The 71,364-nt window shown below is 40.2% G+C and overlaps 1 long non-coding RNA gene across 2 annotated transcripts; it reads right to left on the reverse strand.

The window, feature by feature from the left end:
- Nucleotides 1-13,816: 13,816 nt before the first annotated feature.
- Nucleotides 13,817-51,952, reverse strand: LOC132012971 (uncharacterized). Of its 2 annotated transcripts, none has more exons than XR_009402827.1 (3): nucleotides 51,873-51,952; nucleotides 17,787-17,893; nucleotides 13,817-13,902 (listed from the first exon to the last, which is right to left on the reverse strand). It is a non-coding gene; the product is annotated as an uncharacterized LOC132012971 (long non-coding RNA). The 2 variants fall into 2 exon arrangements; XR_009402826.1 differs by lacking the exon at nucleotides 51,873-51,952 and adding an exon at nucleotides 21,616-21,717.
- Nucleotides 51,953-71,364: the final 19,412 nt, after the last annotated feature.

A 71,364-nucleotide genomic window follows, 5' to 3' on the forward strand; every position in this document is an offset into this window, starting at 1 on the left:
GTCAGTCAGGCGAATAAGTAATTTTTCATAGAAATGTGTCCTACGCAATATTTGTGACATATGCAAACTAAAAAAATCATTCTGGCTTATATGACATTCAAATTTAACTAAGCAACTTCTATTTTATCTGCCAAACCTAAACATGCTAGGACTTTTTTCTAACAGACCTGTGGGAGAGAGGGGCTAGCAGGGTTTGTCCGCTAGCTGGAGGTCCCCCCTGAGTAATATGAGTCCGTGCACCTAAAGGCTATAGTTACATTTGGCAAAGCCTGACTTGGCATGGGTACAACCAGACAAGAGGGTTGGTGGGGTGGGGTGGGGGAGGCAAGGAGGAAGAGCAGAGAAGATGGAGCTTCGCTCATCTCATGATCATGCTCAGGTAGGCGACCTCACACAGCATCCCAGGGACCTGTGTGGGGTTGATGCTGCAGTCTGTAGAGCAGTGGTCCAGGGACTCACTTGGGAATTTTGGTCTGAACAGCAGAGCAATTCCAGACCTTATATTCTGTGCTGATTTCCTAGAGATGGAAAGTTTTTAGCTTTTGTAGCTACATGCAGCTACATGCAGCTACAGGAATGATGCACAAATGTTCTCCCGTTTTAAACTCCTTTGAGGGATTATTTATTATGATCATATCATGTCTGGTGGTTCACCAGTAAAAAATAATCCAAGATTAAAAAACCCTAGCTTTCAAGTCAAACTGATCCAGGTTTGAATTCTGCTCCACCTTCCAGCTACGAGACTTTGAGCAAGCTGTGTGAATTCCATGTGTAAAGTAAAGGTAATAACTCTTTCACAGGGATGTGGGGAGTAGTAAACAAGTAATCTCTAAATTTTTTAATCCCGGGTCTGCCATAGAGTAAGATCTCAGTAAATACTACCTATGTGGTAGTATAAACTTTTATAAGGGTCAAATTCTTCTATTTATTTATTTTATAGACAGAGATCACAAGTAGGCAGAGAGGCAGGCAGAGAAAGAGGAGGAAGCAGGCTTCCCGCTGAGCAGGGAGTCCAATGAGGGACTCGATCGCAGGACCCTGAGATCGTGACCTGAGCCTAAGGCAGAGGCTTAACCCACTGAGCCACCCGGGCGTCCCAAGGGTCAAATTCTTAATCTGAACTGATAATTAAACAAGAAGTGCTACTCTAGTTGTGGACTTAATGACCCACATTAAGGTCATCCTATTAGGGCAAAATAAGCCATTCAAGTCCAATGATGACACTTTCTGTTACTTAAGCTACAACCCCATAATTACTAACAAGAAAAACCTTCTCTGATTCACCGAATGAATGGGCTCTAGACAAAGAAAGTCCTTCAACTCAATATAGGTATTTGTATTGATCAAAGTGAGCTATTTCATTGATTCTTCAATAACATGCATCCAAATGTGAGCCCTGCATGCCCATAATATTATAAATTTTTTGACAGCTTGTCGGTTTGAAGAGTCAGCACAGAACAGAGCAGTCGTTCTTACCCTGACTGTATAGAAGCATCACCTGAAGGACTTTTTATCTTTGTTATTTTTTCTAAAGATTTATTTATTGTATTTTAGAGAGAGAGAACCAGAAGGTAGGGGCATAGGGAGAGAGAATCTTAAGCAGCCTCTCCGCTGAGCACGGATCTCACAGCCCTGAGACCATGAACTGAGCGGAAATCGTCAGCCACTTAACCAACAGCCATCCCATGAGCCCCATGCAGGGCTTTTTAAAAAAGCAAAAACAAAAACAAATGAGAGAGGGTACCCCTCGCAGACCAATTTAATTAGAAACCTGAGGTAAGGTGTGAACTTCAGTAGGTTTTAGTTTTCTGCTTTTAACAAGAAGTCAATCTGAAAATACTGGGTAGAGGAAAGAACACAAGCTTTTGAGTCTTCCCCCAAAAACTGAGTTTTTCCCAAAACTGAGTTTCAGTTGAACTGAAACTCAGGGCTTTATTTATGTTGCCTTATGCAATTGATTAATTTCTCAAGGCATAGGGTCTCCTAAGGATCGATGGAGTTCCTACAAAAATAGAAGTTACTATTCCAGAGTTTGTGTAAAGAAGGTGGGCTCCTTTAGCCATCTCTAGCCAACCAGAATATTCCTTTCTTTCCATTCAAAAAGACTGCCATAATAATTCCAAAGTTTTTCAGCATTTGTCTTTCTTGACTTTTTATTATTGCATGCTTAGAATCTGGCTCTTGATGTAAAAGACTTTCTTAGTTGTATTATATATGTCTTTCGCGTTGCTTTGTTATCTTGGCTCTTTCCAGAGCCATTTCTGAAGGCTGGACATGAAGGGCTGAAGATTTTGGTACAAAATTTTATTAAAAGAAATTTAAATTAAAACAATCTTTATTATTTCCTTATGTTTCCTGCCTTTGGTCTTACAGCAGAAGAATTTCTCCTGCTGTGCTGTGCTGTGTTTACCAAAGAGCTTTCACTTTCTCTCTTAATCTCCAATTTCCAAAATTTGGACGCTGGATTAGAAATTGATTCTAATACTTACTATTTTGTTTTATGGTAGAGTCCCTTGCTAAAAACCGCTGTCTAATACAGGTTTGTTTTAAATTTTTAATCAATTTTTTGTCATCAGAATATTTTTGCAATTCTCACCATAGCCCTTGAGGTTCTGGTAATAAACAAAAATGTCACATCATTAGGATTAGAAATCCTATTTCCAACTGTCTTCAAGATGAATGGACGTAAAGGCTGTAAAGAGTTGATATCCAAAATACTTAGAAACCAGTTCTAAAATATAAATTATAGTAAAAATAATACAATTAAAATACAATCCCCCTTTTTTTTTTCACATGTAACCATATGATGATGATATCCTTATGGCAAAACTATTTCTAATGATGTAACATGAGATGTACCACAAATTATTTACCAAGTCATTCTGAGAATTTCCAAATCATTTGGCGGTTTTCAAAAATTAATGTTATCTTTTTTCTCCGTTAGTTTTTGCTGGGTTGTCACTATAGCTAGTGACTATAGCAACTTCATCTGAGCCACACATCAACTTAAAAAACTCCAACAGACTCCTCTAATGGCTTCTCTGGTAAGGAGATTGCCATTAAGTCTCAGGAAAAAGAATTTTTCTTAACATTAAGAAAATTATTGTCCATGGAGCTGAGTCTCATAGCCTCAAATTTTCACATTTTGAGTATGTTTTTTAAATGCTGCTAAAAGAAGCAGTTAATGTCTCATCGATTAATGTTGTCATCTTAATGCCTTGAATTACAAGCTTTCCAAAAAGTTGTCTCATTTGGTAGGTTAAAGGTTTTGCAGTAACTAGGAACATAATTCCAGGTAATCATAATCTGCTCATCTCAAACTCACTTTTTAAAAATTCCGTTAAACATCTCGTGTCTGTCCTTGCTCAGTTTTTCCTTTTAAATGAAGTTTTTAGTTAGGATAATTTTTGACTTGCAGGAGAGTTGCAAGGATAGCACAAATCTCATAAGCCCTTCTCCCAGTTTCTCTTAATGTGAACATCTTATATAACCATGGTCCACTGGTCAAAAACAAGAAATTAACATGGGCCAAATACTATTTACTAAACTATAGTCTGTATTTGGATTTCACCAGTACAACTTGAGTCCCCTTTCACTACCAACCCCGCATTCTTCCGTAAGTTAACTATAATTGCCAGTTCAGTTTGCATGCATATTATACACGTAGAGATAGGCCTACAGAAATATAGTTTTGTTCTGTGAGCTCCCCTTATATCTGGGGCTTCCAGGTATTGTAAATTGACAAGTTAGCCCACATGTGCCTTTAGGAATTTATAAAATTCGTAGCCAATTTTTTCTTATTCACATCTATGAGGGCTACCTCCTCCTCCCATGCTCTGCCCAAGGTGAAATAATTCGTGTGTATTCATGTATCCTGCCTCTGAGATCTCAGCCCTCTGATAGCTTCAAGAAAAGTTATGATTGAATAGACTACTTGATCTTTTTAGGCTTTTATTTGTTGTTAGGATGGAAGTGCAATTTTCTTGTGACTTTTACATTTTCAATGGAAACAACATTCTTGTCTTTGTGAATTTGGTAGAATGTTCATATATCTATTATTCTTTTTAATGGTGGCATTCATTTCTAGAATGAGATGTATCATGGCTCAAATGAATTTGTCCCAAATGGTTTAAATAAAGTTATTTTAATGGAGGACTATTCACAGAAGTGTGGACAGGTTTAGGAGTACAAGTAACTTTCTTGTTGTTGTTGTTTGAAGACAGAGCATGAGTGGGGGAGGGGCAGAAGGCGAAGCAGACTGCCCACTGAGCAGGGACCCCAACTTGGGTTTCAATCCCAGGACACTGAGATCATGACTTGAGCTGAAGGCAGATGCTTAACCAACTTAACCAGGAGCCCCAAGAATAGGCATCCTTCTCTAGGATTCTAGTATCTGGTTGGTTTTTTTTTTTTTTTCTTTTTAAGATTTGAAGTAATCTTTACACCCAGTGTGGGGTTTGAACTCACAACCCCTAGATCAAGAGTTGCACACCCTATCTCGGCTGAGCCAGCCTGGCACCCTAGAATTCTAGTATTTGTATGTGTTCCTTAATCCCAGATATATGTGGAAACAGGACATCATAAACATAAAGGAAGTGAACGTGCTCTTGACTGGATTTCTTTTATTTCAAGGCAGTTTTATTAGTCAGGGTTCTCTAGAGAAACAGAACAAAAAGGATGTGTATATATTTGGAGAGATTGATTATAAGGTATCAACTGACACAGTAATGGAAGCTGATAAACCCCAAGATCTGCAGGGTGAGTCTGCAGGTCAGAGTCGCCTTATGATTCTGTGCCAGTCTGAGTCCAAAGGCCTGAGAACTTGGAGAACCAATAGTGTAGTTCCTGTCCAAAGGCTGGCAAACAGGAGACCCAGAAAAAACGAATGTTTCAGTTTGAGTCCAGAGACCAGAAGAAAGCCAGTGTCCCAGCTGGATGGCAGATAGACAGGAAGAATTCTCTCTTGGGGGTCAGCTTCTTTATTCTAGTCAAGCCTTCCACTGATTGGATGGTACCCACTCATACCAGGAAGAGTAATCTGCTTTATTCAGTCTATTGATTTAAATGTTAATCTCATCCAAAAACATCCTTACAGAAACACCCAGAAAAATGTTTGACCAACTCTCTGGGCACCTTATAGACCACTCCGGTTGAAACAGAATTAACCATCTTGACAAGGAAAAGGCCAGCTGCACATGTCAATTCATGAGGCATTTTATCTTTGAGAATTGCTATTCTTTCAATCTAAGAGCTGATGGTGATGTCCTTTTTGGGTAATATGTGTATGTGTGCATACAGGGGTATGTGCATGTATGTGTACGATACATAACATATATGCGTGCATACATAGCTACTTTCTTTACAGAAAACACAAGATCCCTGGATCAGAGGACAAACCATTTATTAACTGAGCATCTTAAACATTACTTTCAATCCCCATTGAGCAATTCAATGAAGGCTGAGGTCACCCTGGACATACAATGGAATTTCATCAGAGGAGAGGAAACTTCAAATTATGAAACTTGGGGCTTTTATGGGTTGCTTGCACATTTGTTCATCTTCCCTTCCACAAGAGAAAGAGACCTTTACTCTGGAAAGTAAACAAATCCTCTCTGGGGAGGAGAAGGAAATATCTCTACCTTTTCTTCACCATCCCGGAGTACAGAAAAAAAATGGTGCCAGTAGAGATAAGTCTATAATTTTTCCAGAGCCATACACTGTCTATAACTTCCAAGGCATGTTTGCTTTTCAGAGTTTAAATGCTATGATTTTCCCAATTTCCTCAGAGTGATTCTTCATTACTAAGATTTCAGTTCGGTTGGGCAAAATAATTATGTGCACAGTGCTAGAAATCTTTATGAAAAGCATAAATATTCTTTTTTCTTCAGTTGATTTTCTTAATCCTTTTCCCCACTGATGAGCAGTGAGTGTAGATGGCCTTAGAGGTTCATCTGCTTTCTTTTAATAACTTAGCTAAGAGCTGGCTTAGCTAGACTGAGCCAGTCTGCAGAGGGATAGCAAAATTTTTGGTTGATGTCAACATTCTTGGTAGATAAGACTGTTCCCAGTGTCCAGTATGCATACTCCCTAGGGATTTTCTTGTGCCTACAGGTCCCTTAATAGATATATTTATTGCAACTTAGAAAAATTAGATGTTCCCAGCCCTTCCTAGGCTAAACCTACTAATAGGTACTATCGTATGGGCATAGGACTCATTTGTGTTCTTGGAGTGCTCTCTGCCAGTCAAGGCAGGCCCCTCTCTGATGGGATCTTGTCCATGGTGGATACAGTATATTTATGCCAGGAATATTCTGTGGAATAATTAAGAGGTCAGGTTTATGGTGCGTTTTGCTACTTCTCTGTTTTTAAGTTTTTTCTCCCCATGAACGCACTTTTATATCTGCTCTGTGTGTTGCTAATTGTATATAACTAAGACCACTTTGCATGACAGTAAATATTGTAGATCTGTATATTTTGAAAGTCAAAGTTAACTCTTTTTTCTTTGTTTTTCCCAGTACCTTTTTCTGGGAGGCAGTTTCCTTATGATCAGACAGACTATATTCTTTCTCTTCAGGCTCAAACTGCCTCATTCAGCTTATCCTAAATGGAAGTAATGAAATACTGTTCCCTCTGATATTCTTATTGAAATACCTTGTCATTTAGCTTTCATCAGTTTCTAGAAGGTTCTGTGAGTGAGATTTCATCCTTTTGATTGTCTAGTTTTGTGGGGTATGATTTTTTTAAGTATAAAATTTTTCTTCTTTATGATTAAAATTAATGGCTATCTAAATGTGTTAGAGATAACTGAAACACACTTCCCTGTATCATATCTCAGAATTCATATTCTCCTAACAGAAAATATACTTAAAATGCTAATGTGCTCATCAAGCAGGTGGTGTTTGATAGCATTATAAAGAGGTGTTATAATAATCATGTCTTCCCAGTCGAAAAGAGGAAGGTCCATTTTTCATCTTATATCCCAAACTGGAAGCTATTTTTTTTTCTGTGAAAAGGAATTTTTCCATGGTGGCTGCCAGAGAAAAGGGAATAACTTCAGTCTCTTCCAAGGCAATTCACCCAGGACCACAGAAAACTCAGCACAGCAGAATAGATGTTGCAAAAGACAGAATCTCTCAAACCAAAAGAGAGGCTAGACCCAGGTCCCAGGAACATATGTACAGACACGTTTGCAATATAACTGAGGAAAGAATAGCCCTTTTCCCAATAAGGTTCAGCTTCAGGAAGTACGTGGAATAAAATTCCTCTTGGTCCCTAGCACCTAGTACAGTAGCTAGGACATGATAGGTACTTAACAAATGCCAGCTGAATAAGTAAATAAATGAATGATTAACCTCAACATATGGCCCAACGATAGCCAGGTATATTGACTCCTCAAGAGAGATTATTCCAAATTCCTTACCTCTCTCAGGCTACATGTTTGGTAGCTTCATTCCTAGCGATGGGGTCAACTTTGTTATTCACCTACTCTTCCAGGAAGAACTAAACCCATCATTGATTCTTCATTAGTAGCCCAGGTCCAGAGGTAGAATGTTCTTGGATTGATAGTGTTGTTGTATGAAGGTCCCAGAGAATACTTAGGACCAACTGGTTGGGATGAGTTAGCACAACTAAGTGATTCATGAGAAGGATGGAGGAACATTCTGGACCCTGGCTAAACCTCTACTGCTATAGTTGAGCCATTCTGAGTTCAGTGTTGGCCTTAGCAGTAGTGAGTAAGGCATCCTCCCAGGAGGAGTAGTCATACCTGCTTGGTGACAGAATAGGATGATGGTTAATGAATGTCTGGCTAAAGTGACATAACCACCACCTTGGGGAGCCAGTTCTACCCTCTGCTGCCAACACCAGTGCTCTGTGCATATATTTAGTTGGGACATGATTGTCATTCCCACTGAGTTGCAAGCTATACCACTCTTGAGTTCCTCTCCCTAGTTTGTTTTTTATTAGTACCAGGCACTGTTCTAGGTGGTTCCTAAGGAGTCTGCAATCTCATGTAGTGGAATAAATAGATATGGTAATATCTGTTAATGACAAATCCCATGAAGAAAATTTAGAAAGGATAGAGAATAACAAGAGGAATAATAATAAGGAATAACATTAAATCAGAGAAGTACCCTTAAGCTTGTGACATTAGGACTCAGACCTGAATGATGAGAAGAAAACATCCTTGAAAACACATATCAGACAGGAGAAGAGTTAATATGAGGGCTTGAAATGGAAACAGCCATCTAAAATGCCTCTGACAGGGCACCTGGGTGGCTCAGTTATTAAGCTTCTGCCTTTAGCTCAGGTCATGATCTCCAGGTGCTGGCATTGAGCCCCGCATTGGGGTCCCTGTTCAGCGGAAAGCCTGCTTCTCCTTCTCCCACTCCCCCTGCTTGTATTAACTGTTTCTCTCTATCAAATAAATATATAAAATCTTTAAAAAATAATAAAATAAAATACAGACAGAAGCAGACAGAAGTCTGCTGACTGTACTATCTTTCCTCAACATGCATCCAGCACTGTCTCAGGCCAAAGCTCGTTGATTGCTCCCCTTGTTTCTAGGACTATTTTCTGTGACACCCATTCCCCCATCACAGAATCCCACCCACAGACTAAGTTTTCCAACCTGGAAGTAGAAGGATTGCCCCCTCCATAGGAGCACAGAAGTGTTCCCAGTGGACAGTTGATTTCCGCTGAGCCTGATCCTTCTGTAAACATAGAGTGAGAGCCTGACACTTTTCATGACGTCCTGGATGCTGTAAACTAGGCTAAATGCTGTCCGTTCTGTATCTCATTGGAGTCTTACAACCCAATGAAATTGTTCCTATTGTTGATTCCTTTTACAAATAAGGAAAGTAGGGGACCAAAAGATTAAATAATGTCAAGATCTCAGAATAGTAAGTGGATGGGATTAACATGGAAAGCCATGAAACCTGATTCCAGTTTGTTCTCTTAACTGCTACACAATTCTCTCATGAGTGAAGCCTAGGAAAGGGTTCCTTCAGTACTCCACTTCTCCATGGGAACCCAGGCTATCTTTCAGTGTGATATCCATTTCCCCTAGTTCCAGATCTTCCAAATCATGTCTTGGAGGTTGGGTTTTTCACTAAAACATAACCTTACTCCTATCTAGAAGGATGTTGTGCCATGACCACTGTCTCTCAGGTTCAAATTCATCCTTCTGCATTCTACTCTGGGATGCTAGGACTCTGATTCTGAAAAACACTTTCCCGACAACTTTGCACCTCGTTCTGCCAACTGGAGGTACTAAGCAGCCATCACTGTACATCAGAATACCCTGAGAACATTTGCAACCTAAAGAGGACTGGGCACATACCTAGAGAAGAGTTTCCAAGTAGTCTGGATAGCCTAGATATCACCATTTAACATCTTCTACAGGTCATTCTAACACACCAACATGTGTCAGAGCCATGGTACCAGAGGGAGATCAGAAAACTGAAGGGGGAGAAGGGACTTCCTTCTTTCTATTTGCTTGATGTTCCTGACAACATGGCCCCAACACTGGCACCTGATCTCAGCAGTACTACTGGTTTCAGCCTCCAGCCAGGCATTGGAGATGAGGCATCCTCCATCAGAAGGGGCAGCCCCAGCTTCAACACAACAAGAAGTTATGGCTGGGCTCTCATGGCTCCAACTGGAGGTTTGTGTTCTGTTTTCCCACCTTTAACACTCTCTTAACAGATAATCTTCTCAAAGAGGTAATACAGAATATTGCTCCTACTCTCTAGGGATCTAAAATCCCATCTGTCTCTGTCCTTACCTTGGCCTGGCTCAACCCACCTTATTTTTACAGCATTTAAGCCCTTGGTTTCTCCAACAGTGGTAGGAGTCACCTACTACAAGCTGCATGTCTGCCTGGGTTTGCCTCCACATGGACCCTTTTGGAGAAACAAGTCCCTTCCTTATTCCACTGGGACTAGAAATTACTAAGAACTAATAGGACAGATAGAAGATAAGAGTGTTGATTACGAGGAGGGAGAATTGCTGAGAGTTTGGGTGGTCAGGAAAGGCTTCATAGAACAGAGGTATTAGCTGGGTCTTATTAGGGGGGTGTGGTGTTGATAGGCAGGGGAAGGCATTCCAGACCATGGGAAATGGGAGGGGGAGGGTTGGGACAAAGGCAGGATGAAGAATGTTGTCTTCTGAGGACAATCAGCAGATCAGTCTGGTCTGACAGATGTAGATGTGGGACTAGAAAGGGAGGGATGGGGGTATAGGGTAGGAAATTTTAAGAGTGTGCAGCTTAAAAAGGGGTCCAAATTTCAAGCTAGAAGGCGAGACTTTATTCTGTGAGCTAGCATATGAAATTTCAAGTGACTTTCATAACTAAACCAATTCCTTTAGCAAAAACAACAGGTATAGTTAATGCAATTAGGAAAAAAAAAATCCAAACATCTTAGCATAGCCCACAAGATCCTACATGATCTGCCTACTGTCCCAATCCCATCTCTTACCAAGGAAGGCTGTCAACTGGAAGCCTTCTTTCAGAGAACTCTCACTAGATGGGAGAGAATCTTTTCCGGAGGGTTGGTAAGAATGGGGCATTGCATCTGGATTGGGTATCTCACTGTCCACTGCACACATCAACTTCTGGATAGTGTTTATCTTGGGCTGTGGGGAAAAAGGGATGGAGACATGTGAAACATTAGTTGGATTTTTTTTTTTTTTTAAATAAAGAATCCTAGTCTTAGAAAGTGATCTGTAGCAAATATGGCTAATGCTAACATCTTTTAGATGTGCTGATTGGTTCATTGGGATCTATTATATTATTTTCTCTACTTTTCAATATGTTTGTATGCTTGGAGTATTTTGTACTTGTAAATATTTCAGTGTTCAGTTAAACACATTTTGATCCTATATCTAAGTAGAAATATGAGTGAGTAGGCCAAACGATTCACCCTTATAACAAATCACAGCTATTTAAAATTTTAACTTTTTCTTTAATGGATAGATCAGAAAATCACAATAGCTACTTCTAACTTTGAGTTCCATATAACTGGCATCTCTTTCCCCACAGATGTGCTGTGTTCCCCTGGATGGAACTGTTCACCTGGGGAGAGAAAGGGCTGTTACAGGATGAATATTGGTGCTTCCCCAAGAGTCATAGGTTGAAGCTCTAACCCCCATGAGAGACCATTGAGAGGTAAGTAGGCTTAACGAGGTTATGATGGTGGGGACACTATGATAGGGTTATTGCCCTCATAAGAAGAGAAAGATAGCTCACTCTTTCTTTCTCTGTCTCTCTTTCTCTCTCTCTCTTTCCATGTAAGCACAAAGAAGAGGTCATCCACACACAGGGAGGAGGCAGTCACCTGCCAGCCAGTAAGCAGGCCCTCAACAAGAACGGATCTGCTGGCACCTTGATCTGGAGCTTTCCAGTCTCTGGAACTGTGAGAAATCAGAATCTGTTATTTAAGCCTCCCAGTCTCTAGTATTTTGGTATAGCACCCCAAACAGACTAAGACAGGGGCATTGAGGTACAGTGTTCTCTTTTGCTTGTCTCTCTTTCTCCTGCCCTTCTTAGAGCCGTTTTTCTTATCCTGCACAAAATTGCCAGGTAGGTACATATGTTTAGGGTTGAGAGGCAAGAAACATTTTAATATTATGTTTTCCCCAACCTCCAGAACCACCAGATACACTGACTTTTGCTTTTTCAGCTCATTCTTTTATATTAGTCACCAGATATTTTTCGTTATCTTTCTTTGCCAGTTCATAAATTACACAGTAGGTACACGGAGTCCCGTTATTTCAGGCTTACTTGTGAGTTTCTTCGGAAACCACAAAATTATCTTGGGCAATGACCTGTAGTTTTTAAATGGGCTGTAAAAATCTGGTGTAACAGGTTGTCTTTGAATGTGAGTTAAGGTTCCAGCATTAGGAAAGTGTAATATTTGTCACTTAAAGATGCCACCAAGTATTTCATGGACTCGTTGTCATTCATCATTGTCAGCTATTTATTGAACACCAGGAGTTCATAATATCGTACACTGGAGCCTAGAACGGGGTCTTAAGCAAAAGACAATAAATCCAACAGCTTTTAAAGAGTGACTTACAAGCTTCAATCTCTCACAGAAGGGCAAAATCCTAAAATAACTTTCCAAATAAGTCCACAGCGACTGTCCCAAGTATCATAATTACATCATTAATTTATGAGAATGCCACTTTTAAGTCAAGTAAGAGCTCATAAAGTCTACTTTCATTTGTAGGTGTAGTATGTGCATAGTGAGGAAGGCAGGAAAAAATCTGCGGGAAAAAGAAAAACTCAATCAGCAGTTGAGACTAAATTAAGTTCCATGTTGACTTTTAAAGGATTATTAAACTCTCATTTAAGACTAGTTAGAAATTGGTTAATTCTGCCCTCAGTTAAAGATCTAAAGCCTAGAGCCATTTTATTTAAGAAATCTATTTAACATGGGGGATGGGAACAAGACCCAGGGCTTAAATACTTCCCAGGTGGCTTGTGTGCTGGGGGCGGAGAGGCGAGTAGACACTCAAGATGTTCATTTGATAATTGATAATTAACAAGACTATAGGAAGTCTTTCGAATCACTAACTGGGGGTCCAGGCATTAAGTGTGAGCCGCAGCAGGGTATGGATTTGCAGCATGGGAGACTGAGTTCAGTGATGGTCTGGTAATCAGGGTGTGAGTGCTGGATGTCTTCAAGCGGATTGAAGAGTCACATGGTCTGAGGGTCTTTGAGCCCTAGAAGATCTTGAAATCCTAAAATTCTGTATCATTTGCATTATTTGGAGCAATGCAGAATCCTAAAGCAACAACATAACAGAGTGTAGAAAGTAATTTGGGGACCATAGGGTCCAACGTTTTCATTTAGAAAATAAGGAGACCAAGACCAAGAATGGGAAAAACCAACTCCGGGCAGCTCTGATAATCCTACAGAGTCAAGTCGAGAGATGAGCTGGGGATTCCCAGGCCTGTGTGCTTATCAGTAATGCACAAGAGGTCTGAAATCTCATGCAGTCTCAGCTCTGTGTTCAGAATCCTGCCTGAGTCCAGTGTTCACATCATCCTCCTGCTTTCTCCCCTAACTGGAAAATGTATGCACATACAAGAAGTACCTAGGATGACGGAGGGAAAAAAAAATCAGAATTTCTTCTTTAAATCTAATGAGGCATCTACCTAGGTAGACTTTTAATCTCATTATGAAGCTATGACTAGTTGTGACGGAAGTTTATTTTAATGTAGTTATTATAACAGAGGAATATTCTGGTGTGATGAGATCACCTTAATTCACTGTAAAACATCTGTGCGTGGTGCATTGTCTGATGCTCTTGAGTACGAATATCACTTCTCAAGGTAGAATTCTCAGCATCTCAATTTTCTGTCTGGCTTTTAAATTGTGTCTAATTAAAGGATTTCACATTCCTTCACAATATTGCCTCCTCAAGCAGAAATAAAACGACAGAAACACATTCTGTGTTTTTTCTTATGAAAGACATTCTATTAATATTTGGGTGGGTTATTTTGCCTGAAGTGTGTTAATTACCTTAATTAGCCTTACTTCAAGAACAGTAACTAGGAGTTGGTGGAATGAATCTGAGTTAGAGCACTGTCATTCCAAAACTTCCCTTCCTTTTCCCTTCCTCCCAACCTACCCTGCTTTCCCACTATAAAAACACCAGGATATTGGGAAGTGCTACTCGCTTGGAATTGCTATCATGCGTGTTATTTTTGAGATGAAAGCACAGACACTACAAGAATAATATTCAACAATTTTATTGATCTCATAAAGAATGATGAAGCTCACAGAATGGGAGCTCCTCGGGAATCAAGGACACATAACACAGGATTCTAACCTTAACGAGCAAGACCACATTGTTCTCTTGTTTTTCCTCATGTGTATTCTCTGGGTCACCTACCTGGAAAAGAGAAGGAAAAAGAACACTCTGTGGTGGGCGCACCAAGCAGGCGGGGGACAGTGAGCTTTCAACCACCTTTATTGAAGCAGAAAATACCATAGGCTAAACTCCCTCCCCAGATGTCACTATTCTGCGGAATCTAAAAAGGACCACATATTTTTTTTCTTGTACCCTGGCTGCTGATGGAAAACATTACAAAATCCTGAAAGAATAAAGAACTTGCCGATGTAAACTCTGTCACTGTTTCCGCCGCAGCCATGCCCTGTGGACTCTGACAAGGGTCACCTCCTATTAAAGCAGGCAAGGAAAAACAATCGTGATGCCCGGTCTCTATTCAAACTTTGCAAAGGTCGTTGCCCTCATTCCGGCTCTCAATGAAATGCAGAGATTGTATTTTACCCTCTTGCAGATTCTGCAAGAAACTGTCTGCCAGGAAGGTGCTTCTCAGCCTTCAACGTACACACTAAATCATTTGAGGATCCTGCTTAAAAATTCTGATTCGGTAGGTTTTTGGGGGGTGGACCTGAAATTCTGTATCTCTACCAAGGTCCCAAAGAGCTGATGCTGTTAGTGCCTGGACCATACCGTCAGCAGCAAGGGTCTAGGACAGTGGCTCTTAAGATGTGTTGATCATCACCAACAGGAGGAAATCTATTTTATGTTATACATTATATTTACACATTTTATGCCATAACTTTATATCCATGCATGTAACATTTGTGTGAAAATGGATCTAAATGAATGTAAAATGGAAACAACAGCTTCATAGAACAATTCCTACCTTCACCAGCTGTGACATTTTCTTGTTTTCTCTTTTTAAAGATTTTATTTATTTGTTTGTCAGAGAGACGGAGAGAAAGCACAAGCAGGAAGAGGGGCAGAAGGAGAAGCAGACTCCCCGGCGAGTAGGGAGCCAGATGCGGTACCCGATCTCAGCACCCTGGGATCATGACCTGAGCCGAAGAAGGCAGATGCTTAACTACTGAGCCACCCAGGCATCCCGAGCTGTGACATTTTCAAGACAAATTTTTCTTCTGTAATTATTTTGATTTAGTTGGTAGTTACCCAAGTTTACACAATATGATAAAATTGCAGAGATCTATACACATATACACTCAAGGAAGTTCACGTACTGCAAAATCTGTAATGTAATGCAATCTGAGTAACTCTGAGAATTGTGCCGAGGTCGAGTCCCTGGTTTAGACATCCTACTATAGTCCCACAAGATGGAAAGCAAAGGGTCCATGGGGCCTCTCTGTGCATTTCTTTGCAACTTCCTGTGAATCTATACTAATTTCAAAATAAAAAGTAACAGATAGTAAGTGGCTAGGAACCGGCAAAACAGGTTTCAAGACCACTTATGCACTGAGAGTCAGTTTGGAAAACTCTCCTCCGGAATATCATAAACAGTGATGGGTTGTTTCACCACACAGTTGCTGTTAAGTGGGTGAGGCAAAGAGGAGTCTTGGGGTGGGACGTGATGGTGGCAGTGGCGGGAGCGGAATGGGAGGAGGAAGGGAGGAGCCTGGGAGGAGGTTTTCTAAGGGCTGCTGGGTGGAGGGGGTCATAGATGATGCATCCCAGAGTTAGGGTGGTAGCCCACATGTGCAGGGAAAATAAGAAACACCAGCATCTACTGGCGGTCCAAATTTGTCTCCTGATATTTCCGCTTTTCAGAGTGGAGCCCATCTAACAGAGTTTTGGTTTTGTTTTCATTTGAATGTGTTTTTTTAAAATCTGTGGTAATGCAGTGTAAACACAGAGCCCAAGAGGATTTGAAGATATTTGGAAGAGAAACTCTAAGGGGTCTTCAGAGAGTCAGGAGTGGGAAATACTTAAAAGGCAAGCCTGGGGGAGGGGTCGTCAGCATGTGGGGAGCAGCCATGATTATTAGCCCCGGATTCAGACCTAGGGAATAGAGAGGCAATTTTACGTATTGAACTCGTTAGGCGTTATAGTAGAGCAATGCTACCCTGCAAACCACAGAACTGTGTTGTCTCATTTTTCTCAAGATAACATAAATCACAAGAAAAATAGAGAAGAAGAAAAAGCACATTCCTTGGCCAGAAGCTTATGAATGTGGAATGGGCGAGGAGTGATCTTAATTTAATTAACTACTATTTTAATGTCACCAGATGCTGAAAATATGAATCATACAACGGTTTTCAATGTAATACCTAACTGATATAGCTAAATGGAAGAATGAACTTAGACCATTTTTGCAAGGCTTTCTTTCTTCATTCACTTCTTTTTTGCTTAGATGCAAGTTCGTTTTCTAACTAGGTAACTCGGAAGCATTATTTTGCTCTTGTAATCCAATTGCGGGTAAATCAGAGAGATCTGCAAAGTCTAATTTCAAAGAGAAGAAGGTTTTCTCTGTGCGGTATAATAATTCATTTCAATTAGCATGATGAAACAAACTGCAGAGCCATTTTTCACTGAAAATGTTGTGGTGGAGTTCGGGGAAATATTAAAGACATTTCTAGAAGCACAAACAAGCTTACACATGCACTTAGTTGCCCTAAGGAAGAAGAGAAGATTACAAATTATCTCATCACACAGATAAGAATGCTCTGTCCTCTTCAACACTTTAGGTGAAACAGAATCATATGTGGTTTATTTATAGTCATTCAACGTGTGATCCCAGGACATGTCCCATAAAAATATCCCTTTTACTCACATTATTCTTCTTTTAATGCACTTATCTATCGAGAAGATAAAATAGTGTCTATTATGGGTTTTAATAAAAAATATGATAGATAAAAAAATATCCATAAGAACAGATATTGCTTCCAGGAACTGAATGATATTGAATAAAACTGATATAATTAAGGGTTACCGAGAAATTTCTGATATAAGCTTAAGGGGATTTCAAATTTTGTAAATAAGAAATGTAGAAAAATCAGTGTATTAAAGACAGAGCTTGTTGTATATGTGAACATGCAAGTTTGTGAAGGCTGAATGTGTATTGCCAAATGACTTGTAACAAACTAAAGAATGAAGTAGTAGGAAGCTGAGAAGAGCTGTAAAACTAATTGGGGTCCAATATGTTTTGGGCTGCATTTAATTTTCCTGAGGGGAAGAGAGGTCAGGAATGGAATGAAGTCAATGAGAACAGGAATAAGACTCACAGGAAAAAGCAAAAAAGCAAAATGGCTAACATTGAAAGGTCAGTGAATATCCTAGAGACAGGAAATGAACTTTAAACAAAATAGAAGGTAGTATTTCTATCTCTGTTTGAGAGTTGTTAAAATTGCTACTTAAAGAGGCAACTTCAATCGCCAGGTGTTGCTTGCGTAGAACCTACTTTGGGTATCTATTTAACTTATTAGAAATATCAAGAACATAGATATTTTGCACTGGACAATAAAATAAATATTTAAATGCACAGCAAAATTCTTGCTATTTACCAAGTCTTACTTCCTATTTTACTGTAATATGTTTTCTTGGAAGAAAAAGAAAAAAGAAAAAAAAACAATTTTTGAATCATCTCTCCTAAGAAGTCTTCATTATGCTAATGACTATTAGAGTCTAAAAGTCTGCCCATAGTGTGAAATCAAATAAGGTAAATTTCCTCTTTTGTTAGAAAGTTACTGCTAGTCAAAACCCTTTGGGGTTGATATTTGACATGCTGCATTTTACAAAGGGACAACAGGATTGCAAGTTTGGTTGATAGTCTTTTGCCTCTACTCTCTTAAGTGCTAGCAATGACAGAATAATGCAAATTCTGAATTAGCATCCAAATGCTTTCCAAAGTAAAACTAAAGCAAATAATTGCTACTTTGAATTGCCACATCTAAGGGCATCTTTTGATTCTACAAAGCCTGAGTTTTAAAAAATAAGTGTTCATGGTTCTATTGAAGGCTAATAATCATTAAAATTACCAATTGTCAGAAGGGTTGTTTTCCTTAAGGAGGCATTCATAATTGGGCTGTCTTGGTGCCCTCGTCTTCTCGTCTTCTCCTGCCTTCCTGCTTGATGCTGTGGGATTCTGGGAAAAAGACCATATGATGCAGCAAGATGATGCTGGGGTAACAGACAGTATAAACAGGCTTGTAAAACTCAAACAGGTCGCCAACAAACCGGTGTTGTGCCTAGAGCTTCCAGTAACACTCGCGTTCTCTTTTCTCCCCCAAGCATTCTGTTAAGCTTTTCCTCATATATCACTATTGCATGTAAATATTTGGACTGGCCCTTCCTGGCACTATACACCTATGTTATGCTTTTAAAACTGTGACTCGTCCTCTTCCACCCACTTGTGGGAAAGACTGTTTTGCCTACATTTTTTTCCCCAGTCACACGTATTCTGAATTTTTTTGGCATTGCCGCACGACAGTTTGCTCTAATTTGGCTCTGCAATGGAGTGTTACCAAGGCTTTCTTCCCCCCTCCCTCTAAGCAAAGGAATGAGTTGGAGTGTGTGCTATACTTTGCTGTCTTGGCAAGAGCGGAGGAGGGTCAGAAAGGAACCAGGATGTTCTTTACCCAGTGCTCCTGGCCCCACTTCCAGAAGCTAAGGAGGAAGTTGGAATAGGCTACGACTTCAATGGGATACCGGCCCTGACGGCATTTGTTAGAAAGACCTGTACCCCAAACTCTCCATAATTGCTTAAGAGCGGCAATTTGATTGTTGAGGTTACAAAGAGACTTGCCTTTGAGTTGTATTTGTTCCACACATGTGCTTTTTTTCTACTTTGATTGTAAGTTTATTTGGAAGAATGATGGAGTTTGTTGGGAAGGGGAATTAAAGACTCAGAGATCGCCCCTCTCCACCCCACCACTGTGAAATCGAGAGTCTCCCTATCCTAAATTTGGCCCACACAAAATTTCATGTGTTTATAAGGTGCTTGAACTTATGAAAGTGCAATGAAAGTTTACAAACTGGATATATTTTTCCTCTTTGGTCCTTGGTTAAGCACATGAATGGCAAACAGAAAGAACTTATCTGAAAAATCAGCAGGGTAGCACTAGCTGGAATGTAATTTTACAAAACCTGGCCATCTTTCAACAAGAGTGGGTGGATTTTTAGCGCTACAAATGTTTGTGTATTATGAAGTATTTGCCATGGTGACAAAGCTGGGAGAAACATCCCATTAGCCACAGACGGGCTACAGATTGTTCTGATTATCCATGTCCAAAATTCAGTCTGGCTACGGCTTTGTGTTATTTTCAGTGTTTATAAGTGCTCCATTTTTTTTTTTTTTCAACATACTAACCTACAAGCAAGCAAGTATGGATGTAGGTAGCTATTTAACTTAAAATTGCCTTTGAACATGTTCTTAGGGCTTATTCACATAACCTATGTGTAGATCATGTGTGTGTCATCATTACATTTACAGCAGATATGTTGATAGTGTTAAAAATAACAATCTTTGAAAGAATGACAGACTTGTGAAAAGTATCCTGGAGCACTTATTAAAAATAAAAAGGGTCATAGAGAGAGAGTTCGAATAAGGAGCAGTAAAATGTCTGCACTAATTTATTTGCAGGTATTTCTGACTATTGATTTCGGTTGTAAAAGTTAGAGCTTCTATTTTTAAAAGTGACTTTTATCTCAAGTACATGGGGAGAAATGTGAATTATAAATAGCCACGAAAAATATGCCACTGAATGTAAAGAATCCACATGTTCCCTCTTCCAAACATTTCTCTGCTAAGAAAAACATGAGAAAAATTTTAATGACTCTTTTTGCCCCTGTTTTGGGGGAGAAAATTTATAAGAAAATGGTGTTTTTATGTACTGGAATGAATTGTCAATGCAATAAAACCTAGCATCAGACAGAACTGCTTTGAAGTCACCCGTGGCTGTGCAAGATAGAAAAGATAGAAGGCAGGCAGAATAAGGGGGAAAGAGGCTAGAGAAAGAAAGAGAGAGAGAGAGAGAGAGAGAGAGAGAGAGAAGAAGGAAGGACGGAAGGAAGGAAGAAGGAGGGAGGGAGGAAGAAAAGAAAAGAGAAAGAAAAAGGAAAAAAAAAAGAGGAAAAGGGGCGTAGCTCTTAAGGTCATATAAAGGTTCAGGGGAAAATGTCACAGAAAATTAATCCTTATCATCTGAGCAGCGTTGCTGCTAAGTTGACCCACAGTGGAAGCAGGAACAGTCTGGAAATTTAGTGAAAAGACGACACAATTAATTCTGCACCTGCTCCATCTCTCAAACTTCTTTTGCTTTTTTGTGTGACTTTTAGTAGAGGTGCTACTGATGTTCCTTTCTCACATAAACAAGGAAAAAAAATCTAATTTGCTTATTTATCACTCAGTCTTCTCAGGCAGGTAATAGGACAGATTATTTCACTAGACAGGACTGAGGAGAGACATTTTAATGAGGAAATAAAATGGCTATCACAGGTATTTTGAGCAAATAAAGTTTTGCTGACTCCTTCCAAAAATTGTGCTTTCTCAATTCGTTTTGAAAAGCACTAATTCGAGTGCACATCTGTGCAAACTGAGCAGTTGTTTCAATAAAATATAGTCAGATTTTCATATTCTCTAAATATGCTTGTGTTCAAAAGTAGATCTACCAATACATTATACGATTTTAGAAGAGGCAAATTAAAGAAACTTAGTTTTATAAAGATGGAGGATTCTGAAGATTTATTTCCAGACTATGGAAAGGGTCTGTAGTAAATGTTTCTAATAATCCTATTTCTAAGCTTAGCCTGTGTTTTGAGGTCTAATACCAGTTATGTTTCTTCTTGCCAACAAACTAGTTAGTTAAGGTTGGGACTATCCATTCAAGATTTCGGCACATAAAACAACCCAGTTTCCTAACTTCACTAAACAATTTCAGCGACCACAGAGCAGAGAATAAGAGTGGGTCATGGGCATCGGGGGCAGTACTTTACTTAATACTTGGCCACCATCATTGATTTCTAGCTTACATTTGCTTTGGAGTTCACATTTGGCATTTTCCAAAAGACAGTCTGGACCACTGCCTTCTCAGCTTGAGCTGAGATGTTCACTGGGGCTTTCTCTATCATATTTTGTTCATGACTAAGTAAAACTAGACTGACATAAAAGGCTAAATTCCTGACACATCTCTTCTAATGGCAAATTTTCATATTTAAAGAATTCCTGGCACATATTTGTGTTTCAATGGAGCCCTACACATCTGTTACTTATTTTGGTGCAGCCTCTATCACATATGCAAAAGTCTTTTGCAGATAAATTACTGCATTTCAATCTGAAATTACATAAAAAGGATTTCATTCTTTAGAAGAAAGTTCTTTACACAGTTATCACAAAAGGATCATAAGGGTTCCCCACAAAAGAAATAGGCATCACACTGTGTGTGCAGAAAAGTGTGATCAGTTACTGGAGTCACTGCTCTAATAATAGTATGCATGCATTCTTTATTAGAGGGCACGCATGCAGAGTTACATCCACTGTGGGTATAGACAGACAAGTGCATCCTGTTTGCCATATAGGTTTCTATTTGGAAAATGCATCACATACCCACTTCATCCCACAACTTCCCTCCCCAGGCCCAGTGAGCATCAGCAGAAAGACACTTGCAAAAACTCTTCCTCTACATCTATATCCCCTGCACACCATCTCCTCTGCCCCTCCCTCCCACCTGGCAAGCAGACCACTATGCACATACCACCCAAAAGGCTAGCTTTGCAAATCAAAGGGAAATTTTAAAACCCTGAACCAAATAGTCCAAGGGGATGGCTTCCATCCCTTCTCTCTACTCAGGTGGGAAGAGAACAACTTACCTGATTGGTATAACTGGATACGAGGCCGTATTCCTTACTAGAGATCCAGTCCCTTTGAAGCTTTCTGGACCTGACTGCCCACAAGCAACCCACTTTCGCATTTTTGCTTCCTGTGTCCTTATCTGCACTAACCAGAGCAGCCTCTCCGCCTGCCACCAGACAAGGTCAGTTCAGGGGGAGGTAAAGCCTATTGGCCTCAGGTTTGAGTCACATTCTCCAATCCATTAGTGACAAAGAAAGCCAATTTTTGCTTCCTATCTGACCTCTTGTATTTACTCCTCTCCCTCAAATTCAGGGAGAAGAGGTAAGTGATCCAGGGTACTTGCAAATACCAAGTGCCCTTTACAGCGAGTATCTTACTGTTCTAATGTTTGCTTGGCTATATACCTTCTTGCTAGACTATAAGCAACCTGACAGCAACACCTATATAGTTTTTTCATCTTTGTAAGCCCTGGACTAACACAGAGCACAAGATTCAATTAATGTTGCTTGCATCCATCAATCAATGGCACTAGCACCTAATAAAATAGTAATGAAATGATAACCTAGTTTTAAAAGACTTCACTCAAGCAATTACATCAGCTGTATTAATCATCATCTAAGGGAAAGTGCTATGTTGTTTGAATGATTTAATCTAATGAATATTAGAAGTCCTGAAGTGTGAGGGTTAACCCCCTTTCCCAATACCCCACCCCCCTCTCCCCAATTCTTTCCTACCACATAACACTATTTATAGAATCCCTCACTTTTCAAATAGCCGTCATGGAGATTGAGTAAATAATACAGTATTGAATATGTAAATATCTCCAGGAATCTCCAATCTTTCCCTGAAGAATAACTCGTTGTTAGTTCCCTGAAGTATTTCAAGGACGCAAGCACTGAGCCGGGAGCTTAGTTTCCTGCTTCTGATTTCACAAAAAGAAGGGAGGTCCCAGGAGCAAGGTGGCATGGACCCCTGAAAGCCTTCACAATCCTCATGGTATTTCCTGGAGTTATACATACAAGCTTGAAAATATTCTTGACACAAAATTTGAGTCATGCTAAACACCTTTCCCATAAACATATGTGGCTTTATGTATGGGTTAATTCAAGCAAGTTGTTGTTCTTAGTAATAAGCATTAAATAGTCATAACTGAACTAGAAAACTTCACTTTAGAGTCACTCTAAGACAAACAGGAGAGTGGCCCACTTGAAAGGAACCAAACCAACAAGGATTATAATATCCAGAGAGAGGGTTAAGCAACTGTGAATGAACAACTGCTCTTTTTTGCTTTCACTATTTATGGATGAATCTCCATCTTCCATTTTATTGTTTTTGTGTTGTTCGGGGTGGTGGGGGCACAGAGTTTCTGACAACAGGTGGGCACAATCAAGTCCCTTCATCATTATGCATACCTGTGATGTTCATATAATAAATCAGCAATTAATTTTTTTCTTGCCAAAGATACTACTAAATAAACCTTAAAACCCATTAGCTGCACCAATACTTTCTTTCTCTTGTGTATCCTGACCCATTAATTTGACTAAATCCACTCAACTAATCCACTAATCTACTTAACTAAATCAAATCTTTTCAATAACTTGTCTCTATTCCTCTTATTTATTAGAAGTGAGAATGGATTTAGTTATACAGCTTCCGGGCAGAAGAAAAGACTGAGGCAGTAGAGATGTTTACCTAAAGAATGCTTTAGGAAAAGGGGGGAAAGGCTGCCATCATGGAAGAGGTAAGAGAATAGGTTTTGGAGACTGAGGTAGGTGAATGAGAGAGGCTACAGACTGAGAGGAAGATGGGAGGCAGAGTCAGTGACAGGGCACAGGGAATTCTGGGAGGGTGACCTGTTAGCAGGAAGGGTTGGGGTTGGCTGACACCGGAGCTCCAGGTAGAAGGAGCTACAGATTGCTCATAGCTATAGCCAACATTGTCCTACGCCACCTCTGTACTGGTGTGAGCTAGAACTCCAACTGAGAGAGAATAAATAAGCCAACTTCTTTGGTTTTCAAAACAAGATGTCCCTTTTGCTGCCTGATATTGAAAGTACAAGTATATGGCTTCAATATAAAATACATCTACACTCTAGACACTTGTCAGAGAGCTTTACCCGGCCTACTTTGTGTAATTTTACTGTACTTCGAGTTCTTGTCAGCAGGAACTAGGATATAAATTATAAATAACACAAACTTAAAAACAACAACAATAATAACACCAAACCCTCCTGCTCTAGGGTTGACAGCACGATTAGATATCCCTGGATCAAAAAAAAAGTATTCCTTGTACTTTCTTTGCTCTGTTTAAGAAGGCAAGAAACTGTTGTATATTTTAGAAAGATTTTCATCCACACTCTTACCTTAAAATGTAAAAGCATTGGCATGAAAAGGAGTTGACTCCAGTTATCTGGAAAACATGTTTACATGGAACACTTCATTCCCCGGCAATGTCAACCAAATGATGTGTCATTACAAGAAGCAACGATGCATAACATGAAAGAGAGTTGGACCCACCACATTTCATCACCCTTCTGCTAGCATTCCAGAAGACCTTCTTGTTCTGCCTTTACTTTACTGAATCAAATATCCAGCGCTACCCCAGGCAGTCAAATTGCTAACATTTTGATTTTTAAATCTCCATTGGAAATTAATGCATAGGTACATGACAACAGAAAAGGAAGCAATAATGTGAAAAGCCTAGGCACACCATGACATTTTCATTTTATATAAAGGCACTTACATTTTAAAATAGATAGCAATGAGTCATCTTAAGAAAGATACTGTATCTTTGTATGATAGTGTTACTGAGCTTAATACTGTGTATCTTCTCATCCACCAGAGAAAGAAAAAGAGAACACTGGGTTGCCTTTCTTTTTCTTTTTAAGATTTTATTTATTTATTTAACAGAGGGAGATCACAGGTAGTCAGAGAGGAAGGCAGAGAGAGAGGAAGAAGCAGGCTCCCTGTTGAGCAGAGAGCCCGATGTGGGACTCGATCCCAGGACCCTGAAATCATGACCTGAGCTGAAGCCAGAGGCTTAACCCACTGAGCCACCCAGGCGCCCCTACTGGGTTGCTTTTCATTGACCTCTCAGGCGTTTTTCAAAACGACAGCCACATCATGCAAATATTTAGTCAGTCCCTGAAAATTGTTAGCAAGAGGCAGTTCAAGGCAGCCTTCTTCATTTATTACCGGCATTGCTATAACAGTACTCAAGAAATACAGAGGGGCACACCAGTCTCCTGTCCTTCAGCCACTCTACTGGGAATTCTCATTCCATCAACGGAATGTGTCTGCCAAAATCAAGATGTAAGGTCTTGCAGATCATTTCATTTGAGAAAACATTAAAAAAGGACTAAATAATGGGTGAAAAAAAAAAAACTTGATTTTTTTTTTTTAATTTGGGGCAAGGAGGGTGGAGATTGATCTAAAATGGTCCCATTTCCAGGGAAGACATTTGTTATTTAATTTTTAAAGATTTTATTTATTTATTTATCTGACAGATAATTTTAGGAAAAAATTTTAATCTGAATTCCAGCAAAATCAACACTGATGGAATTCAGAATTTGCAAGAGAATGAAACAAGTCTCAAAGATAATCAATTATGTTTAAAGAGCAAATGCTGAGAGATAAATTATCACGTGTTTGGTTGTATAGGGAGAGGATTTGTGTCAGCAAGTCAAATAAAAGGGAGACTAGGGACCAAATGTTCAGGGAGAAACATGGCCATGGCATCCAAGCCAGCTGGTCAGTAGGTTAGGAGTGGTCCAGGACTGACTGCCTAAAAGTCACCAGAAATTAAGGGCCTCAAGTGACTAATTGGGAAGTCAACCAGCCTCGATTAGTCCCCAGCTAAGGAGAATAGTCCTTGGTCTTTCCATTTAAAATAGACTCTAGGAAGGGCCAAAGGTAACTTAGAAAGGTAACTTCTGCTGCCCCTTGGCTGTAAACATCCCCTTTGTCATGAGAATATAACAAAGCTCCCTATCATCACCAGGTCAATATTTTTCCTGGACTTTTCAGGATACCTTCTCCAAATCACCATGAAAACCATGAGGGTACTTCAAATAAATCTAAGGTTTCAGGTCCCAAATCCCAAGACCCCTCCTTATCATGGCTGTCTTACAGGTTTAGAAAAACTTTGGGCAACCTTGGAACATGGGGAAAATGTTATGTTTTACATAACGTAAAAAATAGGATTTTGTAATCTGGGGAGCTCCACTGACCATGAACCTATAAATTCAGACATGTCACTTAGGAATAAGGAGAACATAAAAACTGGTCTGCCCACTGCCAGTTTATAGCTACTATCTCAGAATAATTGTAAATACTGCCTCATTACTCCTAAACATCCCAGTTTGGGTTCTGTATTATCTGGGAACATTATTAGAGACCCCATTAAGAAAAATCACCTTCTGACAAAAAAAAAAAAAATCATTTGTGTGTAGAAACTAAATGTAGCTAGCTAAAATAGGTTCTGTTCAGTAAAGAATCAGCTCTCATAAATCGGTAATGAAAGGTAGAGTATGAGAGAAATGCTGACCCTTTGAAAAGTTCTATCTTAATTTCTTCCTCTTTGTGTGGGCAGTGGTGGTGGGAGGAGATGTGTGTGTGTGTGTGTGTGTGTGTTTGTGTGTGTGTGTGTGATTAATGCTTCTTAAAAGATCTTAGTGTCCTATTAGTAAAGATTTCATACAAAGCAGCATTACTGCAACTTACTCGTTTGAAAAGTTCCCAAGCAAAGAGGTTGTCAGGAAAATGGGGGGACGGGGTAAGTTTCTGAATGGCTGTCAGACCTAGCTCCTGTCCCATGAAGCAGATAGAACTTCTCTGTGTGGGACAGAACATACTCACAGATAGATCCACCCACACATATATCCCGGCACAATGAGAAAGTAAACATTTGTGTTTTCGTCCTTTAATTGAGGGAGTGGCAGTAGGCGTGGTGGAATATCAGAAAATTGTGGCAAGGGAGAGAAACTTTAATGGCATTAAATTCCTCACAAAGAATGTCGCACTTTGCCCTGGAGAGTGGGCTAAGAGGACTGTGCTGCCAGATGAACATGGGATTGAAGAGCCCCTAGTGGGGCTTTCGGAGCCCCCAGCAAAACGGGGATGCTGATCCTTGAAGCAGAGATGTGACATGGAGAGCCTCTGCCTGTTTCAGAGTCTTGCTGGGATCTCTTTAACATCCTCTGGTCATTCTGTAAATCAAAACTAGCATGGAAACCACTTCAAAATACCGCATTTTATTTCTCCTTTTTGTCTGTTGCTGAGAAATGCATGAAAACCTTAGGAACGATAACATGAGAGGGCCTAAAATGATGGTGATTTTGTTCCTCTTCATTCAAGAGGTAGGAGTGAGCCCAGGAAAGGGTAACAGGAGAGTGGGAAGTGGGAGGCCTCATTTCTTTCCTTGTAATGGCTGCAGCCTAAGTTGCCTTTTATCCACTTAGGCCCACACCACAAGTTCACTCTGGAAATCTCTTCAGCTTGGCTACGTGCAGATGTAATCGGACCTGTTCTGGGCAGTCCTAATTGCAAACACATTTCTCCCCTTCCGTGGCCATTCCGAAGCAAGCAATGGTCACAGCCTTGCCAGGGTTTTCTGGCATCTTTTTCCTTCTTTGTTTCCAAATCTACATTTTTCTATGAGAAAAGATGCACAAGAGATTGTAAACAGGATAATTATATGGCAATATGATTTCTAATGCAGGCTTTCCTTGTGGATTATTTCAAATGTGTAGGGGTTTGTTTTGGTGTGTTTTTTTTCCACTCTGCCTATGAGTCAGAGAGATAAAATGTTGTTTTGAAAGCACGAGTATACGGATCCACTAGAAACCTCCTACAATGTTGCTTAAAACATTTCACGAAAGATTACTGAAAGAAAGAGCAAAGAAGAGTGAGAAGGGAGTACAGAGGTGGTCCCAGGCATTTAGCCCACGTCACTGTGGACACAGGGTCTGCCCCGTGTGTCCTCTTTTCTCCAGAACAGTGTGGAGAAAGAAGAAAAACTATATGCACAAAGAGCTGCAAGTTTAAATATGACGAAGTTACAAAGTGATCCTGTCTGAGATGACAGTGTTTTGGTTGGGGGAAGGGATGAGTATGAGTCTTTGGAAGGATGCGTCCTCCTGTCCTTTCCCTATGTCTTCACTAAACTTTCCACTGTGGTTGGTCAAGTCAGATGCTTGGGACCCACAGATGGATGGGGTAGTGTCAAACACCTGCCCACCCTTCAAGCTGGCACACACAGACACAGCATATTTATTTATTGTGGCCCAGAGCGGCAGTTTAAGCTAAGGAGCACTTAGGACCCCCTCCCCTTCCCGGGCTATGTGGCACAAGTACAGGCTGCAGGGGCATTCGGACTTCCGGTGGAATTGGTGTCCCTCGAGCTCTACCCCAAAGAAAGCCCCAAGACGTACTGTCTGCTTTTTCACCGATGATCTGTCTTCTATGCCACGCACCATGCCTAGCATATATTAGACACTCAATAAGTTTTGTTGAAAAAAAATTGTTAGTCTGCCACCAGAAGATTGAGCTGCTTGATAATCAAAGGACCTCAAAAAAAACAGACTATTGATTCATTCCTTCAGCGGCTAGGGACACAGGGATAAAGGAAGTACCGTCCTGCTCCAGGAAGCTACGGTTTAATGAGAAAAACACATGCACAAGAGTCAAGTGAACAGAGCAGACGGATCTCATGGCGAGAAATCAGAAAAAATTTCACATAGAGAGGATCTTGGCCAAGAAGACTGCATTCTCTAGCCCCAAATATCAAAGAAAATAACGCCAACATCTAATCTCTGCCATTTCCTTCCTTCTCAGGAAGAAGGAAAACTTGACACATCAGAGAGGATGGATTATTCTGGATATATTGGAATCTGTTTTAGTTGTGAATACTAGAAATGACATAATCTCCCTATACACCTCATTCAAATGTAACAGGTTCTTTTTGGTTTTTTTTTTTTTAAGAAATCTTCCTTCAGATATTGTGGGGTAGTCACATGCTGAAGAGTCAGGTAATCCTAGGCTGATGCTTATTAGTCAAGTGACCTTAAGAATATTATTTATTGTATGTGATGGTCCCTTAACCATAAAATGGGGATAGCATATGTCAAGTGGTCCATAAATGTCATCCCCTCTCTTGCTGTCCCACACTTTAAGGTACACTTGGCATGTTCAGGTTTTTGTAAATAATCTATTTAACCATTAGAATGGTTGATAACCTTCATGTGTGAGCAAATGCAGTGAAGATTCTTAGATAGCTCATAGTTTGCCTCTTACTCCACTCAAATGTAAATAAGAGCAGGGCTATTTCTTTTTCAAGAGCTTCTTGAGGGAAGCACGGAGTGAGACTAAAAAATATCAACCCGGAACATCAATGTTTACCATTCTTCAAATGAGGAGAATCTTAATACTATCCATAACCACATCAATAAGTATTAACTGATAATGATTATTTTTGGAACCAGCAATATTCTTTAGGCACTTCACTGATAACATTAGTAAGGCAAATGAAATCTTTCATGGGTTATTTTAAAAATTAAATGTATTTAATACATTTATTTTTTTCACAACTCCTAATTATATCTTCATTAAAAAAGTTCTTGACTATTATGTGTAATTTCACTCTAGGAGCGATTAAAAATTTTCTGAAGAGTTTCAGGAAATTATATTTGAAGGAAACACTTGAAAGATATTCAGCAATCTGAATATCTAGAGGCAATAAGAAAACTCAAATCAATGACATTTGAGTTGATTCCCATGACACATTTACAGCAAGTCTGTTGACTTTACTTCAACTTTTCTTCCTAGAAAATTTTTCTCACAGCGGCTAAGTAACAAATTTCTTTTCTTAGTCTTCTGGGTATCATATTAATTACCGACAATATCTCCCCACCCAAAAAAAACAATGATACAGGGTAGGAAGAGAAAGAAGAGTCTTCTGTAATTAGACTCTAGCTAATACATTGGCTAACCAGCTTGGCAATGACTAATTTTAGCTAATTCTAAATTACCCATCCACAGATAATTCATAAGGTAAAAATTTATAGACCATTTATTGTGTGACATCTGCTTTAGTAGGTACTGAACAACAAAAACAAGTAAGAATATAACCTCCCTGAAGACATTTTTTTTTCACTACTGTATCTATCCTCAGCAACTAGGACAGTATCTAGCATGTTGTTGAGTCTCAATAAATGTTTTTAAGTTGATAGGTGAATTCAAGAAATGACAAAGTTCCAAGTTGTCACTGTCTAGGTGGGGAAATGGACATGTGGATCACTAATTTAATACTGTACTGTTCATGGTAGTTTCTTCCCACCCACTTTTCACGATCTCCGAACTTCCTTTCAGCCACCGTACAAAATCTTTTTTTAATTAGAGAGTGAAATGGGAAAACATTTAAAGTAAAAGAGGTTTGGTTTTAATTTTCTGTTCCACTACTAGCTGTGTGACTTCAGACAAATTATTTGCCAATTTTATGTTTGATCTTTGATTTATCAAATGGAGATAATGGTACTTGTATATAGGTCAGTCTAGAAAAATAAGTGACAGTGTATAAAACCCAGGGTTTGTCAAACAGTAACTACTTAAGTAACTATAAATCTCCCAGACAGATCCCTCTTTTTCTTCTCCTCTAGTTTTCTCTCCCAGACTGTATTAGCCTGTCCTCAGGACCACTGTCTTCCCAATCACTCTAGACCAGAGGTTCCCAAACATGGCTGACTTCAGAATCACTGGGACCAGTGATTAGAATCTCTTGAGCGTGTCTTAAAATCCCACGGGGAGCTCATGCTCATCCTCTCATTCCAGCTGATTCTGATCAGCTGTTTGGGAGTCATTGTTCTCCATCAATGCAACGTTCCTTAGAGCTGTGGCTCTCAAACTGGAATGTGCACCAGAATCCCCACGTCGACTGCTGGGTCTCACCTCCAAAGTTTCTAATTCAGGAGATTTAGAGTGGAGCCAAAGAATTTCCATTTCTAACAAGTCCCCAGGGAATACTGGTGCTATTGATTCAGGGACCACATTCTGAGGTCTTGTTTAAAGGTCTTGCTAGCCAAAGTATGATCTCCTGGCAGCCATATCAGCATCACTGGGGAGCACCTTAAAAATTCAGACTCTCACACCTCACCTCACCTTTACCTTAAAGTCTGAGAAGCACAGATTTACAGACAAGCTTTATAAAGGGACCTTTTAAAAATGCTGGTTCCTGGGATCCATACATTATGATATAGCCCCAGAATCTACATTTTATTTATTTTTTAAAAGATTTTATTTATTTATTTGAGTGAGAGAGAGCATGAGAGGGGAGAAGGCCAAAGGGAGAAGCAGACTCCCCATAGAGCTGGGAGCCCAACACAGGACTCAATCCCTGGACTCCAGGATCATGACCTGAGAAGAAGGCAGTTGCTTAGCCAACTGAGCCACCCAGGTGCCCAGAATTTACATTTTAATAAACTCCTCCATGTCACCTGGATTCATGCAATTCTTGAAACACAGCTAGAAAACACTGCCCAAGAGTTTTGTTGCAGCAGCTGATTAGCTGCAAAGTCAGTAATTGTACTCCCTACTGAGTATATAACATTGAACCTAGACACCTTGCTAGGTGTCTTCCTGTAGCGAGAATCCTACCAACCGGGTAACCACATCCTACTTACTTTTTCCTATCAGCCAAGAAGATTGTGTATGCTTCCCAGCATTTGTCTCATTTTGAGACAGATGTCAAGTTTGAAGAAGAATGTCTGAAACCATTGCTTATACCCATTAGTCAATACTGTTGTGATTTTAAGTAACAGAAACCCTCTCTATCTAGCATGCATGCACACACACTCACCCACCCCACACACACAATGAAAAGATGAATTTTCTAGGAAGATAAAAGGTATCTAACAAAATCTGGATAGCTCCGTTGGTTAAATGTTCTACTCGGTTTCAGCTCAGGTCATGAAATTAAGTCCTGGGTTGGGCTCCACACTCAGCAGGAAGTCTGCTGGAGATTCTCTCCCTCTCCCTCCGCCTCTGCTCCTCCCCTCACGAATAAATAAATAAAATCTTTACAAAATACAACAGAAGGAAGTACAGTTGGGTCTCATCTTTGATGGTCCAGAATTGAGATCATTAATCTGTGGCAGATTGTATATTCCCCAAATGGCCACAGCAATATTTTATAGCCTATATGCTCTTTCTGAACTTTGTCACTCCTACACCAAGAGTTGGAATTTAGGGCGCCTGGGTGGCTCAGTGGGTTAAGCCGCTGCCTTCAGCTCAGGTCATGATCTCAGGATCCTGGGATCGAGTCCCGCATCGGGCTCTCTGCTCGGCAGGGAGCCTGCTTCCCTCTCTCTCTCTCTCTCTCTCTGCCTGCCTCTCCATCTACTTGTGATTTCTCTCTGTCAAATAAATAAATAAAATCTTTAAAAAAAAAAAAAAAAGAGTTGGAATTTATTCTCCCTTCTCTTGAAACTGTTCAGGCCTTTGCAACCACCTCTTCTGATAAAGGACCATGATGGAAGGGTACTACGTGGCTCTCCAGAATGTGCCCCTATAATCTTAAGCCTCAATGCCAGAAGTCCAGCTGTCCAAAAGCTTCCATGTGCGAAAGACCACTTGGAAAGACCACATGGAGATAGAAAGAAATACCCCCAAAAGACCCATGTGTTCTAGTTCCTGTCCAGCTATTTGAATCTTCTTAGTCCAAGAATCAAATATGTGAGTAAGGAAGCCCTCAAATTGTTTCCCAGGATACTATCGGACTGTAACGATGTAAGGGACTCTGAAGAGAATCACCCAGTTAAATCCAGAACTATGAGCAATATTAATAATTGTTGTTGTTTTATACCCCTATCCAGCAATAGTAGCTGAACTAATCTCTCTGTTTATCTAAAGCATTGTGATTTTGCCCTTCTATTTCTCTCTGCACATCTTCTTTCTGTCTACAGACCAGGCTCATGCATTTGTTCATGCACATAGAACAATATGGTTATTCAGCTAGACTACAAGCCCTACAGAAGTACTTCTTAAGTTTTAATGTGCATAGGAATCACCTGGAAATTTTGTTATAAGATAGATTCGAATTCAGTAGTTCTATGGTGGTAGCTGAGATTTTGTATTTCTTTTTTTATTTACTTTATTTTTTAATAGGCTCCATACCCAATGTGGGACTTGAACTCATGACTCTGAGATCAAGGGTCACATGCTCTACTAAGACAACCAGACGCCCTAAGAGCTCGTGTTTCTAAAAAGGTCCCAGGTGATGGATGTTGCTGTGGCTGTGGACCACTAGATTAACTTTACCATTTGCTCATTCTCTTTTTTTGTGCTCTCTCTCATCTCTCATTATCTTCAATAACTTAAAAACAAATTGTAGACATTGTGATAGTTTACCACTAGGTCCTTCAAAGTTAACTCTGCTAAGAAAAAGAGCATTCTTCCATGTAATCAGGATACTACTATATACACCAGAAACTTAATTGATATTTAAAAAAGACCTCATCTAAAATACAGTCCATATTTAAATATCCTCATTTGTCTCAAAAAATATCTTTCAAAGCAGTTTTCTTTTTCCATTTTGATCTAACATTCAGTCAAGGATTATGCATTTTTGCTACCCTATACTCTAAAATAGTAGCTTTATCTTTTCTTGAAATGTCTTTTATGAGATTGATATTCATGCAGGCCTTGCCTAATAAAATGTCCCATAATCTGGATTTGATTGTTTCTTCATGAATAGATTCAAGTTATTCATTTTAATGTACCAATTATGTACTTCATATTGGAACACATTGGAACACCTCAGGAGACTCATATCAATTTACCCCTTTCTCTGGTGATGCAAGGTTAGATCTCTTAGTTATGGTGTTGTCTCTTGCATTCCTTTTTTAAGTGCAAAGAAATTTTTTCAAGAGAGGTCCCACCTGCCTGGGTGGCTCAGTAAGTCACAGGGTTAAGCACCTGACTCTTAATCTCAGTTCAAGTCTTGACCTCATGGTCCTGAGTTCAAGCCCCACATTGGGCTCTTCCATGGGCGTGGAGTATATTTAAAAGAAAGAGAGGGAGAGAGGCCCCAGCTGACTTCAGCTCTCATCTCATTGACCAGAACAGGTCACATGGTCATCACTAATCCATTCATTGACGAAGGAGAAGGGTATCCTGATACTGGCTTAAACCAATCAGGAATCCATCCCTGGAGATGAGGAGCAGCCCAGCCTCCCTGGAAGTGGAGGTCTATCACCCTGTGGGAGAGGAAACTATAAGCCTGGAAGAAAGAATTGCATGTGTATAGACAACCTACAGTGTTTGCCATACTTACCTAACCTTACAGAGCTAGTTAGAGGAAAAAGTGATCTCTGATTCTTATTCCAACATAGCATACTGCCTCCTCAAGAGATTAAGGATTTATTGCTTATAAAATACTTTACAGGCCTCCTGTGAGAAATCCAATATTTATTTACCCTCTAAGATAAAAACAGAAATTTGTATTTTCTTATTTTCTGTCAAGCTTTCCTCAGTCCATGATTCTTCACAGTGTGATAATGATATAGCCATATATGTCCTCTGAGAAAGAAAACACTTTTTTCCTTACAAAATAGGCTAATAAGTTACACACAGAATAAGTCCATGAAACGTAAATAGTGTAATTTAAAAACATTTCCCCCCCCAAAAAAAATTCTACTCTATAATTCTTTCAAAAAGTTCTAGAGATCTGAAATAAAAAGGAGTTATAATTCTACCAAGACAAGAAGCCAAAATTATGGACGCTTTTACAAAGTTTATCAAGACTATTAATAATGGTCATCCAAACCTTTGGCATCTACAGAATTGGGTGGGATATGTATAAAATGTAGTTTTCTTATGAGAATTCTGGCACTCTGAAATCTGAAAAACATGAAGTTGATTCTGAATCCCAGGAAAGATTTGGTGTAATTCTGAAAATCAAATGTAGTGTCTTGGTGCTAGATACAAGGGCCATTGGTTGGGTCAACCAAGTGACACTTCCCTCTACAGTCATCTTTCCTGTGCCTTCAGATGTAGAAGAGGCAACTTACATCCTATGATCTGAAGGGTTCAAAGACAACTTTTTTACTAGTTTGTACAGTGCCTATAAATTTTACCACAGGAATCTTAAAGTCATTCTTTATCCCACTTCCGGCAAGGGTCTCTCCCCCTTCCCAGCCCCTTTCTCACTGAGCTGAAGCTATTCCCCCTCTTTGTACTTAAATAAGGAGCCCCAAAGTTGACTCTGCATGGGCCTCAGCGATAGTTCTTCCCATACCTCTCTCAGTCAACATTTTAGCAATAGAACTTTAGGTTCCATTGAAACCTAAGGATAAAGAAGCCCAGACAGCTCTATGGAGAATGGATTATAGGTGGAGAAATGGGTACAGATGTGTAGGGAGATGAAAAAGGAGAGAACATTGAAGCTAATCTTTACCTGCTTCACAGTTTTGCCCAAACCAAGGCACTGGTTTTAGAGCTCACCACAATTTCTGTTTTTGACAACCACCGACCTCAACCTTCACCAATTTTTTTCTTCTGTGCTATAATCTTGACTCCAGGAGAATGGTGCTTGTGATTTGTATAACCTTGTTTCACCCTGCAGCAAAAAACAGGAGATGGCCAAATACCACAGAGAACTGTGAGGTTATTTTTGTATGGGCACCAAACAAGATTTCTACATAGATTTGTCATCTCTCCCATACAATGAGTGAGTTTTAAAAATGTGGAGAGATTTCTCAGAACTATTATTCCAGCTATTTTGTTCTTTGGCATTTACCCACATACCCCATGAGAGGTAAATATGAAAAAACAATATTTGGCCATGTAGCTATAGTTACAGGCCACAGACAGCCAAGGGTACAGAAATTTAAAGACAAATGTAATATACAACTTTGCCCCGATTCTGTCTCCCTGGATAAACTCTGCTCACCACTTAAATCTAAGTGTTCCCTTGTCCTAGATAATTGACAAGCAGTGGGAGAAGGTAAAATCAAGTAGAAATTGAACATTGAACAGAAAAGGACCTCTTTTCCAAAACAAAAATTCCATTTTATTGTGGAATGATGAAAATACCCCATTCTTTTGTTTAGATAAATTTCAACAGCGTTTACGCTGATTTCCCCACAGGGAGAAAAAGAGACTATTTCTTTGAAAAGTTGTTGGCAGAAAAACACTCAAGTTCAAATTGGTTTCATCCTGAAGGTTTGAAGTAAAATAATTCTTTGTAAGGATTTATAAATAAGACATTCATTAATGAAGTTTCACAATATCACTTTGAAGTGAATACTACTGAATTCATTTAACTTGTGCTGAGAAACCTAACAGAGAAATTGGGCAATTAGACTTGCTCAGTAAGGCATTTAAAAGTCTAGAGAATGAAGCTAGGAATTCCCAGTGCCTCAGTCTCCATGTTGAAGGAGACAGATATGGAATCAGACGTGCATCAGATACAGGGAAAGGAATTCTGTGACCCAGATAGAACGAGAAGTATAACCTAGACATCTACTTAGGGTATCACTATTTCCCATCTGGAACAGATGTCCAGTACATGTCACATCTGGAAGAAGAGGCTTCTGGGAAGTGCATGAGTGCTTTCACAGAACTGAACATCTGCCCTGACCTCTTCTCCAGTTCCCAGGAAACTCAACACCTATCCCTACACTCCCTGCCCCAAGTCAGTGCTGCTATTAAACATTTCTGAGGTGAATGGCCTGAGAGCACCTTGGATATCAAAGGCCTCTCCCCCAAGGTCAGCCAAGCTTTGAGGTAACTCTGACTGCCTCTGATTCCTCTCTTTCCGCAGCCCCGCAACATTCAAACATGTCAGCTCATTGTTCGTCCCCAAATTTAACCCATTTTTGTTGACATGTCCCTTTTCAGTCTTATTCAGGACCTAATGACAGTACTTTGTAATCTACTTCTTCAACACTCCTTTCCTTCCTGTCTGTCCTCCTGTCTATTGCAAAGATTTCTGTTGTTGTGGCAAGAAGAACACCTTTACTGCCTGCCTATCACCCTCTGGTCCAAGTTGCCTTTTCCCTTAAGTTTCAGGTCTGCTCCCTGATGTCTGCTTTCCATTTTCTTCTCTTTTACTCAGGCAAGCAAAGCTTCTCCAGAGGTCCAGTGACACAGACATCTTTCTTTTGCCTTTATGTCTGCTACAATCACACAGACCTCTAATTCTCTAATTTCCCTTCATGCTTTCAGAATCACTTCATCTACTAAATTTATTTTTTAAGATTTTACTTATTTATTTGCAGAGATCACAAGTAGGCAGAAAGTCAGGCAGAGAGAGAGGGGCAAGCAGGCTCCCCACCGAACAGCGAACTCCATATGGGCCTCGATCCCAGGACCCTGAGATCATGACCTGAGCCGAAGGCAGAGGCTCAACCCACTGAGCCACCCAGGCGCCCCTCATCTACTAAATTTACATTGACCCCAATGCCCCGTTTCTTGTCCATGCTTTCCTTGTGCAATTGCCCACATTAATTCAGTAAATATTTACTGATAACGTCCTATGTATAGAGCACCATATGTAACAAGAAAGATACAAAGATAATTGAGATATGCATCCGGAACTTGAGGACCGGAGCATAAATCCTTCTAATTCACAAGGGATTCAGGATACCTGGGTGGCTCAGTCGTTAGGCAGCTGCCTTCAGCTCACATCATGATCCCAGGGTCCTGGGATTGAGCCCCGCATCAAGCTCCCTGCTCGGTGGGAAGCCTGCTTCTCCTTCTCTCACTCCCCCGCTTGTGTTCCCTCTCTTGCTGTCTCTATCAAATAAATAAAATCTCTTAAAAAAATACAAAGGGGATTCTAAATGATACTAAAATGATACTGATAAGGTGATATGGTCATTCAAAGTCAGGGGCAGTTCCTTCCAAAAAAGAGGAACATGAGCAAAATCAGGAAGATTTCATGGAAGAAGTAGCTTCTTCGTGTAGCCGTAAACAGATATTTCAGCTATAGAAAGGTATTTCAGGTGTTAAAAACTGTACCAGCAAAGGCATGGAATGCGGAGGAAACCGGGATTAATAGGACAGTTTGGGCTGGCTAGAACATGGAGGGCAGAAAAGCATGTTTATGGCAATAACTATGGAGCCAAGTGTGCAGCATTGGATTGGTATGCTAAGGTGTCAGACTTGTTTTGAAGCCACTGAAAGCTTGTGATGAGGAGTGAGACAATCTGGGCTGGCCTCTGGAAGGTTAAGCTGGCACTGGTACAGGTGAAAACAAGAAGCAAGGAATATTTAGGACATCATTATAACCAACTCCAAGAGGGAAAAAGAATCGAGAACCTGGACTAGAGTAGTAACAGTGGGAAGGAAAAGGAAGAAACATCTAGGGAAGCATCCAAACGTAGAATCAACAGAGGTTGGCAATGGGCTGGATTAGTGGGGAAGAAAGTGACTCCAGGTTTTCCTAATAATGTTGGTACAAAGAGCCACTAGACAGACGGCTGCTTTTTTAAATTCCATCCACAAATGCTTATTAAGCTCTTACTGTGTGACCAGAGCTAGGCAAGAAATCAGAGATACAGTAGTCAATGAAAATAGTCTTCTGCCATGAGAAGCTGTCAATTTAAAAGAGCTAGATACGGGGGAAGCGTCTGAGATGCTGTGAAAGGAGCTCCCTCAGAATCCAGAGGGGTTAGTTAAGTCACTTGTGGCCAGAAAGTTTCCGGTCCAGAGACCAGGTTGTGTAAAAGCCAGCTGCACATGACCATATGCGTAACCGCAGAGAAGCCCGCCTCCTCTGAGAACATTCCTTTCCAGCTCCTCGGGTGCCTGCGTCTCAGCTACGATGGAAATGAAAACAAAGACTACACTGAATTCTTTTCTTTCATTGTTCATTGTTACCCAAAAACTGTCATTTCCATTGCACTTGAATTAGGTAATAGTATCAGGTGATGTCGCCTGGGGTGGGGAAGGGAGAGGACTGGCAGCCCAATGCAGGGCAAAGAGCTCTAAATTCAGAGTCAGTAAACCAGACTTGTTTTTTGGCTCTCCCACTGACCAGTGGGGTCAACTTTACCAGGTATAAAAACTTCTCTTGGCCTCAGTTTTCTTATTCTTAAAATGGTGACTTCAAGAAAAAAAAAAATCTGCTTTACTTATATCACTTTGTGTTGTAGAGATCGAAAAAGAAATATAAAAGCAATTTGCAAAACATAAAATATTATTAGTTATCAACTATTACTAAATATATTTCTTTTACTCCCGATTCCTCCACAGAGCAAATGACACACTCATGTTAGATTAAAGCAGAGTTTTTTACAAAGAGACTGCTTCCAAAGTACAGGCCGGGTCCTGGGAGAACACAGTACTCCGGGGCAGGTAACATCAGAGGAGCCGTTCCCATGCGTGGGATGAAAGAGAGAAGAGGCCTGAGGATCGTGGCAGGGATTGGGAAAGACCAAGTGCTATCAGTTGGAGAAGGCTGTCTGCAGCCAGCAAAGCAGAGAGGAAACCCAGATAATAAATACCTCAGTCATGCTCTTTCTTCCATCTAATCAGCTTCCAGGGTCCCTTGGTCAGAGCCAACCAGAAGATAGCAAGAGAGAGATCAGAGCTGAGGTAGTCTGTCTAGGTCAGGCTCTGGGGTTAGTGAGTTGAGTGGAGAAGTATCTGACCCAGCATCAGTAAGCTTCTATCAATCATCTTCAGTGAATGCGAGAATCACTGGTGGAAACTTGTTAGAAAACAAAGTGCAAGGAGATGTTTTCCCGAGCAGCCCACAGATTCGCACGTATGTGGTCAACGGACACATTTTTGAGAACACTGAAGTAGATAGGTTAATTTCTAGATAGATTAATAAGTGATTCCTAGGAGCCAATCAAGTTCTCTTCCCTCGGTCATGGAGAGGGGTGGGAATCGTAGGAGTAAGATCAGATTAACCCACCAGGAAAGAAGGCATTTGCTCCTCTTCCCAAGTGCCTTGTATATCTTGGAGACTGGTGTATGAACCATGGGGGGTTGTAATTTTGCTAGGGCCTACCACCTGGCACAATTCAAAAGAACTCTAACACCTTCCTTTGCTTCTAATAGGACCCAAATCAACCCACAAGAGAGTCTGGTCACAACGCTGTGTCTTCATGCATTTCTTTCAACCAATTATAGAGGATGTCACTCCCACAGGGAAGAGTTTTTCATTTTTGACAGGATCCTGTTGCACTAAAAATCACTGTGTTTTCTCTGTCTTTGTATCCCTACTACCAACACACTGAGTAGATGGTAAGTGCTCAGTAAACATCAAGGGCCACCATTTCATGACTGGACAGAAAAGAAAAGGGAATGCAGTTTAAATTTATATTGTAAAGTCTATTATGTGTTTCTTTTAAAAAGCAAAAAAAAAAAAAAAAAAAAAAACTTATCTTATAAAACTTTCTTTGGAACTTTCACTTAAAACCAAATCCACGGGACACCTGGATGGCTCAGTCAGTTAAACATCTGTCGTTGGCTCAGATCGTGATCCCAGTGTTCTGGCATAGAGTCCAGCTTCGGACTCTTTGCTCAGTGGGGACCCTGATTCTCCCTCTGTCTGCAGCTCTCCCTGCTGTGCTCTCTTTCCCTGACAAATAAATGAAATCTTTCTTAAAAAATAAAAAATAAAAATAAAACCAAATCCAACAAAAGTCCAAACAAATTTTTAAGACTATATGCAGTTGCTATGTTCCTCAAGGTAATTAATGGGTCCCTGGGAAAGAGAGCCTCTTCTCAGGCTCCCACCTACTGTTTTGTACTTCTGTGTAGTTGTTATTCAACATAACTGAAATTTTCTTAGAAATGATAAACTCGTTGCAAATAACAAGATCTCATCCTTTTTATGGCTAAGTAATATTCCATTTTATATATCTATATCTCATACCTTCTTTATCCATTCATCTATCAGTGGACACTGGGCTGCTTCCATATCTTATCTATTATAAATTTTTTTGTTTTCCATGAGTAGCACTATATGGGGACTAATGATAGCTACACTTGTGGTGAGCATGGCATAACATTTACTGAATCACTATGTTGTACACTTAAAACTAATGTAACATTGTCAACTACACTCAAAAATAAAAGAAGAAGAGAAGACGGGGAAGAAGAAGAAGGCGGCAGGGTGGGGGAGAGGAGGAGGGGGAGGAGGGGGAGGAGGAATGATAAAGTTGTAAAGATAATGCCACAGTAGAAATGCGGGTGTCTCTTTTTTAAGTCTTTCTATTTTTTTTGTCAAGAATCTGTTTTCATACACATGTAACTCAAAAACAAACAAGCAAATCTTAGCAACTAGATTACACAGCTTCAGCCCAAAAGTGAATTCATTTCTTTTCAGCACATACTGACCATGCAACACCTGTTCCTTACAGAAGATATTTAGCATTTTGTGCACACCTACACATATTTTGGGGGTAGGAATCACAGCTGTTTGTAATTTAACTGTAACTGTAATCCCAAGTGTGAAACAGAACTAAGAGAATTATAAGACATTAAAATAAGGAATTATGCAGATGATCCTTTCTTGGTAAGACCTCAAAAGTGCAAAATCAAGAAAAAGTTACTTATTTAATAATTTACAAAAATATTGAGTGAAACTTTATTGTTTTCTGAATATTAATAATGTTTTCAAGATTTCCTTCTGTAGGATGAAACAGACTACCACCACAGGAGAACTTTTCCCATTTTGATATCAATCCTAAAGAGAGATAATAATTAGTTTCTAAACTTTTAAATGCTCCCATTTAGTTTGAACTCCTAGCCAGTGAAAGAGAGTTGTTTGTTATCTATCACCAAAAGGAATTCCAAATAAAGAAGGCTCCAGGTCTGATTAATTCCGAAGTTCAATCACATTCTTGAGACCCGGTTTCTGTCCACGTTTTTACTCATTCATCTAAATTTCCATACTGAAAAGAAGACAGTGTGTCAGTCAGGATTATCTGAGAAAGGGAACAAAAAAATGTATCTATCTATCTGTCTATCTATCTATCTATTCTTTGACCAATCTATCTACTGATCAATCTATCAGTCCATCTATTGACATATCTAGAGAGATTTCAAGCAATTGGCTTATACAATTGTAAGAGGAAGTCTGAAATCTGTGGGAAATGACAACAGGCAGGAAACTCTTGGGCAGAAGCTAATGTTGCAGGCTTGAGGCAAAATTTCTTCTTCCTCAGAAAAAGAGTTTTTCTCTTAAGATCTTTTGACTAATTGGAAGCCCACCTAGATTATCAAATACACTCTCCTTTACCTAAAGTCAGCTGATTATAGATGGCAACCATGTCTACAAAATACCTTCACAGCAACACCTAAATTAGTGTTTAACTGAATATCTGGGTACTCTAGCCTAGCCAGTCAACCGACACACAAAACTGTCACAGACCATTTCTTCCTTGTGCAACTCTTACCAGCAAAGGAGCCTTTCCCTGAAGCATCTCAACCTACTTCTTCTCAATCTCCTTTGGCCAGTGCTTGGATTTACACTCTTCATGAAATTGATCCCTTGCAGGGAGAATTAAATCAAAACTGGTTTAGACCAGTTGGGTTTTAGCTGAACCCTAGAGAGTCAGAGTAGATGCCTGCACTCAGTGTGGGCTGTGCCCCATGGGAGAAGGGGAAAGTTACTGTTGGGTAGGCAAAAAGAGTATCAGAACATAGTAGGAGCTCAATACAAATTTGAATGAGGGAATAAGCCAATGAGTGAATAGAGATGCACGCTGAGGATAATGAGTAGTGGTGGTTATCTCCAACTACACATTCCAGGAAACATATGACTTCATCAGGTAAACAGTGTATATACTGTGTGCATGACGTATGCCTCTTGTCTCCATGATATCACATTCACATCTCTGCCACACACTGCTAGGCATTGTCACTCATAAAGACAAAGTGAATGCTGACTTGTGCTCAAGGGGATAAATTGGAAAAGAAAGGAAGAAAAACACCATTCTAAGTTTACAATCTAATTTAGTACCAAATGCAAAAGCTTTCATGTTGCTGTACTTAAACCCTTAATTCTAGAACACACACCAACATATTGTTTTCAGTAAATAAGATTACACTTTACAGAAATCTAGGAAAGCAGAGACCCTTGCCTGGGGACTATGCATTTCTCCAGGGAGTCCCAAATTGTATTCCAAAAAAATTTTTTGCTTTTTTTGTTGCACTTTTTTCAGAGTTCTTTATGTTTAACTGTTTTGTTAAACCAAGAGTTTTGACCAGGAGTCTGAGTTTGTATCAAATGTGATATATGAACAAGATGGAGATATGTTCAGAATCAATGGAACACCGATTTATCTCACACCCCTCGCATACGCACACAGATGCGCGCACACACAAAACCACCCCCACACCTAGCTGCCTTTACTGTTTTCTCACCACCTTAATAATTAGGGACTGTGTTATGTTCCTTCCATATTAATTTTGCAGAAAAAATGCTAAGGTGGTCAACAAGAAATTATTCTCTTTCAGTGGTCTAAAATTCAAATTTACTAAAAAATACTATCAGAAACTTGTAAGGAACTCCCGTGAATAAGAGGAAGTCTATGACTAATTTCTCCTTCTTTTTTTTTTTTAAGATTTTATTTATTTATTTGACAGAGAGAGATCACAAGTAGGCAGAGATGCAGGCAGAGAGAGAGAGAGGAGGAAGCAGGCTCCCCGCTGAGCAAAGAGCCCGATGCGGGACTCAATCCCAGGACCCCGAGATCATGACCCGAGCCGAAGGCAGTGGCTTAACCCACTGAGCCACCCAGGTGCCCCTAATTTCTCCTTCTTAAGCACTTTGAAAATCACTTCCCCTTCCTTTCTCTTCTTTTCCTGTGGCCCCTGGCCAACTTGCTGCCATATATTAGTCTTGTAACCCTGGAGAGTCCTTTCCTCTTTCTAAGATTTAGTTGATTTTTTTCCATGCAAAATAGGAAGAACAATAGTTTTCCAAAATGCCTTAGAAGTTTCTAGATCTCTGTTTCCAACTTTGTATTTTTTTCCCACTAAAATGTGATATTCTGGAGGGCAGAAATTATGCCATTTGCAATTTTATCACTAGGTGCTCAAAATATTTTGGCGGTTGAAGTAACAAAATATTCATCAATTAGTACTTGTACCCCAAGTGTTTTTAAAGCATTTCTCTCTACCAACATATTTTCTAATTATTCACTTGAGATCTCTCAATAGAGACTTTTGTATTGTCCTCCATAATTATTCTTCCCAAGGAAAGTGTGTTGGGTGGGAAATACTTGAGAAGACTTGTTTGGAAACTTGCTTTTAGTGTTACATATTACTTTTAGCTAAGCTTGGTTTAGGCATGAACAAGACTGCTAGAGGAGGCTTGTGCAATGTAGGAAGTTGCTAACAAATACATATGATCATTATATCCAATATGTATTGACAATCACCATATATGGCCTGTCATGATATGGTGGTTATCGAGAGGTTTGAATAAGAAGTTGAGTATTTTACTGGAAGACATAGATTCCCTTGGGAAAACAGCAAAAAGATATTTACTTTGTGTAGATCAATGGAATATAGGAAAAGCAGTGGTTATTGAATGAAACTTTTATGCACAAATATTTCCATGACACCAAAACAAAATAGACAGGAAAAGTGATAGGTTTGTATTTTTTAAGATGTATGGTTCAAACAAAATAACTCTTCTTTGATTAGTCAAAAGGTTTTGTGAAAGTGCTTAAACTATCAAAGGCCATTTCATGAGATTTGAGAGAGAGTCTGATGACCTGGAAGTAGAACTAGGGCTGAGAAAGGCAAACCAGGACTAGACAAGGGACGTCATAGGGATAAGAGGTGTCAGAGTGGGGTCACAGAGGAAAAAAGGAATGAGAAAAATTCCAGGAACAGGTGTGTAAGGAGGGATCTAAGCAGCCCAGGTTCAACATTGGGATACCTGAGGAATGAGAACAGGGTCTTTAATGCTGCCATCTTGAATTTACTTCTCGGAATTTTGAGCACATGGAGGGGATTAATATTCTTGATTTAATTTCCTGTTACAGACCAAAAGGAAATAGTGTGTTAAAATGCAATCACTACGCCCTTTTTTGATACAGAAAAATAGAGGCCCTAATGCCACAAGAACTGGTTTTTAAGGCTTTTGGAAACCATTGAGATCTCCTTGTCAGTTTCCAAATCTGAACTGAGAAACTTTCCAAAAATGCAATGGTAAAGGGACAGGGACATATTTTAACTTGCTAGACTGCAAGGAAGCAGGAAACATTTTTCTAGTAGTGTGTTGTCTATGCAGAGAAAGTTAAACTACTTCATTTCCCTAAAAATTGAGAAGAGGGATTTGTAATTGTATGGTGGGCGGTGGGCCCTGAAGTGGGGAGGAGAGGACATCTGGTGTGGTACATCACTGTTCCACCCACCGGGAGATGAGTGGGAAGAGGGAAAACCTGCCTCCCTTGCTTTGAGTTTGACTTCTAGATTACAGTCACAGAAAATGCAGACAGCCCTTTGCCAATTGATGTTTGAGCCCAATGGGATTAAAATGTACATGCAAACCTAATACAGAGTGCAATTGGACATCTGTAAAGTCAACCTGTTTTTTTCGTTGTTGGTTTTTTTTTTTTCCTAGATTCTATGGGATTTGGAGTTCTGGTCTCTACCTTCAGGTTTCCATCTGTGGTATGACATAATCTCCAAAGATATTGCTAAGACAGCTTTGCCCCTTACATTAAAGCCCAAATATGTCATTCTAGGCATTATGTAATACTCTCCTATTGGAAGTACTTGAGATAATGTATGTGAGTGTGTTCCATAAACTGTAAAGCACTGTCTAAATACATGTTCTGTGGCAAGTGCACGGTTAAATCAAGCCTCACAATGAAAAAATAATTGTGACTGAACTGCAATTCTCAGTGTCTGGAGCCCACTTCCAATTAGGTTTACAGTTTCATCAATTTGCTATTTAATTGTTTTAAGCCACCCAAGTGCCAGGCAATATTCTTGTACTCTTTCTTCAATATGGCGTCAGCACAAAAACTTGAAGAAGTTTAATATAAATGTTGACACAGAAGCAATATTTTTGTTTTTAGGGCATAAAATAGCAGATATTTGGGGAAATGCTTTTAACAGGTTTTGATATCTGGCTAAGTCCATCGCTCTCCCCAGCTGTCTGCCTCGTCTGTCACCCTCAGCTTCCTTCCACTTCTCCAAGGAGCCTTAGAAAAACACTCCTCGCTGATATCAGTTGCTCCAGCACTCTCCAGGCACAGTCAAAGGCATTTAGAAGTCCAGAGAGGCCCATGGTCACCTTATTTTTAGACTCTTACTGACTTAAAAAATTAAGATATATGCTAATAGGTTTAACAAAATTATGGCATATTTTGTTATGTTTACACTTAAATGAATTCCCTTAAGACACATAAATCGATACATCAACAACTTAAGTTGATGCATTAAAGTTTGATCCACTGAACACAAAGATGAATAAGACACAATATCTTCCTCAAGGAATTCTCAGTCCAGCAGACTGTGAAGTATTATATCATAAATAATCGCATATAAGTGTTGATAGGGTCATGCAACCAGAAAGTCTTTAATGAATATGCTTTTCTCATAGAGAATGTCAAAACTCTGACATGCTTTCTCTGTGTGAAAACCTCCACCAAGTGGCAGTCCTCATCCTTTCCCACTCCTGAGCTCACCAGTCTGGCTGCTCGCCCTCACCGGGCAGCATTGCCCAGCGCATCGGCCCATCGGCCCATCGAGGTTGCCAGATTGCTGGCCACAGCCCTACCCTGGTTCTTTCTGCTGCAGCTCTCAAGGAGATGGAGAGCATTGCCATTCCACAACCAGGAAAGTTCCATTTCCTCCTGGCCCATCAGCAGGGCTGAAGCTTTTTTTCAAATTGGCTCTTTCATTTGGAAAGCTCTTTCATGTTCAAAACACTAGCGAGTACAAACTGTTGCTAAATTAGGTAAACCATAGAGCAATCTGTCTCACTAGAAAAAAAAGAAAAAGTTGGTATTGCTCTTCTGTTCTAGTCTGCACAGATCACAGTCAACATCCTCATGGTAGTGGAGCACATTACTAAGAGAGAGAGAGAGATGGAGAGACAGAGGCTGGAATCAAAAGAAGTCAGTTTTCCCTTCTGAAAAACTCCATTTTGAGAAGACACTGACTCTCCACAAATCCTAGTTCCTGCTTGCACGTTGTAATGTCTCAACACACCTGCGGATCCTTTGACCTAACGAGGCTCCTCCCCATCCCGTGATTCACGCCACGTGCTCTATTTATCTCCAGTCTTACCAGCAGCTCAGAACAACTGGGAGACTCAGAGATCCAATTCTGAAGGACAAGCCTCATCATAATGGAAAATCCAATTAACTTTAGATACAGGAGCTGCATTCCAGCAGCAGCAGCGTAATTTTGCCTTCTATGAGAATGGTTGAGCTGTTCATTAGGTAGCATGTCAGAAATTAAACAAGGCCAATTATTTTCCTTGTCTTGAGATCTAGCATTATCTGGGGAATTAGAAGACTGACTGCGGACATCCATTTTAACTAGATATAATTCCTGGCATCTTTGTTTTTCACTGTGTTATCTTTTCTTGTATGTCCTGGTGTGAGGGAAAATAATTATCTCTGGGGACTCCAGACTGAACTCCTGTTCAATGGTTTGTAGATTATGAAATGATGATGTTGATAGTGTTGATGTCATTTTTAGCTTTCCTAAGTGAAAACTGATATTAAAGAGTGATGTTATCAGGCTTACACTCTCAGCTGCTTTGTGAGAGAAGTAAAAAAGCGATTGTTATCCCTGCTTCCAGGGAGATAAACTGGAGACCACATGACTTGCTGAAAGTTTCCTATGTGATTATTGGGAGAGCTGGAAACAAAAGACAGGTCTTGACACCCCGCTCACTGCTCAGCTTCCAAAGTATGCTTTCTCACTTTGGCAAAGCTGACAAACCCTAAGTTTCTATTGCATGCCTTCTTTTTATTGCTTTTTGCACATTTGGCTGACTCACAATCAAAAAAAAAAAAAAAATTCTTTTTTACCACGAAATTCTAAAGGATAGAAACATGGTAAAGACACGACCCCTGCCCTGTAGGGGGTTAAAACGGGACCACAAATGCAGAGCAGAGACGTGATCACTAGCATATCAGACATACAAGTAAATTAGAGTCTTTTTGAAGGTGGGAAAAATCTAAGTGTAGGTGTGTGTATACATACTTACAAAGGTGAGAGTGGCATGGAAGTGAAAGGACATCCCATTTGGTTGGGGGTAAAGGAAAATCAGAGACGCAAAGGAGAAAGGGGGGAGGGGGGTGGGGGCTGCCTTCCCCTCACCTGCGCTTGCTTTTGGTTTAGCCAGCATCCCCTTCCCTAGGCAATTGCTCCAACTTAGTGGTGTGCATCAGACTTACTCAAGGAATTTCTTAAAAATGCAGATTCATGGGCTCCATCCCAGATATCCAGGTGCTATATGGGACTGCCGGGGGCGGTTCCTGCAATCGGCAGTTTTCCACAGGTCTCCTGTGGCTGTGAACCAAGCTGGGAAGCAGTGCTGTAAGATCACGCCACTTGCTTGTTTAAAGAAGAGAGAGCACTGACTCGGAAGGTAAGGATGATGTAGGAGTCCACAAAAGGCGGTCCTTGCAAACTCTGCCTTATACGTGGAAGAGGAGGACTGAAGGAGGAAAGAAAGAGAGTACTAGGTGATTCATGAACAGCCCTTGTACAGCTCAAGTGCTCTTGGACACAGCCCCACCTGCCTGCATCAGAGAAATCTGACTCATGACAGAGCTTCCCCTTCCTCTGTCCATCTCCGGCATTTCCTCTGACCCTCATATTATGCTCCTTCTGGGGCATGGGCTGTTCTCATTTTCCGTTTATGAATAATTTGGGGCTATATTTAGGCAACTCCAGTCATTAGGTACCCGTATTTCTGTATATAGCCTATAAGGTTTTATTTTTTTTAGAATTCTAGAAATTCAGGAGCAAGAAAGCTCTTAATATTAGGTCACTTAGTCAATTACCTCCTTTCCTGCCTAATGCAAGATTATTCCCACTAGCCCTGTTTCCAGTGCTCTGTTGCCTATTTTTAAATGCACTAGCTGATGGTGATTCTGCCACTCCCCTCAGGAGACCATTATCCTGGCTTACCATTCTCAGTGTCAGGGGGCTTCCCTGGTAATTAGCTCTAACTTGCTATTTCTTCCCCTTCCCATTATCCTCAGTTATCAATTCCCTTGTAACAACATTATTTCTCTCACATTCATTATATATTTTTAGATCATTTCCACAGTTCCACAAGCCCCTGTTAAAAAGAGTTGAGCTAGTTGGTAGCAGCCCATGTCTTAATCAGAATCACTGTGGAGAATGAAAATGGAGCGAAAGGTCCCTGGGCTCCGCGGTTGGCAGCCCCGTGGTAGGCAGCCGTGTACTGCACTGTCTCATCCCTGAAGCTCCAGGCCCATCCAGCCATTTTTCAGTGTGAGGCCACCCTCCTCCACGAAGCAGTGTCTCTTGGAGCATAATATGTCTAGGTCGTATGGAGGTGTATAAAAAAAGGTTGTTTCATCACCTGAAAAACTGGGATGAGACTGCCTACACTTCATCAGATTTCTAGGAATGTTAAATGAGACCAGGTATGCAAATAATTTAGCAAAAGCTCTAGCATGCACTAAATAGAATAAAATCTTGAGACACATCTGTGTGTTCAGATGAATATACGTTTGGAAGTCCAATAAACCTCATTCCGTTTTTTGCTTTGTCACTCGCTGGTTGTGTGACTTCATCAACACGTATGTGCAGTAATTTATCATATAGCATTATATAACATCAAGATTTCTTGAGGGAAGGTATTGGCATCTTATTCATCTTTATGCCCAGTGTACCTGCTTAAATGCATCAACTTAAGTCGTTTGACCTCCCTGAGGCTCAGTGTTCCCTTCTGTGCAATGAGTGCATATTGCCTACCTCTGTGTCACACACATGTTGTGCCCCGGCTCACATCTCCTTAGCTTACTTTTTTTTTCCCCTGCAGCCACTGCTGCAGCTACCAAATGGGCACAGGAATAGCCCGATGACACTTCACCTTAGCAGCGTCCTGAAGAATCCTGCCATCACCTAAGGGAGTCTGGATCCCATCACCCGAGCAGCAGTTCTCACTATGGAGATTTGGTTGTCATAACTGAGGGCGGGAAGTGCTGTTGGCATCTGGCAGATAAGAGGCCAGGCTGTTCACATCTTACAAGGCACAGGGTAAGAGTGTTGCTGTTGAGAAACCCTGAGGAGGAGACACTACAAAAGCCTTATCTGTGGAAAACACCTCATAAGATATGCTCCTCTTCTCACATTCAGAACCATCCCCTTCAGTGCTCTAGACTGGACTCATCAGAAGGTTATTTCTCTGCTGTATAAGGGCTATGTACTAAACAGCCAGCAGAACCATGCATTGGTTCCTACCCTATGGAGTAAGGGCTATAATGATAGAAATGTATACCGATAGGAACATTTAGGTCATAACACCAACACAGGATATTATATACTCCCTTCTCCGAGAGAAAACAGCACAGCTAAAGAATTGCAAGCCATTGGGTGCCTGGGTGGCTCAGTCATTTAATCATTGGCTGTTGGCTCAGGTCATGATCTCAGGGTCCTGGGATCGTGCCCCACATCAGGCTCCCTGCTCAGCAGGGAGTCTGCTTCTTCCTGTGCCCCTCCCCCAAACTGTACTCTCAATCTCTCTCTCTCTCTCTCTCAAATAAATAAGTAAAATCTTAACTATAAAAAAAAATTGCAAGGCAGAAACTAGGGGAACCAGTGTGGGAGTAGATTTTGAGAGTGCTCACAGATGAGGTTAGAATCTAAGGCTGGAGAGGGGAAAGTTTATTGGCAATGGGACACTCTTCTGTGATATGGGGTTCAATGTCTTAGCAAGAAAAAAGTGGGCCCTAATACACTACTGGGATTGTTTCTCGAAGTTTGGATCTTACAAAAGTAAAGCAGGTGTAGAACTGCCTTAACAGAGAACTGGGGAAGAGGTTGAAAGGCTCAGGGAACATTGTGGTGGATTAATGTTAAATCAAAGAAACCACCACCTGGCCATGCTCCCTGAGAAGGTCCAGAGGACACTACTCCACCTGGCCAACAAAGAATGTATGGTGAAGGAAAGCACCAGAATTGTAGAGAAGCTTGGTTGTCATGCTGTTGACACTGGGAGGTACTACATTAGAAATGGGTTCTCTTGTATTACCAGAATGGATAGGATTCTAAAATAGCTGAGATTATTTTGTCTTTACAGAGAGAGTGGATATAATTATTGAAATGGGTTGGATGGCCAGAGTGACAGAGTGCCTTGATCCACAGGGATGTGTGACAATTATTAATTGATCCTGGGAATGAGATAGAAGAGCAACCAATTTGAATTTTGTCTAAGTTGTATAACCAGAAGTTGAGATCTAGCAAGCAAAAAACTGGTGTCAGCCACCACAATGGAAAATCATGAGCACTCACTCATTTTCTAGATCTAAGTCAATTCTCAGATTCAGAACCCAGTCTCAGAGCCAGAACCCATTGACCAATGAAGAGGCTGGGTCCTTTTGAGGAAGTGCCCTGCATCACCATTGCAAATATATATAATAAATATCCCCTAAACCTTCCTCAAAGGATCTGAAACCAGTTATCAGAATCAGTATGTACTGGGGAAAGAGTGCCCAGACCATTCAAGAGCTCCTGGGCACCAGGGCTGAGCTGACTCTGACAGCAAGGCATCTGAAGTGCCATTGTGATCCTCCATTAGAGAAAGGTTTATATAAGCCAGACAAATGAATGGAATCCTGGCCCACATCCATCTCCTAGTGGCCCCATGGGTCCACAGACCATATGTGCAGTTATTACCCATTACCTTAGTGCAATCAAGATTGGTTCCTTGGCCAATGGAAAGGGGTAAGGGCAAATCTTTAAAACTGTGGTGCTTTATCACAAGAGGAACTGCAGAAACTAGCATCACCGTCAAAGATTTGAAGGATGAAGGGGTATCACCCTTCGATTCACCTGTTTGGCCTCTGCAAAAAGCTAGAGGGATCATGGTGAATGACAGTGGATCAAAATAAAACCAAGTGGTAGCCTCAATCACAACTGCTATCGCAGATATGATACCTGACTACAACTGATTATCACAATTTCTGGCATGTAATACAAAGCTTTTGAGCAGACAAATGTATTTTTCTCAATCCCCATAAATAATAAAGATCAAATGCACTTTCTGGTCATGTCAAAAAGACAGTATTATGCATTAACTGTCTTACCTTAGGACTAGGTTAAATCTCCAGTTCTCTGTCATAATATAGTCTACAAAGATCTTAATGGCCTTGATATTCCACAGAATCAGCATGGTTTCTGATTGACAGCACTGGTGGTGTCATGGTGATTGGACCTGGTGAGCTGGAAGAGGTAAGTATTTAGGGTCCCATGGTCAGACACATACATGCCATAGTTTAGATGATAAAACCTTCAAAGTTTCAAGGACCTACCACGTGAGTGACGTTTTTGATGATCCCAAGAAGCAGAACATGTGTAGGCAGTCGAGTTCAACATAAATGACAAATTGTTGCACTTGCCCCTCCTACGACTAGGAGAGAGGCTTCTTCAGGTACTGGTGTCAACACATACCACACATGGAAATACACTGTGGACTATTTAGTGGTGCCTTGGAAAGCTGTGTGATATATGCTTCCCAGAGCAAGAGAGAATCCTGTTGCAGGTCCAGACTGAAGTACAAGTTGCTTTGATGTTCAGGCAGGATGACCTAGTTGATGGATGGTGCTAGAGGTATACTTTGTGGGTTAGAATGCTATGCAGAATCTCTGTTAAACCTCAATATGAGACTCCTGGCCTCTGGAGCCAGATCAAAAATTCAAAGGCAGAGAAACTTCACCTCGCATGCTTTGGGGCCCTAGTAGAAGCTAGAACATCAAGTGTGACTATGCAGCTGGAGCTGGAATGGGGAATGAGATTATGAGATCCACAGTCATCTGGTCATCCAGGAAAAGATACAGTCACTGTATGATGTAAATAGTACATTTGGGATTGTGTTGAGTAGGTCCAGAGAGCACAAGTAACTTACATGAGCATGTGGCCTCTACAGTCATGTGACTTTCCTCTGTTGCACCCATACTGTCTTGGAGACTTCCCTATGACTAACTCATAGAGGAGAAAATATTTGAGCCTGGTTCACAGAAGGATTAGCCCAGTATATTTATGATAAATGAAGATAGACTGCCACCACAATTCAGTCCCACTCAAAGGTAACCCTGAAGGGCACCAGAAAAGAGAAATTTGCCCAGTTGCATAACTCCGGGCCACACAATTGGCTATACAACTCGTCCACAGGGCGGAAACTGCCTAAAGCACAGATATACACAAACTTTTGGGCTTACAGAGAGCTTTGCTGATTGGTCAGGATTTTTGAAAGGAGCACAATTAAAGACTTAAAAACAGATAAGGAAGTTTGAGGAACAGGTTTGTGAATAAATCTTTGGCAGAGGGCCCAAAGCGTATAGGGATACTGGTGCCTTAAATTAATGCCTACTGGAGAGCCTTCTAGAGCATTCAGAGAGGCACTGGGCAATTAGAAGAAGAGGTTAACTTGTCCAGTGACTTATCAGTCAGCCTCTGACCAGTAACCCAAGTGCTTGCACAGTAGTCTCATGAATGAAACAGCCTTGGTGACAGGAATGGAGGCTATGCATAGACCCGACAGCACAGGCTCTCTCTCACTCAGGCTGATCTAGCTATTGCTCCTGCTGAATTTCTAAGCTGCCAGCAGCAGAGACACAATATGGTGCCTCAATATAGAAACATCCCTCAAGAAGGCCAATCTCTTCTTGACAAGTTAGTGACACCCTAGAAAGGCAGCAATATATCCTTGCCAGAATTTACACTGACTTTCATTATGACTTTGCCTTTTCTATCCAAGCTGCCTCAGCTAGCATCATCTGAGGCTTGGGGAGTATATGATTTATCATCTTAGAATCCCAATAAAATCAACTCAGATCAAGGGACATATTTTACAATGAAGGTAAGTGAAATGAGTGCATGACTAGAGAATCCTCAGATCCCACCATATACCACATCACTGTGAAGAAGTCAGCCCCACAGAATGATGGAATCTTCTATTTTAGGCTCAGCTAAGGAGCTTCCTTGGGGACCACATTAGGTTGAGTCCTGTCCTCTAGGACTCTGTATATGTAGAGAACCTCTAGCCAGTATATGGTGAAGTGTATCTAGAATACCTAAGTCCAAAAACCAAGGGGTAGAAGTAGAATTAGCTCTTCCCATCATCACTCCTAGAGACACACTCTCAGAATATTTGCTTCCCATCCCTGTAACCTTAAGCTCTGCAGAATTAAAAGTTTTGAGTCCTGGTACTGGGAGTGAAGATGGAGGGTAGGGGAGGAGGCTTCCACCAGAGAACACAGAAAGACAGAAGGACTTCTACTAAATTTAAAGCTATGACTACTGAGACTCAGTCAGTTAAAGCATATGACTGTTGATTCTGGCCCAAGGCATGATCTCAGGGTCAGGAGATCGAGCCCCACATTGAGCCCCATGTTGAGCTCTTTCTGCAGCACAGAGTCTCCTTTGGATTCTCTCTCTCCTTTCCCTTTGCCCCTCCCCTCACTCATTCTCTCTCTCTCTTTCTCCCTCTAATAAATAAATAAATAAATATCTAAGAATAAAAAAATATAGCTATGAATACTACTTTGTCATTTAGAGCTTTTCAAACTAATGGATCAACAAAGAAGGGAGGTTGACATACTGACCCTGATGACCGCTCAGGAATTAAGCTATTTGCTACGCAATGGTGGTTTGAAGGAATAAATCTCTAAACCCACACAATTCACCAGGGCTTCTCTCCATGCTTCCACGCAATTTCAGCAAGCACAGCCCAACAAAGGTGAAACAACTAAGAGATCCAATCCCTGGGGATAAATGTGCAAACTCAGAAATCTAAGGAAGTTAACACCTCCTGGAGCAACCTTTGACCGACAGAGGCATGGAAACTGGTGGATAAATGCTTTTCCCCTCCTACTGTTAAGTGGATCATTCTGAGGTACAGCCTATGTACTTCTTCAAATGGCCCCGAGGTGGTTTAAGCCCTAGTTGCCCATGTTGGTAACCAACTCAGTAAGGTACCTGGAGACTGGATTTCCTTCCTTCCCCACTTTACTCTTCCAAGTAGCCTCGTCTAGTTCTCTGTGATAATTTTCCCAAAATAAACTACACCGAGTCTATGTCCCAGGCTCTGCTTTTTAGAAGAACCCAAGCTAAGACATCTCTAAAAGTATTACTGTGAATATCTAATGAAAGAGCCTACAGCTAGGGCAGACTACTGGGAAAAAGTACAAGTACTTAAATATATCCCGGCAAAATTTCTGAGTCCCAAGGATAATGATAAAATCCTTCAAGCTTCCAAGCAGAAAATAACTGTAATAATAATAACAGTTCACCTGGAAAGGGGAAAAGAAATCAGGCCAGAAATCAGAAATATCTCATCTGTTACACCAAAAGCTAGAAAACAGTAACATTTGCAAAGGACTTACCCGAAAAGAATGTGACTCCATTATCCTTTAGCCAATCTACCCTGATGTGGCAGCAAGAGATAGACATTTTCAGATAGGTAAGGATTTCCAAAAGTCCCACAACAGCACACACCATCCAGAAGCATCCCTCAAGAAAATCTCTAGCCAGAGGAAACTGCAAAAAAGAACAAAACAAGGAAATGGAATACACGGTATATAAAAAGTGGTAGTAAACATTGAAACAAGTAAAATGTATAGGTAAGGCTAGCTATAATGACAATGTTCTTTAACTTTTACTAGTTAAGAAAAGTTCTTAAAATAGAAGTCTAATATGAAAAACACAAGATTACATATTCAATGTGCGAACCACAGTGCCAGGGATGTGGTAGGCATTGAAAAACAATTAGTTCTCTTCCCTTCTATTTCTTGTTGGCATTTTGACACACATGATAACGGATGACATAGCTGAAAAATGAATAATGTCAGAAAAAAAATCTGTGCTTCATTCACCTAGCGTAAGATGTATCTGCCTACTTTTTTTCGACTTGCCTGATTTTCATGGAGAAATTGTAGTTTTTTTTACAATGCAAAAGCCCTCAATTTCTTGGTTTTTTTTAATCGACCTTTGACCTATTTGTTTAAATAGTAAGACTCTAGAACAAATGCCTGCTACCACAGACAGCTCTGTGAACCAGACTCGAACTAGATCGCTGTGCGCCTCAGTTTCCCCTTCTGTAAAAGGTGATGAATGTCCTCGTTTTCTTTCTCAGGAGCCTCATTGGGATGGGAGTAGGAGGGTGAACAGAACTGTGGAAGACGTGGTCCATACACATACATAAGTAGAGGACAAAGGAGCAGGTACATAACAGAAGCACATGGTACAGCACCGTCCATCCACACTTAGTCTGCTCCCCAAAGCTGATGCTATCGATTCTGAACAAAGGGCTTGGATGGCCTGGTTTCCTCTGGCTACCCTTCCTTTCATCTTCTTTCACTCTCTTCACCATTACAAACAGTGCTCATTAATACCTTATTTCACTTTTTTTTTCCCCTTTTCAACATCCAACGCATGAATCCTCATTGAGTTAGAAACAGTGCTTGAAAGAAAAGCGAAAACATACAAATAGATCTGTTGCAAGGCTCTGGCAGTAAATTTTCAAACTGACTTTGTGCAACAGACAGAATTAACTTTCTTTTTCTCCTTCTCGCAGTATGTCTCTGTAGAGCCTGGCAGAGATGTTTAACAGATAGAACAAAACTTTATTTTCTCCTGGTACTGGTGTGATGCTGTCAGCCTGAGCTGAGCATCTTTGGGGATGCCCCGGTGCGCTCAGAATGGGCTCTGTGAGCTCACAGGAGGACGGAGCAATGGCCTGCAGACCGCCGAAGTGGGCAGTGTTGCAACCCAGAGCCACACCAGCCCTGCTGGGAAGGAAGCCTGTCCATTTATCAAACTGACAGCAAGGCGGCAAAGGGAGCAGCAGAAGCATTCTTTGCCAAGGACAGACATTAATGCAGAAAAATACGTCATTGCTGCTAGTGACTGAATATATCTTTGGTTCAATTGTTGAACCATATCACTAGTCATCTGAAGTAATGGACAGTAAAGAATGACCAAGAGTAACATCTTCCAAACAAAGCTGAGAACAAGTTTATCTAAAGTGAGTTATTGAGTTGGAGTCAGACTTGCTGGCCTCATAAATAAAAAAAGAAAGAAAGAAAGAAGAAAAATAGAACCCAGAAGAATGTCTCACCTCCATCCCACAATCTATGAAAGGCCTCACCCTAAGGAGCACCCAAGGTATCATGGCCTTTTGTGGACTATGAAGACAGTTTACCCAGCTTCAGATTAGAACCTCCTCTCTCCCATGGGGCTCAAACTATGTCTAGGAAGCTATTACTGTCAGATTTCAACCATTACAGTCCTTGATACACAACACATAACCAAAACATATTTGTTGAAACACTATTTAGCAGGATCGTTTTCAATTATTTCATATTAGTTGACTCATCTCGTGTTGAGAACGGAATAATCCATAAACGAAAGAAAAAGCTGGGCACCAATCTTGAGAAGTTTACAGTCAAGCTCATCATAGGTAACAGAGAACCACTCAGCGCCCACACAACCTGCTCCAGCGTTCCCGCTCTTTTTTTGCCTATTGCATTTATCCCTACTGGCATACTAGCTCATTACTTTCTGTGGGGTTTGGTTTGGTTTGGTTTAGTTTCTTTTCTTTTTTTTTTTTTCTTTTTACAGTCTCCCCTCTTTAGAATATCAACTCTGGGAGCAGGAATCTGTCATCTGTTCTGGTCATGGATGTTGCCTCTGTGCCTAATGTGTATACTAATTGATTATTTCTCTTTCTTTGAAATATTTCTGTATTTGTGATCTGGCCACGTTTTCTCTCCTACTTGTATCTCTTACTTCCCTTGCTCCATTCCCATCCCATGGACCTGTTCCTCAAACAGGTCAGACAGCTCCCGCCTTGGGGTCTTTGTACTTGACCGTCCCTTCTCAGTAGGAGACTTTCCCACGAGTTACCCACCTCCCCAGTCCCCCAACCCCTGCCCTCTCCCTCACCTCCTGCAGATCTTTGTTCCAAAATTACCCTGACAGCAGAGTCTTTCTCCATACCCTTATTTAAATCTGAACCCCTCCCCTCTTCCCTACAACAAACACACACTCTTGGAACTTGCCATCTTCCTGCTTTGCTATTTCTCCATACCACTCATTACAGTCCAATCCACAATATTAGTGTTTGCTGTCTGTCTCTCTTCCTCCTCACCCCAGACACACGAGAAGTCTAAGCTCCATGAAGGCAGACACGCTCCTCTCCTCTGCTCACTGATATAGCCCCAATATCTAGAAATCTGTGTCGCACTTGGTACTCAGTAAATATTTGTAGAACAGATGAATTATTGTAAGAGCAATTTTTATACATGAAACACTGGATTTTAGAATGTTCCACTTTAACTCAGAAAGCATGCACATGATTATAATAAGTTGCTTGAATTTCAAATAAGAAGTTGAATATGAAATATAAAATATAATAAGAAGCAGGTGGCTTGGAAAGGTTAAGTAATACAAGTCATACATCTTTGCTTTTTGATGAATACACTGCTAGAGTTTGGGTTGTTGATAAATTTTGGCTTTAAAATCTCTAAGCATTTGTTTGCTATCATATACTATTTTTGAAGGCAGCAATCAAAACATACACACACACACACACACACACACACACACACACACACACCAGTCTTTATGTACAAGACTGCCTCTGGTGCCCACGGAACATGAGAGGAAATGACTTTTAAATGGCTAAGAAAAGCAGTCATGATTTATTAGTTTAGTGAAACAGAGCAAACAGAGCAGGCACCCTCTTAACAGAATAGGCAGAACCAATCTTAACCAGGTAGATGTCGACGTAGAGACTCATTGGCCAAAAGCATCTGGATACAGCTGTGTGATTCTGAACGACGGTGAGAATCACAAACTTCAGATTAACACTTACGACCTTACTCTTCTTTTTCCCCTTAGACCTGGGACAGGAAGTCTGCAAAGAATAATGTTCTCCATGAGGAACCCAAGTCAAACTATACACACTATACTACAAAACGCGTTGTTTGGTCCTGGGGATCAGCACGGAATCGCATCACTTCAGGGCACAGAGACTTTCATAATCGTGCCCTCCTATCACAGCATTTTATAAAGGAAGCCGGTACCAGAGTCCTCACCCTACACGGGAGTGTAGTTGGCGTCTTAGCTGGTTCTCCAAAGCAAGCCTTCATTTCAGCCCAAAATACTACATGCATGCAAATCTCTATATGTATACATAGGTAGAGAGATGGAGGGACAGATATAAATACAGACATGGTATATACAGAAAATCTGAATCTGGGACGCTAGGGTGGCTCAGTTGGTTTAGCGTCTGCTTTCGGCTTGGGTCATGATCCCAGGGTCGTGGGATGGAGTCCCACATCAGGCTCTCTGCTCAGCAGGAAACCTGCTTTTCCCTCTGCCTGCAGCTTCCCCTGCTTGTGCTCGCTCTCTTGCTCTCTCTCTGACAAATAAATAAATAAAATCTTTAAAAAGAAAGAAAGTCAGTGTCATAAATTTCATTCCTCTTTCTTGTTTTTTAATAAAGAATGAGGGAGAAAATAGAAACCTTCCCTAATCTCCTAGCCCTGATAACACCTGTTGATATTTACATCCTTCTATTTTAATGCTTTTATGTCTTCCATCTTAATGCTATAAATAGAGTCACCATTTCCCCGATCGGTTAACTACGTACCAGGCCCTGTTCTACTTGATTTATTTACTCAAATCTGACAACAACTCAATGGCATTGACATTATTAGCTCCATTTTACAGAGGAAAGGATGGAAGTTCAAAAAGTTTACACAGAAAGTAACTTGGCCAAAGCCAAAGAGCCCAGATGTGGCTGGGTCCTTCCTCAAAACCAAACCACTTAATCTTCAAAGCTACTGCTGTTCATAATACCCCATACTGCATCCCTGTCTTCCCCCTGGGAAATGAAACCCACCCCATTTCCTTCCTCATCCAGGATAGATACTTACATAAACCCTGTATTTATGAAGACATCTAACAATACCCCAATGACAGTCACTCTATTTAGATGGAGATGAGGTAACATCGTTAATATTTAAATCACAAACTTGACTGCAGTTTTAAGCCTTCAAGATGATCTTATTTTTCAACCATGTATTGGACCATCAAACTGAGCGAAGCCCTTTGGGCAGAGAGCTGTGCTTCTCCTTCTGCCAGTTGAAGAGTTTAGTCTCGTGCAGAGAAGCAAGCACCACAGTGATTTTTCTTGTCCACTGCCTGCCTAGAATGCCTTACTCCCAACAGATTTGTACATTTGTACAAGGGAAAGGTTGGCTGAATCAGGCACTCCATGGTGGCTCCTTTTGGAAAGAACAGGCAGAGCTGGGAAGAGACTAGGCTGTGTCCTTCCACAGAGGGGGGTGCAGGTGAACACCGGGGCTTGACCCCAAAATGCACCTGAGATTCCAAGCACAGCACCTCTCAAGAAAGGGACGTGGGGCAGGCAGAAATGTTCATGCTCCGTTAGATCATTCATTCCTTGCTTCTTTAACCTGTCACTAAGTCAAGGAAAGATTTCTTGTCAAGATCTTTAACAGCCAAGTCACATGACTTAAAGAGGCTCCCTGGTTCTTTCCAGAAATAGCCAGAGGGCCAGAGTGGGTCTGCAAGTTAACCTCGCGGAATTCAAACTCCAAACGAGTGGGAGATAACTTTCCAGAGCTCGAGCCTCCCTGCTCTGATCCACTTCTGCATTCTCCTCTCTAGGGAACCTCACAGGATGGAGGTTTGGAGGAGGGAAGAAAATCTTTGGGTCTGCTCTTTATCCATTGTCCCATCATTCTGGCGACTGCTAGTCTTTATTTTTTAAAAAACACTAAACACATAAATAGCATTGCTTTATTTTTCTTTACAGGAGATAACGCTCCATTATGAAGAAAAAATTTGTTGCTTCCGAAGGAAACATGATGTTTGGTTTCGACTTCAAACTGAGAGACTGCTTCAGAATGCACAAAATAAGTTCTCTTTGCTTAAGTGATCCTGTTTTTCATTTTCCCTATTTTCCCACTGACAGAGAAAGCAATTATTGCCACCCTTTTTGAACTAACTAGCTGGTTCTTTCTTATGAAAATGTGAACCATAAGTTGAAGAGACCACTTGGCCTGTCTGCCTATAGTGAGCTGTTCTATGCCGTGGGTCACTAAAACATTCTTGGTCAGATTTCCTTGTAATTTTCCTGTTGTATTGTTCTCCGAAGCCACAATCTATTCCATTGCCTCTGCAGGACTACGCAGCATAATTCATTCCAGGAGACTTCCTTTTTTTTAATAGTTTTTCCTTCAAGCCATCCTATTTCTACTAGTTACCATCAAATGTGCGTGTATACAACTCACTGGTGATTCCTGGCAGTCACAAAACTCCAGAGGTGACACCACCGTCGACATTTACATGCACATACGTACCCACATACGTATGGATCTGCGGAAGTTAGCACAGCAAGTTATCTGGCATTGAGGATTTCTGCTTTGAAGGATTCAGAATGGTATTTTTAGAATGTTTCAATAACTGGAATCATAGATGACAGTTATTCTGTAGAACGTACGATGTTATCCCTGTATTAACTGGAGAACAATATGGGTGCTAATAGAGTTCCTTGAAGTTCAGCATTAGTGATGTTCTTTTCCCTTCTTTGGTCCAGTCTCTTCCCCTAATTAAAATGCTTGTTAAATCTGGTTGTTTATCAACTTCTTTCTCAGTCATTTAGAATGTGGGTGTATATGTTCCCATTTCCTGTTTACTGAATTCAATCATAGGAATTTAAATATGTATAGAAGCTAAGAGAGAAATTAATACCTCTTAGTATTCTTACACATGTCGTCCTTCTAGAATCTAGGGCTGTTTGGAACAGGAAGATCCTCCTCCTTACACAGAAAAAAGAATAACGTAGAACTCAAGTGTGTTGTTACACAGTCATTGATAATATAACAAATAGAACTCAAAAGTCCTATTACTGTTATATGTTTTCTCCATAGCAGACGGATGGAAAGCTGTAGCAAACTTGGGTCAAAAACGTGAACTTTGGGGCGCCTAGGTGGCTCAGTGGGTTAAAGCCTCTGCCTTTGGCTCAGGTCATGGTCCCAGGGTCCTGGGATCGAGCCCTGCGTCGGGCTCTCTGCTCCACGGGGAGCCTGCTTCCTCCTCTCTCTCACTCTCTGCCTGCCTCTCTGCCTACTTGTGATCTCTGTCTGTCAAATAAATAAATAAAATCTTTAAAAAACAAAACAAAACAAACAACAAAAAAAAACGTGAACTTTCAGGGAGAATAGTTTGTAAAAAGTAAAAGCCTACCTTTGATACTTTGTTCAATATACCCCTGTGCTTAACACTAAGAAAACACAAAATGTTCCTTTATGTAGATGTATCCCATTTCATTCTAAATAATTCATTCTCCTTAAGACACATGTGGACAAAAATCTAACTTTCCTTATAAAGTACATCGTGTTCCCAAAGCAACTTATTTGGCTTTGGGAGGCCATGAAAGCTTCTGGAAGTTTTCATCTGTGACACCTGCATGCTATACTTAGCCATATGGCAGCATACTATTGCCAATGAAGACATTTGGAAAAGTAATTGTTCCACAGGCTCCCAAGCTCTGCCCTGCATAACTCACTTCTGCTGGACAACTAGTGTGAAGAGAAGAGACCATGCCAGAATTGTGAAAGAAATCACAGGATCTCTAGATTGGAAAAGACCTTTAACTTCATCCAGTCCCACTACCAGTCCCAGGTTATCAACGAACCTGCAAGCATCCTTGAACGGATTTTAAAGTAAGATAATATCACAAATTCAGGAAGAATAATGGCAGACACAGAACACGGCAACTCTAGGTAAAATGTTTTAAGTACACCACAGGGAATGTGTCTGGAACTCAGAAAAGGCACACCAAAAAGTTTTGGTTCTTCTTTGAAATTTGAGAAATAGTAATTCCTTCAGTTCTTTCTGGCATTTCTCTAATTCAAGAACAGGTGTTACAGATTTTTCATTGCTTCACTGTCACTCATTTATTCAAAATATTTATGTGATGCCTAATACGTGAAAGATAACCTATCAAAATTAAGATTAAAACTTTTAATGACTATTGGATTAATTTCCATTCCCAGAAGTCTCTTCACTCAAACTTTTTATTTACTGCATTTAACATAGGGGACCACAGATCACAGACCACTATTTAGAAGAGAAAAAATATCCCATAATAATGAAGACTAAAGGAAAATCTCGAGAAAAAAAATGATAAAACATTTTAGAAATCCTTAATAACTCATTAGTTACTGTTACTAGAGTAAATAGGCACCAGAATCTGATACATACTTGAGTTCAGATATAAAATACCAAAACATTGGGTTAGTATGAGTAAAGAGAAGTGAGAATAAATAAATGAAGTCATGAAAAAATGTTAAAGTTGGTACTGAGGGAAGTTTCAATTACTGATCTATAGGAAAGGCATTATGAAAGGGCAAAGAGTTGAGAGAGGGAATTTTGTGAAGAAGTTTTCTCTGGCACAAGCTGAGCCCTGTGTCCCCTTCCTCCTTCCCTTCCCCAGCAGAAGGTTGCAGACACTTCTCTCCAGGGCTAAGAGCCAGGGAGAGGGAAGGCTTCAACCGGACATCTCAGAGAGGTATGTCCCTGAACGTGACTTGGTCAACTAGAATCAGGCTCACCTGATAAATGTCAAGTAACCCATGGCAGCACAGAGAAGGCTGCAGGTGGGATGTAAGTGCACTTCTCTCCAATGTATAGTCGAAGAGGCATATCCTAGGGACCAGCTGTAGAGCCCATAATGGGGATGCCAGGTAGAGGGCATATGCAAGGAATTCTGCCTAGGAGAGCAGACTGCCAATGTTCAGGGACCAGGAGAAGAGGTGAGAGTGGAACGTGGGGGTGTCATGAGTGTTCTCAGCAAATAAACATGCCCTGAGTCTTCAACCTTTATCATAAATTCTCCATGACTCTAACTTGCAGACATTGGAGTCAAGGCCATCCTGTCAGATTGGCACCTCCAGGGACTGTGGAGTGTAGCAGTAATGAGACCACTGAGAATGTCAAGTCAATATGGCAGACTGAATTGACAGAGAATGACTGTCCTTCATGAAAAAATTAAACTCTATAGAAACAAAATTTGAATACAGAGGCAAATTTTAAATGCAGAGGGTGAAATCCCTGAGTGTGAAAAATGGAATCAAAATCAGAGAAGTGCATAGAAGCTTAACCAAAACAGCTCCTAGTTTATACCCTTAATGGTTATAGAACTTAATAGTGACTTTGGAGCCATGACAAACAGAGGAGTTCAAAATGTCATTCCATGTATGAAGAGAGACAAAGTGGACAGACAGAAAAATGTCTCATCCATTGGTAACAAAAGTTGCCAGAATTTTCAAAGTGGTAAAGCGGAATTACTATCCACCAGTTAAACTATGTCAAGGGAAGGTAAATACAGAGATTGAAAGGGTTTGCTCTCATAGCAGTTTACTGAAAAAATTACTAAATAACATTATTCAACAAGAATAATGGTAAATCTGGAAGAAAAGAGTGGATGCTAGAAATAATGAGATAAAGAAGCTGGTAAGCATGTTGGTAGATCTAAATGAACTTTGGATAAAAAATAATGATAACATAAAATAATTTGGTGGCTTAGATGAAAGAAGAAACTAGAATAGTACATGATAATTTGGATAGAGGAAGGAATAATCATTCTCAGTTCTTATATTGTTCAGGAGGGAGATAGGGGATTTGGTTAACTTCACAATTTGCTAAGTCAGAAGGAAAACCGGTAAAAGGAATAAAAATCAAATGTATAATTACCAAATGAGTTGAAAGGCTGTAAAGAGAATAAAACTTGGTCAATTTAATTTTTAAAAAACTAGAAAAAAGAAAAATAACCAATCAAACAAACAAACATAAAAACAGAAAGCACAAATAGGCATTAATGTGTTAGTAATCATTTTAAGTAAAAAAAAATAATAATAATAAAATCACCTCAAGTTGAATTTTATTAAAAAAATTAACATTCAGCTATTTTTTTATTTGGAGAGATACACAGAAAACATAATGATACAGATGGAGATGGACAAATATGAGCCAAGCAAATACTGATCAAGAGATGGTAGGTGTTACTATATTCCAAACAAACAACATAGAATTTTAAGCCAAGAGGTATTGATAAGAACAGAGATACATATGATAAAAAGAACAAATCAACAAGAAACTAGCCATGAACTTTTATGTACCTAACAGTATAGCCTCAAAACACATAAAGTAATGACAGAATTATAAGGGGAAATTGACAAATCTATAATCATAGTGGGAAATTTCATATAGCTCTCTTGGAAACCAATACACAAGGCAGACAGAAAAAGTATTAAGGATTTATAATGATAATTTTATAATCCTTGCTATTTAAGGATTTATAATTATAATTATAATTATAATATAGATTTGAACAACACAAAGAGCTAACCTAGAAGACTCACTGTATGTAGGAGCCTGCACATAATGAATAAAAAATATAAAATACACATTCTTTTCAAGTACAAATGGAACTGTCAGAAAAACTGACTACATAGCAAGTCACAAAGGAAATTTCAAGAAATGTCAAAGAATCTATATCACATATCTGTATCATAAAAATAACCTAGTAGTCAAAGAGGGAACTGTATGAGGATATTATGAAAAAAAAAATATTTTAACTATACAGCAATATAAGCGTTACATGCCAAAATTTGGGGATGTTTTAAAGCAATCCTTAAGTCTTAAGTTAATTTACTGAGAAACAAGAAAGACTAAAAATAAATGAGCTACAGACTCCATTGAAGACTGGCGGGGTCAGGGGGGTGGGGAAGAATACCCAAAGAAAATAGAAGAAAGGTTGAAATAAAGAACAGAAACTAGTGAACTTGGAAACAAACAAACAAAAAATCACTAGAGATCAAAATACTCCATTTGGCTCCTAGACAGTCCCTCATTGTCCATGATGAAGAACAAAGCAGTCTCATTTCTCAGCTGCCTTTAGGGGGGCAGTACCTACCAGAACAGCCTGAGAGACATACAATGTAAAGCATGTATGTATTCTTATGGTAGCCACGTTTTAAAAAGTAACCAAAAAATAGTTGAAATTAATATTAATAATATATTTTACTTAAGCCAATTTATTAAAAATCTTGTAACATAAGAAATATTTAGAATTTTCGAGATGGTTTACATTCTTTTTCTATAGTAAATCTTTAAATCTAATTCTTATTTTACACCCACAGCACATCTCAATTCAGAGTAGCCGCACTTCAGTTGTTCAGTAGTGACACACTACTGTCTAGTGGGTATTGAACTGAACAGAACAAACCCATACTGAAATGTCATGCCATATAATATCTGAATCCGTTGGCCTTTGTGGGCACTATTTTGTCATATTTGTTTCTTAATTTGGCCTTTAGGACCAGAAAAGGACTTGTACAGACATTGTCAGGTCATTTACATTTTAGGTCCTGCAAGACGGTGGTAAAGCTTCAGTGACTTTACTGCTAGTTTTTGTGGAAGTCTTTTTTAGCTATAGGTAGTGACACCAATTCAGCAACCAAAGTTCAGATGACCACACAGCTGATGGCATCTCAAAGAATTACCTACTTACTTTTCACATTAGTATTTGCACAACAGAGATTCTCTACGGTCATCTTCATTCCCCAAGAGTTTCATGTTGAAATAACAAAATGGCCTAGATCCACCTGAAGATAAATTGCTTTAATTATTAGGCAGAGTGTGAAACTCACCGTTTCAAATAGCAGGTCAGTGCAATGCCCAGCATCGGCAGTGGTTTCGCTGTGATAGTTCTCCAGGTGCTACTATTGTGCCTTCATAGCAATGAAATGCCTCCATTTAGGACTAGCTTTACCTATGGGATTTGTTCACATCTTCAACAGGAAAAAAAAAAAAAAAAAGTGATCTCAGTAACTGTGTAAGGACACCATTATTTTCCAATATTGTAGTATTTGCTATTTGACATTTTGGTCTATATGTCAGTACTTTGTTAATATGTAAGGAAATCCCATAGGACAACTTTTTTTTTTAGATATTAGAATTGATATAATGAAGCTATATTGATACTTACCAATTCTTTTGTTTTAAACACTTTATGTGGGATCACAGAAGTGAATCTAGGGCTTACAACTAACAGCATCAGAACAAAACAAAAGACTAACAGCATGTATACTAAAGCCACACTGCCTAGGTTTAATCCCAATTTTACTATCTACTGGCTATATGTCTGAAACTCAGCTTCCTTGGCTGTGAAAGTATGGGAAACGATCAAAATTGCAAAGAGGATTACACAAAGTAACATACAAGGTGCTTAACTCAGTGCCCAGAACTCAGAAGTATTTCATAAACATTAGCTAGGTCACCAATAGGTTCCTAATTCCTCCAGACAAATTTGGGAGCATTGAAAAAGGTGACCGTCTTACAGTGTTTGCAAAGCTCTGAAGACCATTTTTTCCAAAGGAAATGCCAGTTGACCTGCTTCTCTCTAAAACCTTCATCAGAAAGATTTGCCTGAATTGACTCCCATTCTAGATATTTACTATGCAACTGTGTTAACATTTTGGCTTGGAAACTCCCCACTCAGATCCTATTATCAAGAACCAAGTCAGATTAGAACTCTTTAAATGTAATTGGCATCAGCTGGTGGAGTGACCCAGTTCTGATATGCCACTTTCCCTAATCTTTTCATTCTGAATTAGAAGGAGGCATTGTAAAGCCAAAGTTTTTTTTATTTTCCTTTTTTCCTAACTATATGATTTTTTTGAAGATTTTACTTATTTATTTCAAGGACAGAGAGAAGGAGAGAGCAAATGGGGGAGGAGCAGAAAGACAAGCAGACTCCCCACTGAGTGTGGAGCACAACACAGGGCTCGATCTCAGGGCCCTGAGATCACGACCTTGGCTGGAACCAAGAGGCGGATACATAACCAAATGAACCACCCAGGCACCCGACTATACGGTCTTTTATATCCTTTCTCTCAGAGTATGGGAGGCCAACTCTGCACTAAGCAAATGCAATAACAGGGTTTATGTAAGCGAGATACTTAGCTAGGAGTCCCAGCCCAAGGACTTCCTCCCTGTCCCTTTCCTGTGAGAGTGTTGTTCACCTTTAGAGATTCACCTATCTGGGGGGACAATTCTCCCCTGTCTTCAGATTCTGATCTATACCTGCTCCTTTGAGGTTCACATTCATTAAAACTATAAATTTCATGCCCACACTACCCATCTGCTGAGGTTTTAGTATCCTGGAGCTAAAATTGCACTTTCAGAGACTTTTGTCAATTAATTAAGACTGTGGTATAAAACTAGACAAATTTTTACAATTTTTCCTGTAAATCTACTTTAATGTTAAAATATTTTTTAAATATTGATTGATAGTTAATACCATGATTAGTATATGCCAGGCACCATTTTATTTTGTTTTACATAAAAAAATGCTATTAATCCACACAATAGCCCTATATGGGAGATATTAATTAGTATTATTGCTACTTCATGGATGAGTAAAGTCAGATGTAAAGAGGTTAAGAACTTGCCTACGGTCTCAGAGTTGCCAAATGGTGAGATCAGGATTCAAAAGCAGCTCTCATTTTAGAGCCGATGTCTGGAACCACAACAATATAGTCAGACCCCCACAGAAAATCATGATAGCGTATCAAATGAAAAAGAAGATTTTGTGAATTAAAAAGCAAATTTGTCACATTTTAACATATCTATATATCTCAAAATATATCTCAACATATCATATCTCTTATCAACATATCTCAAAAATCCAGAAACAAAAATATTTAAATAACTTTGCCTTAATTTATACATGTCTCAGAAACCATATGCCTCATAAAACCACCAGGGACACAGGCAAGGATATCAAATAATTATGAAAATTAACCGAAAGGTCAGTGTGGCTTCCACCCTGGTTACTTTGTTACTTTGGTCATCTTATTTGCAAATTAGGGAGTATCTTTCTTCCTCTCCCCACACTACCAAATTGTAAAAACCTAAAGAAGAGATGTTGTGCTTTGGGTGATGTTTACTTTTTTTTTTTTGTCTAGTTGAGCAGGAAATCATTATCCAAGCCCAGCCGCAAATATGTGCTGCAAAACAATTTATCTACCAAGAGTTCATGGGCAGCTGGATTGGGAAAAAACACATTAATTATCATTCAAGTGGAAATGCCCCCATAGACATACCATTTAATTAACAGAGAGGCCAGTATTGGAAATGAATAATTTGAGGCGAGGCAGAGAGATGTGTGTGTAAACCCTTAGGTGATTTAAGGCTATTATCTGTGGATAAACATACAAAAATACATGAAATAGGTTTCTATCTTATAAACTCCTTTAAAAGAAAAAAAAAGGTGCCATAGAAAAAAGACCCTTCTGGGCCTTTTCCTTGCCCGTATTAAAAGTCCTCTCCTGTGAGCAGGAAGCTAGTAGACTTCTGTAGGAACATCAATTCCTTTAAAGGCTGGAAGATCCCACTCCCTTGAATTCAAGCTCTGAAAAGATGAGAGTTAAAATCACTTCATGTAACAGAGTTCCTCTGTCTCCGAAAATCCTTGAAATTTGTAGCTCTGCCAAGATTATAAATAGAAGCGATACGGCAGCAGTGGATTGATCATGCTGCTAAATGTGCTCATCCCATTTGGGATAGTTTTATGAAGCATGGCGGCAGCGGGGGCAATGGTGGCGGCGGCGGTTGCCGCCACAGTTCCTGATCCGGCTGCAAAATGCCTTTCCTTTTTCTTTTCTTTTCTTTCTTTCTTTCTTTTTTTTTTTAATTTTTAATTTACTGAGAAAAGCCAAAAGACATTTTCCTAAAACATAAAAATAAAATAACATTATAGCCCGAAGTCTGTTTTCTAGAACAGTCTGGGAGACAAAGAGTCTGAAATGAAATCACATATACCCATTGACTCCTTGAAAATAAGCCAAAAATCAGAATTCTGGGACCCAGTTTAGCATCATATGTGGGCTGCACTGGATTGTTGAGACACTGTCAGATTTTGTGCTACGATTCCTGAAAGTATCACTCTTAATAAGTCCAATGCCTTGTGGAGCGAGATGGGGGAGGGTAGGTTTTCATTTCTGACCTTGGTACCTTGAAATCATCTGGAAAGAAAGACAAGTTCATCTTCTATGATCTTTCCTTTTTTGTATTCTCCCCTCACCTTCCAGCATCTCTTTTCGTTAACAGCACCAAAGACCTTAATTCAATTTGAGAAGTATTAATTTAGCACCCACTGAGCACCCAGTACTGTTACCAAGTATCTAAAGAAGAGAATGCACTTAAAAGAAAAGAAAAAAAAGAAAAGTATCTTTATAAAACACTCTCTTTAGCACTTGGATAAGAAATTGGGACAAGCAAAAGGGCGGGGAAAAGGAGCTGGGTGACCTGATTTCTGCCCCCACCCTCAGGTTTTACCTCTGCCTTGGAAGTCTCTCCCTCTGGTTTTCTCCATCACTCCCATGGCCACCTCTGGGAGTGATCTCCATGTGAGCAGGAACTTTTCCCGTAGATCAGCTGAGATATTTTCAGCCAAGATTTGTGAAATCCCAAGAATCAATAAAGGGAAAGGAACATTGAGAATGCAGTAATCAAAATAACCAAGACTACAGAGAAAATGGAGCTCTTTTCCTCTAATATTTTTTCATTAGGAAATCCTTTATTTTGAACTGAATCTTACACACAGCCCTAAAAGTTCAAACAGAGACGGCTGGAGCTGCTCTAGTAAGTGTCAGAGAGAGACAGTCCTCCTGGCTCTGACTACTGGCCAGCAGTACTCCTGACCCGGAAGCTTCTCTGTGGAACCTGGGGAGTCTCTGAGCATCATTCAAAAACAACCTTACATAGAGACTTCCACGTGACCCACCCATCCTTAACACACCTTGTGACCACAACCTCCCCCTCAAAACATTCACATTTCTTTCTTTCTTTCTTTCTTTTTTTAAGAGACGGGGTCTCGCTATGTTGCCCAGGCTGGAGTACAGTGGCTATTCACAGGCGCGATCCCACTACTGATCAGCACGGGAGTTTTGACCTGCTCGGTTTCCGACCTGGGCCGGTTCACCCCTCCTTAGGCAACCTGGTGGTCCCCCGCTCCCAGGAGGTCACCATATTGATGCCGAACTTAGTGCGGACACCCGATCGGCATAGCGCACTACAGCCCAGAACTCCTGGACTCAAGCGATCCTCCTGCCTCAGCCTCCCGAGTAGCTGGGACTACAGGCGCGCACCACCGCGCCCGGCAAAACATTCACATTTCTGACATCCCAACCCCTCCTTCGACATCAAGTCCAAGAGAGAACCCTGTTGTTCTCCTGCACTGAGAGTGCTGCCTTACTATATGTTCCTTCCACAAGTGACAGGCACTGGCCGTAACTCTACTTTTCAGCTGCATCTGGGTCCCTGGTGTGGGTGTGACTGGAACCAGATACAGGACCAGAGTAAAATGCCATCTTCGTAGAAAATAATAATCTCGGGGCGCCTGGGTGGCTCAGTGGGTTAAGCCGCTGCCTTCGGCTCAGGTCATGATCTCAGAGTCCTGGGATCGAGTCCCGCATC

Source organism: Mustela nigripes, chromosome 3 (genome assembly GCF_022355385.1).
Source record: "Mustela nigripes isolate SB6536 chromosome 3, MUSNIG.SB6536, whole genome shotgun sequence".
NCBI lineage: Eukaryota > Metazoa > Chordata > Mammalia > Carnivora > Mustelidae > Mustela > Mustela nigripes.